The following is a 60,632-nucleotide window of genomic DNA, read 5'->3' as shown; positions in this document are numbered from 1 at the left end:
CAAGCGGATTCCCTTCACACACACACACACACACACACACACACACACACACACAGACACACACACACACACACACACACACACGTACAGACACACACATCCGCTTTCTCTTCATTCTTCAACCCAAAACACCGGGAGACCTTTTAAAGTTACTCAAAGGCGGACGGGACTTTGGTCCTGATCCTCTGGATTTCAAGGTGTGTGTTTGTGTTCATTCATTCCTCTTTGCGCGTGTGTGTGTGTGTGTGTGAGCTCCCATGCTGTCCTGGACTCGGCTTCCACGAGACACTTTGCTCATTAGAGGGAAGAGAGGGTGACTTGAGTGACTTCTCGTCGGCTCCCCGCTCAACTTGATCACAAGTCCGGTCCCGTGGTGCGAGAGGGAAAGGCAGGGTTTCAACGCCGTGTGTGTCGGCTGGAAAATACAGCGTGACACACCTGGGCGTGTGTGTGTGTGTGTGTTAGGGGAGATAAGAATGGCAGGACTATGCAGATTGTGAAAAAATACAAATCTTTGCATTAAACCCCCCAAATTTTTAGAAGGTAACATACATTAGCTCAAATTTAACCGTAATGAATTTGAACTTATTTGAGCTTCTGCAATCACACAAAGTGCTGTACTTCCTGTGTGGCTGCATGAAAAGGGAAATAACAAAAAATATATACAAAAATCATTGTTATCATTGGCCACAAAATGACAGTATGTCAGCCCTAAAAATCAAAATGTCAAACATTACACAGAATCACTTCAAATCAGCAGAGAGAGAGGCACAGAGATGTGCCATGAGATCCTATCTGTGACTGTGTGTGTGTGTGTGCCTGTCAGATAAAATACTGCACTTCCCCACCCAGCGATCTAGAAAGGGGGTTTGCCGGGTAGCATCCAAAATGTCAACATGTACATAAGTACAAACATTTCCTCTCGTTTCGGACTGACATTAAAACCGAGGGGAAATTGTTGCGGAGAATAATCGGATCTCTGAAAAGAAAAGTTCACTTCTTGGGCTTTGCGCGATAACCAGCGATCCAAAGAGTGCAGGAGGGAGACACCGGCATGTTTTAAGGTTTTTGGTTGTATTTTTTTCCCCGATAAAACTGCCGCTGATGTGACTCGGTAGCGAAGGTGTCTCGCAGGTCCTGCGATGATGAAAAGCCACCCGGATTATTTGAATCCTGTAAATCACAGCTAAAAGTCAATGTGTAAAGCCAAGGTCTATGAAACTATCAGTGTGGAATAGAGAACATAGACGATATGTTACCGCATTGCCAAGTGCTACCACTTAATACCATTAATCTTGGTGCACCGCCTCCCACCCACCCCCCCATCTCTTTCACTCCATCTCCGCGTTGGAGTGCTCAGCGTCCTCTAAAAGTATGGATCTTGACCGCAGCCATTTTCCGTGGAAGAGGGAAAGGCTAAAGAGAAAGCGCTGACCCCTCTTCGCCGCAATTTTCCCCTCATCAACTTGTGAGACTTCATTAACTTCCATGGGGTAATTTCTTCTTTCAGTGCGTTTCTGAAAGGGGTGGGGGTGGGGGGGGGTGTTATGAGGTTCTCTTCCCACCCATCTATTCCCGGCTTTTTCTCCCGCCTTTATCTCCGGTCCTTAACTGAAAAGATTCTGTCCTCGCTCTGAGATAATGCTTTTCTTCTCTTTCCCCCCAGAGCGTCGTCTGTAAAAATTCCGAAAAATGACAAGAAATGTGAAGGTTGATTTTAGGAAAGTAACGTTGGTATTTACTCGAATAACCCCAACATTTTGGATATGAAGATGTTATTTCTTGGTGCACAAAGACACCACCGCAAAACCTTCCACTTTCTCCCCACTTTCACAGCAGCGCTAACATGCACAGAGACACCCTCTGAAGGTAACGTTTCACAGCCTTTATCCCCCAAGAACACTGAATAAAACATCCGCCGCCGAACCCCATCGCAGGCGGCTTGATGCTCAGTCGAGGCCCCAAACGTTGCATGATGGGAACTTTGAGTCAATGCTGCCCTCTTCAGGAATATTAGTGTCACTGTATGTATACCTTTTTTTTTTCCAATGTAGGTTCACTGTTCTTTTTCTCAGCTGCACAAAAGTCTTCAAATGATCCCAAAGACAAGTCTCCTAAAATAAATCATTTTCTTTGTCGATCAGAAAAAGTGTGTCTTTAAAGCTGCTATAATGTTTCAACAAAACAAAATATAAAATGTCATCTACAGAGAATTATCACCTGAATCTGCAACTGAATGAATCCCAACTTGGTGGAGCTTTATAGGTGAGTTTCAGCTCACTGTTTAGCTGTTGGACTACAACTTTGCTGGCCAGGTTCACTCTCACTGCTCTCGTAGTGTAGGTTTCTGTCTCAGCCGGCATCTGTTTTCAGCTAAAAAGCGTTTTTAAAAAACCTCACTGTACTCTACCTACACACAGACACTGTGAGAGACGGGCTGGTGAACATGGTCGAGCATTTAGCTGCAAAAGAGCCGGAACATTCCCTCAGAAGAGACCAAAAACAGAGCTAATATCGTTGGACAAAAACACCATCAAAATGAATGATTGCTTCATGACTGAGTTTAATGTGTGATAATATGCCAGTAAATAAAACGGTTATAACAAGGGTTAATGACAGCTGCATTCCGTCCAGGTGTGCAAGTTACGTCAAACAGTGCACCTGTGCTTTTCCTATTCCATCTGATCAAAATTTCTGCCATTGGAAATTCCTATGGGGATAGCAAGACCATGATACAACGCAACCTACAGCGGACGCAGAGGGTGCAAGTAAGTAAACATACTGAAATAATCTGCTTGAGTACAATGTGAGGCACTTTACCAAAATGTTTCATTTTTAATCCCACTTGGTACTTATTTACTCCACTACATTACAGACTACATTCAACCTGTTATACCACTACACTTACTGAACTGATACAAGTTACTTGATGTGGCTCAGGAGGAGCAGTCGTCCCCGGGCCCTGCAGTCTACATGTCTAAGTGTCCTTGGGCAAGAACCCAAATTGTTCCCGGTGGTTCTTCCCTGAATGGTTACTACTCCTGACGAGCAGGTATAGGCACTGCTACCACTGTGTGAATGTGTGTGTGAGTGGTTGAATGTTGACTTTAAGTGGTCGGTACAATCAGAGAAGTGCTATACAAGTCTATGACACTACAGAATACACTGTAATATGGTGATGTATCATATAATACAGTGTATGGTGTGTAGTCAGTATACTGAGGTAATGTGAGAACTATTTGTTGGTGTTTCTCTTACGGTGTGATGCTGTCTAACTTCACTGTAGATCTGGTACAATAGTCATTGGAAACACTTTACTTAGTTATGACCATGTCAGTCAAGAACATCTGAATTTGAAACTTTGCACCACTTTGGCCATTTATTACACTGAGATGCAGTTTACTTAATAATCCAATGATAGAATACACACATTATGTCTATTTACTTGGAGAAGATTATTTTTTCCATTGTAGTATTTCACTAAACCCTCACTCCAGTAAAGCATCTGAATACTTGTACCAGTACTGTCTGAGGGTGATCCTGTTTTTTTCCCAATCACAGGCAAACTTCCAAACTTGTAGATATTTTTGAGGTAAAGATATAGTCTGTTGCATGTGTGTCCTCGATGTAACTCAACAAAAGATGAAGCCACATCACCGAGAGCAGTATTTGTGTAGCACTTTGGTTCAGACTGAACAGGGCGACCATTGAGTGCTCCCTGCGTCACTGAGACAATGCAGCAGCAGGATCAGAGCCGTCTGTCTCATGTGCACTCCAGTAAGCGATGTTCATCCGTCTGTGCCGATATGTAAACTTTCCTCTTTCTCCCTTTCCTCCGAGCAGCTCTACATGATACATGAAGTGCCAGGGCCAGGCCTGGCGCACAGACAAATGCCAACCAGTCGCTCTTCCAAATGTCAAATCTGACATGTCGTAGACATTCAATAACCATCCCTGCTGGACCAATTCAGAGCCACGCTCTTCAAACAGTCCCTGATGTCTCATGACGAGGGCGGAGCGGAAATGGCTGCGTTTTATCAGCCTCTGGGTACGAGATGGCATAGACACCTCGTCCCGCGATGGCTTTTGTTCAGTGAGCCCTCAAGTGATGGCGTTTATTACGTACACAGAGCGATCTCCTCCGGTTACCAGCGGAGGAACAAGGTCGGGAGATCAGCTGAGGTTAAAACAAAACAGCCTCCATGACAAATAAAAGAAAGAGCTTCTATAAACTTTCCCCAATTAAAGAAATGCTTTGCCTCGACTACACCCTGTCCATGGTTCAGTCTTGTCAATGAACAATAAAAGCAGGATGCACTTTCATTTTTAAATTGTAAAATGAAATATAAACTTACAGTTGCAGACCGGTTTGAACACGTTTTGTGCCGGGTACACTGCAGGAGAGACGCTTTTTATACCCCTGGTGCAAGGGACAGCACAGGTATGGAAACTATCCAGGTCTGCAGTACATGTGTAATTAACATGACACCTTTTTAGCTCAATACTGCAACTGATAAAGCCAAGACAATATTTCAGTGGCTTCACAAAAGGATTTTACTAATAAGAGCTATATCAGCTCTCAATTTAGAACAAACACTTTACACAGACCAGTGCAAATATTGTTTTTGAACAATTTTTTAAAAAATCTGCAAAATTAGTTGCATCATTTCTGAATATTAACGCAATTTGCACAGGGTTCCAATTTGTTTGGGAGCCAACTTTAATCTAAGGCGGCAACTAATGATTACTTTTGGTATTGAATAATCTGCTGATTATGTAAGGGATAATGCCCGACGAGGTGTCCATAAACAGGAGTTAATGGACGACGCGGAGGCCTAAGAACCGTCCGACACGCAGCGAAGTACGGTTGCCTCCGCGAAGTCCATTAACTCCTGTTTATGGACACCTCGTCGGGCATTATCCCTTACTTATACCACGGTCACTTGCCAAAGAAAAGAAATTCGGAGCATTAATTTACATTTTTCATGCATTTTACAATCAAAATATAAAGTTTTTCACAAGCCATAACTTGGTTTCCCTGGTAACGCCTGAGGGTTTGACTAATACCTGGAACAATCATTACTCTCCAGTAAGATTCTTATGCAACGGAGACGTTGTTCACTCCTCCAATAAATAGGACGGATCATAGATACGACTTGGCAACGGGAGATATTCTAGTCCGCTCAGCCATGAGCCAGAAAGCTAACGCTATGCTAGCAAGATTCAAAGTCAATAACATTGCATACGTTTGACAGACAGTAAATATAATTTGACAGTATGCTCGCTAACCAATTAGCTAACTATCCAGTCATGTCATTGTCCCCAAATCAATAGCAAGATTTTCACGAACAAATGACCTGCCGTGTGTAACGTTACTGTAGCCGCAGCCTGAAGCAGAGAGTTGAACAGCGAACAGGATGTGAGATTATTCGCGTATCAGTAAATTTAGAGAGGAAGTGTACTTTCTGCAGCTTGTGTGTTACAGTCGCCACCCTGTGGTGTTCAGAGGATAAGACACTGAAGGACTGACGGACTGCACTCAGTGCTGGAAATAAAATATTCAGATTTGATATGCCAGCTAGCGCATTGATTTACAGCGGTGAACAGTCAATTTGACTGGAACTACTTAGTAGGTGTCCATATATCAGGGGTTAATGGACACCCTGCAGCCAATCAGAATCGAGTATTCCCCCAGACCATTGGTATAATTTCAGTTAAATCAAGTCGTCCGTCAAAGAGTATGAAAACTGTGCATAGTAATGGCCCAAAGTGACGTCTCCACTTCTTTTGACCAAGGAACAGTCCAGAACCTTACTATGATTGCTGTGATGAATGACAACAAAAGGAAGGAAATCTTTACATTGAAGTAGCAGTAACCAGCAAATGTTCAGCAGTTTAGCTTGAAGAATGACAAACTATTAATCGAGTATAAAAAAAACAACTGGTCGTTATTTCCTTTCGTTTGGTTAACCCAGGGAGTTTCAAAGTTTTTCAGCCACCAAACCCCCTACTACATTGTACGAATTCTGCTGCACATTAAACTGGGTCTATAGAAACCATGTACTGTAGGCGTAGAGTGCCATGTATATCAAGATGGCAGCTGTTACAGCATGGCTGATCTGCAGAGCATTAGTATTAGTGGAAAGACCTTCCACCTTAAGCCACAGTCGTCAGCTGTTCCTCCTGTGGCTTAAGGTGGAAGGCCTTGCATTGTTTCTTGCTCGATAGGAGACAAAACCATCACGACAGCCAGTTTAGCAAATTGGTTTCAAATGCGGCAGCCAACATTTGTGACCATTCAAAAATGAAGACGCTGATCCAACTTTTCTTTGAGCATTCGGATTTATTGAAGGCACATCAGTTAGAAAGAACACAATAGTTGTGCTGGACATATACATTCATTGTCAATCACCTTTTTTTTCCCCCTTGAAACTAAATCATGTGTATCACATGTCAGGGCTGGTCAGTCTACAATTTATGGACCCAAAAAAAACAAACAAAAAACAAACACTAAAAAAGGCATTTACTGTTTAAGGCAAACATTTTTGAGAACTTTATATTACAAAAAACCAAAATAACGTGATTTGATCTTCATTTTTGTCAGTTGCCTTCATTTTTAAAGCACCCTTGAGATTTCATTTTCGTAACAAATCGAGATTAAAACCATAAATACGTTGTAAATTTTATAAATAGGAGAAACAGATTATTAATACCCTCGAGTGTTAGAATCACTACTACTAATCTACAATGTATCACGTTTCACAGCAATATTAAATACCATTTAAATGATCCTAAAGGATTTATTTTCCAGTGTAGAGTAATAGTTTGTAGTGTTATTTTTTACATATGGTTTGTGACTGTTGCAAAAACATTTGAGTAGGCAGGATTAGGCCATTGTGCCACACACTTTAGCGGTATGTGAGTTAGCGTTTCATAAGGCTGGTTTTCCAGACATGGATTAAGTGCGGTACACCTAGACCAAATGTGTGGAACCTTCCCATTATCTGCACTGGGACGGAAAACAGCGGCAGGATCTTGCTCCAGTTCGGCTCAAATTCCTGCTGTCTTACAACAAATTCTCGCCTCATCTTCTAACCTATTTTCCGATCTCTGAGATGACCTCGGGTGTCTGCTTTTCTTCACCTCTCTTCAAAATCTGTACAAGAGGGTTAACAGAGGGTTAAGCGAAATCTTGTGCGTTTACCGCCAGAATTCACGGATTCTGAACCCTATGTCTTTTCTTTAGCTCAGTCCCTTCGGAGTCCTTCATACAGGCAACCAGGAAATTGCGGCACTTGAGAGCATACTCCTCTGGAAACTCGCGGAAATGACCGACATGAGGACTGGAACCAAAATCAAAACAGTCCACTGGGACGCCTTTATGCTTCAGGCTCTCCACAAAGACCTCGATGTCCCGGTGGCGGATCACCTGGTCATCTCTGGAGAACAGGAAGAAGTGAGGCCAGGCGGGCGGCCTCTCCTGCACCGCGTCATAGTGGTTCTTGTGGACGTACTTGGTCAAGGGGTACAGCACGACTCGCAACAGGAAAACAGTCACTGCAAAAAGAGCTAAGAGGACATATCTTAACACAGGACTTATTTTGGGCCCCAGGGTGGCCCTCAGCGCACGCAGGGCCCCGCGGACATTCCCGCTGCCCGGGGCGCTGTCCACGACAGCCCCGATCAAACGCAGGGAGCTGAACTGCTTATCGCTGTGCAACAACTCTACAATGTAGCGGTACAGCATGAAGCCACCGTTGCTGAATATGTGAAAGAAAATGGGGCTGTTCTCCACCTCGTAGTCATAGAGGATCTCCAGTAATTTGAGGGCCGTGCTGCTCAGCTCCTTGTAGCCAAAAGACTCAGAGATGAAGACGGTCTTCAGGGGAGCCGTGTAGCGGACGGTGACACATCCCTAAACATGGAGGAAAAAAAGAAATGCACCATAGAAATACAGTAGATTCATGAGCTGCTGTGAGAGGTACCACTTCAATGCAACAGTGAGCAGAATGGTTTGTGAGAACATTTTTGAATTGACTTTATCACTCATTCCCAACCTGTTCATTGTAGATGGAGCTGTATTTGGAGAGGTGCTTGTCTTTGCAGCCAGCCCAGCCCAGCAGGATCACAACTGGCTCCTTTGTCCCCTGCCAGTGCCTCTCTGAAAACAAACCAGACGATGAAACGGCACGTTACCGACGCTGTCACGCCACAGCTAAAGCTAAAACGAAGCTAGCGTGCTAGGCTAACGCTCGGCAGGAATGTCATTTTCACGGCTTTCCTCGGAGGATATTGTTAGCGCGCACGCTAAGCTAGCCGAGGGGCATGAACACACGGCACAATGAAATGATGCTCACCCGATATGCCTGCATCTGGAAACACGATGTTGTAGTCTATTTCATCGTCTGCCATGTCTGCGTGCGAGGGTATCAGCTGTCGTTCTCCACCGGGGGTGTTTGGGTCATTTGGCTGTTGTTAAAAAGGGATGATGAACAAGCTACAGAAGCGCTGGGTTTAGCAGCGCCAGCTTGGAAGAAACCGCACAAGAGCGTACAGACAGGTCAGTGGACTGTCACTACACCGGAGCATGTCTTCTTCTTTGTGTTGCACAACAACAGCGAACAGCATCCAGATAATGTCGCAACACCGCCCCCCTCTGTAGGACAGTGTTACGACATGTCGGTCGATTTCTGCATCCGTTTCTACAAAACTAGTTTGAAAGTTGTCAGTGAGGAACATTTACGCTGCTTAAAGCGACATTATATACTTTTTTGGCGAATAAATTCAACTCGTAATTTAATTAATGGGGTAATAATGCAAACCCTTGTTCCTCATAACTGAATAAACAAGCTGTTCTCAGTACACTGTTCGAAGCTAGAATGGTGGCAGGGTCCACCACATATTCACAAAGTAAAGCAGTATGAACTTGTTTTGTCCTTTAGGGTTTGTTTGTTTATTCAGTTCAGTCATGAAAATATTGTTAATTTACTTTGTTTAGGCATTAAGAAAATCAGGCAATGAATATGTTTCTCTTCTGATTAAAATTTTGTACTCAAAACTACACAGTGCACCTTTATTCCTTCATTTGAGGAACTTTTTTTAAAAACTTAATACTCCACTACCTAGACTAAATCTTGTGCTTTTTACACCACGACATTTGTCTGACAGTGTTATTCACGGTGTCATGGTGTCATCTTTTGTGCTCATGGTGAACCTGTACAGTACGTTCCAGTACATTTATTTAGGTACTGGGATATGAAAATAACAGGGTAACAATTCAGGATTTTACAAAGGATTCATACTGTAGTTATTTTTTTTAACTACTGGGTACCGATTCTTTTATTACAGGCTATGCCTGAACTACTGAACAATAATCTGGATGTTTGGGATTAACAGAATTTATGTTGTTGTGATTTATCTTTTTTTAACCATTAGGTACGTATTCCATTATTCGGACGTTTCAAGCAAGATAAAGTGATGACTTCTGCAGCGCTCAGTAGCCTACATCTGATGTGATTTTATGTCAAACAAGCAAATCAAACTTGAGGTACTTAAATGAAATACTTCATTTATATCCAAGGAGACACTCTATTGTCATGGACACTGTCAGCATCTTTAGACTGTCTCACCTCAGCAAACTTCACTTCTGGATGCTCCTTTATGGCCCCCCAGCCCATACGTCGGTTGTGTTTTAGTGTAACCACATGTTGACGATTCTGAAGTTGTGTGAAAATCTTCTCCCTGGGAAATCGTGTTCGACCAGCAGGACAGTTCCTCAATGTGCCTTTGTTTCAGCTCTGTGCATGGCCTGTTTATCCCCTGAGGTGAATACAAATAGAACACAATACGAAACACTAGATATGAATCACAACTCTTATGTGTGTTTAACATACCCTTCTGACAAAATCAAAACAAAGCAGTCTCATATTGTTCACTGTCGTGACAGACCAAGAGAAATCAAGCCCCCCTTTGTTATGTTTAGCTACGTGGTAACTACAGGATACAGAGGCAGTAATCTAAAGCACTGTTACCAACGTTATTCAAGAATGTGGTGGTATGTTAGGGTCATTCTGTACTCTGCAATAATAGCATAGGAACCGGTGGCAACGCTTTACAATAAGGCACACAACACTGTGAGCAGTTACTGAGCAGTCTCTCGTAACCTACCGAGTATTCCCTGGGACTTCACAATTACCTCTTTATTAACAAACAAGAGGCAGCAGGATGCTCAAAACATATTTTAATAATTAGAACTTGTAGTACAGTTGATGCTCATGATTTATGAAGTCTATACACTTCATTTCAACTAATCTATACAGCCTGTTCTTAACACACAGCCATTCTACAGCATCATTTTGCAGTTACTACATACCTTTGTCCATAAATTCAAACTGTGTGTGTATATGGTTACTCATTAATCTAACTCTTTACAGACAGGGATCCTTGTTCTGGACAGGTTGTTCTACATGTCATTCTCTTTGGTAACCCAAGAAAATCAAATAACGACAAAACAAACACCATCAAAAAAAAAAGCAGATGTTAAAAAATCTGAACTGTGGGATCAATACATATCAAACACCATCTCCCTTTGGCTGCTTCCAGAGAAACCTTAAAAATACTAAATTAGAACAGATGCCTCTGCATTGCAGTTCACTGCTGGTTTCAAAATCACGGTTTTCCACAGAAGACTGCCATACAAATAAAACAAGATGGGAGATTAAGAAAGAGAGCAAAATGATAAAAAAAATGACTTCTATCTCCCTAGATTGTCTGTGCTGTCACTGACATTTTTGCCATGAACATAAACTGACCATTCCCCTCTTCTTAAAACAAAAATCACCCCCATGCTTGTGGGTCTTTGAGGATGGTAGATACACACCAGCAGTAAGATCAAGAGTGTACAGCCAGGCTAGCAGCTCTGTGAGACTTTACTAATGTTTGCGTATAGACCAGCATGGCAGCAAGATCATCTTGCACATGCCTACTCTGTAATATCCCCGCTGTGTGCACGGTATGCACGCTACATTCTTCCTCCCCACACCAACTCCATCTTCTGCACGTGGGCTTTGGATGATTTAGAGAAGGTGCTTTTAACCACGTTGAGCGGAGCTGCCTTGCCACTGAGGTAGACCTTATTGAGACAGGTAGGAAGGCACGACTGCTCCTCCTCCTCCTCCTGGTGCCCCTTCTCCTCCACACCACCCACTCCGTCCTTTTTGATGACGGTACATGAGTAGGCAAAGATGTATGCCGTCATGAAGGCATCGAACCCTGCCCTGTGCGTTCCCGCGTCAGCCTTCTTCTTCTGGTCGTCAGTCTTAGATGGGTGGTCACTGAGCTTTTCTCTCCCTCCATCTTCTGTTCTGCTATCTGCGCCATTGTCTGTTTTGTTTTTTGAGTTTGCGTAGTCATCAGCCGTGGCGGTTGTTGCAGATTTTTCTAAATCTGCCATGTCCTCACACAGTCTGTTTTCCTCGCCGTCTGTTTTTTTGTTCTCTCCTTCAGTCTGTTGGGTGTTTCCGTCGCTGTCCATGTGAGGCACAGTTTCCTCAGCCTTTTTCTGGTCATCTGGTGTTTCTTCCATATCCACCTCCATATGGGGTATTTTGTTTTCGGGGGCACCGTCAAAGATGGAAGAGCCCTCTGCTGCCTTGCCTCTCTTCTTCTCTCTCTGTCTCTTCCTCTTTTTTCTCTTATCCCCCATGCCTTTCTCGTCCTGGAGGATGATTAAGTCAGTGTCATGGGACAATGGACACTGGGTGCCATTCAGACACCAGCCAAACGCCTGTCAGACAAACACAGAAACAGAAAGATGGAGTGTTAATACACGTAAACACATAGCATCTATTTGCAGTCTGTTCTAACAGAAGCAGTGGAAAACCCAGCAACTAATAAGGTGCTGCACCTTTAGTTTAGACACTAAAGCCTTTGATTTCACTTAACTGGAGAATGTTAATACTAAGAGAAACTAACTGAAAGATTCTGCTGAGTGAAAAAGGAATTCTTAACAAAAGGAAAAAAGTTGAAACTCACAGAGAAGCGCTGGCAGATGTCGGTCTGTCCCTGAGGAGGGGCCACATCTGGACACACTCTGTAGTCCACATAGCTGGACATGTGACCGGCATACTGACAGAACTCTACATGAACATGAGGCCCACTCCCCCCAGAGGTAACACTGCGGCTGTTATCCAGCTTACTGGAAGGATGAAGAGATAATATCAGACAACATTCAAAACAAACACTTACAACATCAACACAACAATGCTCCAAGCACAATAACCCACTCTGTGTCCTCATATAGAAAATTATATTTCTGCTCTGCTCGTCCACATCCATCATTTTCTTACATTGTGACATCTTGAGCATTATGATTGAAATGGACAGATAACTTAATCACAGAAAAAACTAACAAAAAAAACAGTCCAGTTCATTCACAATCATGGAAGAAAAAAGCTGAAATACAGAAAGGTTCAAGGCAAGTGGCAAATCTGTAGCTGTTCTGTTCAAAAGTTATTTTTTAAACTGTTATTTCAAAAGAGCACAATATGCTAACATAGAAGTGTTAAAAAATGTATATAAGAGCATTTATCAATCTATACGCAATGTTTAGGTCAAGTTGGGACTTGGACAGAAGTTAGGATGCTAGCAGTAGCCATGTTGGTGAACAGTACACAGTAATACCATAGGGAAACCCTGGTTTAAATGAAATGTCTATATTCTCCAATTCCACTCTAAAGGGAGTTTAATTTATGTAGACGGTGCAGACTATGTTAACCCCCCTTTTTTTGCAAAAATGAATTTGTATTTTCACTTAATTTCAATGTTATAATGAATCATTCACACAGCATTTGTAGGTCTGGCCAGTGTCAACACTTATGCCATTAACGACTGCAGGAAGACAGTTAGTGTGTTTCTACTGTGTGTGTCTATTCTGGAATATGAACCGACACTCACCATTTCTTGAAGGCATACTCCAGATAGGACGCACTGAGCCGCAGTTCAAATTCAGTGACGTATTTGGTGTCGTAGATGCCAGCAGGAAACATCTCGGACAGGTCGGCTGTGAAGGTAGCCAAGCGCTCAGGCAGATGAGCATAAAAACTCTGGTAGAAAAAGAAAAAGCCAATCCCATTTAAAAAAAAAATAAAAAAGGTTGATGGCAGCATGCTGCGAGAAAGGCATGTTGTTCAAAAGCTATATAAATATATATAAATATAAATCATGAATTATATAAAGAAGATTTTTGACATGGCGGGCACTGTGTTTTTAAAAGACTGACACAGACCATGTGAAAGTTTGAATCTTTACTGTTTAGTTAACTTGCTAAATAACTACATAACAACCAGGGTTGCGATTAATACTGATTAATCTATGTAGAAGATAATCAATCAATCAAATTTTATTTGTATAGCCCTTTACAATAGCCAGACGGTACCCAAAGTGCTTTACATCAAAGCACTAAAATAATACATAAAAACAATACATAAAAACACAAGAAAGTGCTACAGTGTTGCAAGAAAACACAAGAAAGTGCTACTATTGCTGCAGGGTGTTAAAGGGTCTAAAAGTGCATAAAGTAAAAAACAGGCAAAATAAGTGCACCTAAGACAGGACTACCCTAGTCAGAGTTAAATGCCAATCTAAAAAAGTGTGTCTTCAGCTTCGATTTAAAAAGGCTGAGGTCAGTAGTGGTGCGAATGTCAGGGGGCAGTCTGTTCCACAGCCTGGGAGCTGTGACAGCAAAAGAACGATCGCCCCACTGTTCAAATCTTGACCTTGGGACCTCTAACAGGAGCTGGCCGGAAGAACAGAGGGCCCTGCCATGATCACGGACAATGGATAATGAGAAATGTCCTTACATTTTCTACCAAGACCCTGGTAATGCCATCAACTTCTTTTTTTTTTAATCTGTCAAGACCCCAAAGATGTCCAATTTACAGTTCTATAAAAAATAGATTGATGCAGCAAATCCAAAAATTTGAAAAGCTAAAAGACGAAAACTTTGGGCATTTTTTCTTAAAAATACTGAAGAAACTGATGATTAAAAAGTTGTAGCGCTAACCAACTTGCAGATATGATATAACAATGCTGAACATTTGGTTGAGTGCAAGATATCATACAAAATTACAGATCTTAACTATTAAGTAATTGAAACACAAACTCAGAAAATCCCATTAAAACAGAAAAATTAAATCAAATAAAACAGCAAATCTTATCTTTTTGTGGTACCTGGTAAAGGAAGGCCATGTCTATGAGACCGTTGTGGAGCACCAGGGGTTTCTTAGCACGCAGCAGTTCAGTGAATAAGGCTCGGATGTTGACTCCTCTGTCATCTGATCCTCCCTGATAAAGAAGGCAGAGAGAGACAAAGGCTAGAAATCAATAACAACAGGAGAAATGATACGCTGTTCTATGTTATATTGTTCTTTTAACATAACATTCCTATGGAGTACTGTTGTGTCTGCTTGTGTCTTGTCCTTGCTGAACCATTAGATGGCTTTGGACCTGTTATGATCATGATGTGCGTGAAGCAGAAAAATGCCAATGCTAATTCATCAGAATTATCCCATATTAATGAACAAAAATACTTATCAATAACGACCTAATTAATGGGTGTGCATTGGTTTAGAAAGTGTTTATTCAAAGTGTCTAAACTTTATGTAGTTAGCATCACAATTAGAACTCATTTTAAAGGGCACCTCCACTGGCTTTACACAACAAAGTCTGATTACAGGTTTGTAAAAAGTCTTTAATAGCATTTGTGAATTGTTCGTGATGTAAGTTTTGCAGGTTTTGACAAAGTTTGACAATAGTTTTTTATATATATATATTTTCTTAATAAAGAATTATTATTTTGAAAATAAAAAAGTTTCTTCGATAAAGTTTTTTTTTTTTTTTTTTTTAAGAAAAAAATTGGTATTCTAAAGAAAATAGATTTTTGAAAAAATGGGATTTTGGAAATAACTATTTTGGCCCTAAGCTGGACGGGCCAGTAGGTAGAAGAATGGGTGAAATAAAAACAAAGGTGTCAAAGTTGGAGTAAAGGATGGACAGATGTGACAGAGGAGTAAAGAGAGGTACAAAAAAAAGAATGGTAGGTTCAGGACAATGCTCAGAACCCACAGCAAACACAGAGCAGTATTTACGTATCATCACCTTATTATTGCCCTTGCAGTAAGGGATTCCATGGGCGTACTGCTTGTTAAAGTCAAATCCATGCTGTACCAGGAACTGGACTGACTGGGGCTCTATGATGTACTCCTCTGAACATAGCAGGGTGAGGTTATACACCTGGACCAGGTATGTGTCTGCAGCCTGTGAAAGGACGAGAAGGCAGAGAATAAACTTCACGATAAAACACATTGAAGTCAAACATTTAAAATTCTTTTTATAAATACATTAAACTGATGCTGGTTTCAGAAATCATTTAGGTCTGTGTGAGAACTACCAAACTGGCATACTTCTGCCACAGTATGTCGTCAAATGATATAATAATTTCATATGCAGCACATGGCAAGTCTGTCCAGAGTTTAATGCAACTGGAGAAGGCCTCATCTTGTCATACCTTGTTGTCCAGTTTCTTATAACAGGCAAAGCCCAGGGAGAGGATGGAGCGGGAGCGAGCTGCATGACAGATGGCTTTGTATCTGTCCTCTATAGATCTGAAAGATGACAGCAGAGGTCAGGACTTACATGCAGAAACACAAATAGAAGTAAGCAACAAGAGATTGGCCTATTTTGCACCCTTGGTATCATGCATTACAACCTGCTATTTCAGTTAAAGGTGTGTTTTTACTTACTCAGCCAGCAACGATTTCCTATTCCCAAGACCGCTCAGCTCCTGGAACGACACACTGACATCTTACTACTCATTTAAAGTGGTGAAATCATGTCCCAAAACAGAAAACAGTGATACAGAAGCTTATGTTGGCTTAATTTGGGTTTTGTAAAATGGAGGCTACAATTAGAAAGGTCAGTGTATGGAGTAAGGAATAGGGAATGTGCTTGGGAAAGAAGGAAGGGCAAACAGTATTCATCTAAAAATGTTGATATGTACAAGTATGCTACAACAACAGAAACGACATAGTTATTACCACTCATTAATGAACGTTAATAATAGGGGCCAGCGTCAGTTTTACTCTGGTACACACAGATCTGCACTTACCGTGTCCAGTGCTACGAATGACGACGTTTTAATGGCCAGTACCATTGCAGGCCAAAGCTCTTTGAAATTATCATTCTGAACATCGATAACTGGAACTACCATAGAGGATGCCATGTTTCTTTCAATATTAATGTGTGGGAACAGACCGCTCTTATTCGCGCCTGACACGTTTTGTACAGTTGCTGACGGCTAGCGCTAACCGGAAAACTCGCTAGCTTAGCTAACTATCTGGCAATGGGTGTCATTGTCAGCTGCTCTATGCGGAGCCCTTTCTCGTTTCTTACGTGTTATATAATTTGAATACAGTTGGTTATTACTTTGACAGTTGATAATTTATTTATCAGCAGTTTTTCAGGTCCACGGCTAACAGCGCCTCCACCGTAAACATTTCAACGTGCTCCTCGGGGTCCTGTGACAAAACACACAAACTATTCGGACAATTGCCTGAGCACAAACAAAAGACGTGTGCCACTTAATGCATGCACAATATATTCACAGCTACGTCATATAGTAATTTAATCGAATATTGTGTACATTTTACTTTAATTTGCCTCTCCTGCTTGATTTTCTGCTTTTTAGCAAACATTTCAAACAGGCGTTTAGGATAGACTCATATAAACAATACGTCACTATACTTAACTGTCGAGGTGAAAGTGCGCCATTTTGGCTCAAACAAAGTCAGAAACATTTCGTCTTTGATAAAGTATCTTAAATTGTATCTATAAAATACGATTTCAAAGTCTGCATTACAACACTCCGGTTTCAACGAGTTAGAGTTTAATGCTAATGTACTTTTTCTTGCTATTACACCGCGTAAGTAGTTATAAATAATGATTAAAATCCTCCTGAGCTGAGCTTCACTGCCAGCCAAGCTATCCTGCCGTTTGCTGAAGTTAAATTTAGCTAGCCTTACAGTTTGTTTTAAGTACCGCAATGGGTGGCTGCTCCGCTCCAAACTGCTCCAATTCAACCAGCACAGGTAAACAGCTGTTCAGGTTCCCCAAAGACCCTTCGCGAAAGAAGAAGTGGGTGGTGAACTCTCGACGTGACTTTGAACCAACTCCTCACTCCAGACTGTGTCAGGTAGGTTAGTTTCACACAGGGACTGGCATTACTGTTGTGAATCAAACTCTAGCTTTTAGAGCACTCATACAGAGAGGATGCATCAGTCCGAAAGAAAAGCTTTAAGTTAAATTGCTAAGGGCAATGCATCCAAACACAAAGTCACCAGTCGTATTTATTGCATACAGGTACATTATCCTTCAGTTGATTTTCCTTTCGATTTGCGCTCATTGTATGCACGTTTGTTGTTTCTCGTGTTTGCCTGTATCTGTATAATTAGATGGATAACATGTATGTCTTCTCCCTGTCTTGTTTGCCATAGGATCATTTTGAAGAGAGCCAGTTTGAGGAGATAGCGAGGTCTTCAGCTGGAGGAAAGAAGCTGAAGCCCAATGCTATCCCCACTCTGTTCAGTGTTGGAGAGCCTCCATACCCTGCAGTCACCACCTCGTACATCTTGCTGCCCATGAAAGCTGAGCCAGGTAACTGAATATGAAACACAACTGCTTCTTGAATATTTATCAGCGGCGACAGCGGGGGGCAGGTGTGGTTTTCACCCTGTGGGACTGGGTGTGTGTTTTATGTGTTGTCATGGCCTGGAGACACCTAGCAACCATAGGAGTGGCTGTCATAGACTTGTATAGCTCAGCACCTTCAAAATCAGATACGGTAGTTTGTTGTAAGTACTTTTTAAAGTTGGTTTGTGATCTGCCAATAAACACAGAGAAAAAGAAGATGTTTTTACCATATTCAGAGGAAGACAGCTGTAATATCCAACACAAGAGTTCAGAGAGGAGGGAAAGAGTCACTGAGTTTTAACACAACAAATGGTGTTAGAGCGGTGGAATATTAAATCCTCTATCTTTGCTCCCTACATATTGGTGCGCATCAGCTTTGGGTTAACAACTTCTTTTTAAGATACACAAAGGATTGCTGTCAGTCATGAGAAGCAGGTAATCATTGGTTATCAATGGTTATCAGTATCATGAGAAAAAAAATCTATTTCAGTTGTCCCTAACTCTATGTCTGTGGAATGTGTAAGTAGGCAACTGTTCTGTAATATGTTAACAATTACATCTTAATAAGTTGCTGTGGTTGCGTATCGTATTTATTGGGTTTTTTCTGTCCTATAAGGGCCAAAAAATGATGAAAACATCTTTATTTCGAGTTGCTTCATTGTTAGATAATAACAATTGAACATTGCATTTCCAATAGCTCGCTCTTTGCCCCTCCCAATGTGGAATTGTTTAACAGGTTTGGCAGATTGCCCATAACACTTATGTTTAAGCCTGTAATGTACTGACATTATTGTTATGCTGATAATACACAACAAACATTGTCTTTACAGGTCAGGTAAGGGCATGCAAATTTGTGCTAGTGTTTTTCTGGATTGTAGTTTGTATCCTTGCCTAGTTATTAATATTTATGCCAAACCATGTAATGCCTGTGAGTTCAGGTACATGTAAAACACACCAGACTCCTGCCAGGAAACACAATTCTAGTTAAAGATTGCTTTGCGTCTGTAGTGGAGAAGGAGCTGACTTTCGGGGATCATGGCTATGCCAGACGCAACCCTTTGCCTGGCATGGAGGAGGAGGATGCAGACAGGACTGCTGAGGACCAGCAGCCCTGCACACAGTGTCAACTCCTCAAGAAACAGCTGGAGCAGGAGATGCAGCACACGGCAAGGCTACAGAAGGAGGTAGGGAGGCTGCTCGTGTCTTTTTCAACAACTGACTCTGCTTTCTTGGAGTTTTTGTTTCTTTCTTTTTGTATTTTTTCTCTGAAGGGACATTGTACTGCATTTTGACACCAATATACCATTACCATGATAAATGTTGTTATTGTTATATTAGTACACTAGCCCTAATAAACTGTCTCCTTCTTCTATCTCAGGCAGAGGAGATGAAGAAGCGTCTGTATCGGCTCGACCGCATCGAGAAGGGTCTCCATAACTTTCTGTACGAGGACCAGATTCGAGCGCTGTCCCTCACCAAACGCTCCCGCCGTGCCGTTTGGTCACCGGAGACGATCCTGAAGGCACAAAAGATCCGCCGCGCAGTTGGCACGAAGGGCTACGAGTACTTGAGAGAGATGGGATACCCTCTGCCCTCCTACCGGACTCTGTGTAACCGCCTGGAGACTAAGATTATGGTGACAACTGACATGAGCTGTGAGATGCTGGCAGAGCTGGGCCTGGGGATCATGGCCCCCTGCGACAGTCCGTCAGAAGGTGTCGGGGACAATGACGAGGAGGAACTGATTGGTGTTTTGTCTTGATCGTGGCAGCTTGCATCGCTCAAACCAAGCAAAGAATGTGCAGAAGTTGCTGTGTTGCACATCTGCAGATGTGACTTCGAGCAGCAGAAGATGGCCACATTATGCTTCTCGTCTCATTTATGAAAGACTGAAGCCTCAATATAAATGTATGCTAAGTTGATTAATTTGATCGTCACCTGGTTGTGCTTGTGATCTGCACCAATAAGACATGGCTTTGCTCAACCGAGGTGAGATGCTGAGGCTTGCAGTTAGCCCAGGTTTGTGCTTATGATGTTTCTTGCTCTGAGTTTGCTGAGCTACAGTATGCGCTGTCACATGTGGAAGATGTAGGGTGCAGTCTGTGACAAAGTAGACTACAATTGAGAGTGTGGGGCGGCGTGAAAAGCGTAGAGTTAATTTGCATGGAGCCTGTTGAGTTTGCTGCTTGTGTCTACAGCAGGTTTAACGTTCCACTGAGGGTGTTTACATGCACAATAAAACCCTGGTTGTATTCAGGAAACTCAAATGTACTCAGAGCAGATATAATGAGGACTACAGTAGCATGTAATTATCACACTATAAACCATTTCTTCTAAATCATTCAACCTTTATTTTTTGTTACAATTCACCCAAAAATATTTATCATTTGTTGGTTTGTGAAGAAACGGAACACAACTGGGACAAAAGCGTCTTCGTGGAATCAGAAGGGTTCGGTCTCAAGCTGTGTTGTCGGCAATTCATGTACAGTGCTGTGTTTTGATCACATTTGCAAAAACTGAAACCTTTGCTGTTTTTCCGTCAGAGCATTACAAAATCTATCAGTAGCAAATGATAGAAATTCATTGGGGAGCACACCCTTAGAGCTGTATGTCATCAGTAAGCATATACAAGTAAATCCTCCTCTATTAAATAACTTCTGGTACTGTAAATCTACACTAGGTAGATTGTACATGTAGTTGGATATGTCTCTGTCTTGAGGTGGTCAGATTTGTATTCACAACAAAGGGTATCAAAAAAAGAGCTCAGGCTAGTCACAGTAAGTCACGCGACATTCAATATCCAACACATTGCTCCGTGAGAAAATAAAGTTATTGTGAAGAATTACCTGTGTTGTTCATTGTGTGTAAATGTGTGCGAGAGGAAGACATTTTGCTACATCTAAAGGAAGAGTACATGTATTTCTCCCCGGCATATCAGGCAGATCACAGTAACAAATAAACTGCACTCTGCATTAAAATCAGAATATCCCATCAGATTTGTTAGAAACACTTCAGAATGGAGCGAGAGCATTATTGTCAACAACAGATGTGTGTCAAACCACACATTATTTGTTTAATTGATATCAAACAATATTCAACAAAGGGTTACAGTATTTAGAAATCTAATCTACAATTAACATGCTTTTAATTGTAAAGTTCATACTATTACTGTGTCTGATATGTAAATTAAAGCTGTCATACACGGGACACCGATCTCAGTGGGACATTATACATGTGCTATTTGAAGTAATGAAGTGTTGTATCTTTGAGTTTGTAGGACATGAAAAAATTAATCACACATGTACAACAATTTAAAAGAAAAAAAGTTGGATTGATAAGAAACATTCTTTTTTAATATGACTTGATGTAAAATGTAAAGTTTGTCCTGAGGGTGGCACCAGAGGAGAGGCCATGTTGTTATTAAGATCACTTGGTTCATTCTCAATATGGGTCAATTGAAAAACTACCCTGCTCCACTTTGCCTAGTTTTCAGGAATTGTGCATTTCTTCAAACTGAAACTAACATTACTTGGAAAGAGGAGGAGAGAGACATACTGTGGGCTCTCAGCAGATTTCAGTATTACACACTAGACCACAGCTAGTTCATTTTGTAAACCTTAATTATTATTTTAAAATTAGAGTGCTCACATGTCATGTCTGCATTACTTTATCTAACTTAACAACCCCTGCAATGCACAGAATAGTACCAGTGTGATTTCTCAGGTTTAGTGACGTTATGATGCATGCCTGCAGCATGGCTTTATGGATGCTATCATGGATAGCATGCATGGATAGAATATTAGATGCCATCAAATTTTGGCTGGACACTCAGAGTTCCCAGAGAACTGACTGTTCCTCCACCGTGATGTCAACATTTGAGGGGCCGGGGCGTACTAGCTGCTGAACTGAGGGAGCAGGGTATGACACATTGATCTAAAATTCAATAATACATTTTAAATGTCATGCCGCTCAACATGGTATATTAGGTTACTTAAATATGAAGGCTGCCTCCTGGTACAGTTTGTCATGAATTTATTCAACAGAGGGCTGTGATCATTTAAGAAATATTGAGGTCATGAGTAAAACCTCTTCTGACTCTACCACTTTGGTATTGTTTGAAGCTAATTATATCAGTATGTCTGCTGTAGACTCAGTGAGACCAGATCACACAATGAGCTCCAGACTTTTCTGCCTTTGTGATACAGGCCCCAGATGTGCAAAACAAAGATACATTTTTTTAAGTGTCATAGCTGACTGTTTAGAGCCAGAAAGATATTACAGAATTAATAACAAGACAAATATTTGGATCTCAAGATTCATTGAGAACAAAAGAAGAAGAGAAACGTTTAGGCTGAAGAAGAGAAACTGAACAAAGTAACAGCGTTTTTAAGATTCATTTTTTATTTGGATTACACACACACACACACACACACACTGAATCATTGTAATTTAAAGAAGAAACGAGAAAAAAATTAGAGTCACTTGTTAAGTAACATTAATATTAAAGTGTCAACATCTACAGCTGATCAATCAGTAACACCACTGTGACCAAGGAAGTGTCTGATAGGATCCAGGTGTGGTTCCTCTCACTTCCACCAACCAAAGTGAGAGGCTTGATTAACGTCAGCCTTGGTGGATCTCTGGGTCACTGGATAGAGGATGAAGGAGCAAGGATCGGAGGAAGCATAAAGAACGGAATGGAAAAAACTAACAACCAAATCACCAACGCCAGGAAACACAATTCTAGTTAAATATTGCTTTGTGTCTGTAGTGGAGAGGGAGCTGACTTTCAGGGATCATTGCTATGCCAGACATAACCCTTTGCCTGGTGTGGAGGCGGAGGATGCAGACAAAATACTCGAAATTGTTGATGTGAAATGAAAAATAAACAATTTGCTTTCTTATTTTAACAAATGAAAAACGTGGGGCATGCATATGTATTCACCACCTTTGCATTGAAGCCCCATATGTTACCTTCAGAAGCCACATCATTAGTTTAACAAGATCTTCTTGTGAGCAATCTGACTTCCTCGCTCACTCTCTGACTCTCTCACAGAAGTCAGAGCAACGGGTGACCAGATCAAACCACCGTTACCATGAGTATTTGTGGATTTCTCTGGGTTTTAACATTGTTAGAAACATTTAGGAAAACGTTACCACACAACTCAACATTTATATAACAAGGTCATTGCTTTTAGACAACCAAATGGAAACATAGAGAGTTTAATTATCCTGTTTAGCCTCTTAAAGGTAGATGAGGAAACACTATTTGTATGGCAGGTATGAAAATCCAGTGAACGCTATATGAGTTGAATATTCATGAAGGTATTCAGTTCAACAGTCATTGGAGCCAAATATTATACAGGGAAGAAAAAATATCTGTCAGATTTTCCATCATGTTGCTCGTTAAGAAATGATTTTCTGAGTATGTCAGATTCACTTTAGCCCATTTACCCTCTAATGAGTCTTAGTCTTGAGTCTTATGAAAACATTTAAAATTCATCACTAGTTTTGGACTTTTGTGATAATATAGTGATGATAATGATATGGTTTTCAAATCACTGAACATACTCTGTTTGACAGTTGGAAGTGAAACATCTTTGCTTTTGTGTCAGTCTGAAATATGTTCTATTGATCTGTTTAGGGTTGGTTGATAGGGTTGTCTTTGAAAGAAAAGCTCAGCCTACTCATAGTTAGTCACGTGACATTTGCTATCAACACACGGCACTGTGAGAAAATGAAGTGATCATAAAGAATTATCTCTATTGTTCTCGGTGTGTGCGTGCGTGTGTGTGTGTGTGTGTCTCTAAAGGCATAGTATATGTTGCTCTACAATGCATGTCAGGCAACTCACTGTAACAAATAAACTACATTTTTGCCATCTCTACTGTACATTACAATTGAAATGAAAGCTAAGGACTCCACCAAGTCTCTCTAAACACCACTGTAGTAACTGTTCTATCAGGGGATGTGTGCAGCTTCTGGATAAGTAATCTTTAGTTGGCATCAAACAAAAACTGTCATTTTTTTTGTCTCAGGTTGGACTTTGAACAAATCACTCACATGAGAGATTAGATATTTGTTTTGCGGGTAAACTGAACTGCGAGGACAACATTTAGCTAGAAGGATTGAAACATCGGACAAATGTTGCTTATGGGTTTGAGAAGAACGACCAAGTCATTAAAGTACTGAAGCTTTACGGTAAATTAATCAATTTGCATCTGTTTCTTTGACTTACAGTACAACTCTAAAGCAAGCAGTCAGTCTGTTATTCTGACCTTGTTGTGTTGAATACCATTGATTTTGGCCACTCACAAAAATGTACCAGGGTTTTGTTTGTCAGAGGCCAACATTCACCTCTGCACAGTGAAAACGCCTGAGTCACAAATAGTAAAATAAATATTGCTCAGCAATGAGATCAATAACATATAGAAAAAGTTGAAAGTATACAGCTTTTGCCGCTTTGAGCTTAATGCTAATGTCAGAGTGGCAATGCTAATATGCTGATGTTAAGCAGGTATACTATGCTGAACATCTTAATTTAGTGTGTTAGCATGCTAACATTTGCTAATTAAAGCTAAACAATGTACAGCTGAGGTAGTATGGGATGGGAATGTCATTAGTTTAGCTCATATTATACTAATTATTGGGTCATGGACATCTGTACCAAGTATAATGGCAATCCTCCCAATAGTTGCACCAATATTATAGTCTGGACCAACGTGGTGGACCAGCTGACCAGCAGAGTGACTGGCCTACCCCAGAGCTAGCTGCTGGCATGGCTAAAAACATGAAACGTTATGTGTGTGTGCACCTTGATAGAAACACTGCTCACCTCTGAAGAAGTGACCTGCTACATTAAAGAGAAGTTACACTGATGAATTTTTCAGATTCATATTCAAGTTTATATAAAAAATGTATGTTGAGTATCAACCAAGTCACAGGAGGGTCAGTGACGGAATGGAACTTACATTTACAGCTTTATATTACATTTTGATGGCAAATATTGTGCTTTTTACTAATACATGTAAAAGAGTACATCTCTTGTACTAAGATACAACAACAAGGAAAAAACCCAAAACAATTTGTATCAATAATGGCTCACCATTGTGGCTTTATTTTCACTAGTGACGTGGATACTTTTATATTAAAATCCTTGCAACTTGTACACATTTAAAACTCCAGTGCGGTCCAATTAAATGATTTGATTGATGTGTCTGAGACTGCATACTAAGTTCGTGCACAGATAGCAGCTCTTTCTCTCTATCTCTCTCACTGTTTGATTTGGGGGAGTGCTCAGTCAACCACCCAGGCTTTAAAAACAACAGACGTTTACTGTCTATGTGGGTCACAGGACAGAGAGCACAGCGGTAAGGCCTTCTTTTCCCTCTCAGATTTGATTTGATTTGATTTATTTTTATTTGCATTAAAGTCTCTTTTTTTGAAAAGTAAATGATGAAATCTTCTAACCAATTTTTTTTAATTATAATTTTTTTGTCTTTTCAAAATAATGCAGTTTCATGTCAGAGGGATAGTTTTATTGTATACTCTTAGTTTTAAATAATCCATTTTTAAGCTTTGTTAATGCACTTTTAGGCACTTAATATCATTATGATTCAGTCGGAGGAAACCGCTCTTTAAGGGATGTATGCACGTTGATAAATCTTGAGCTATGAGACTGAAGTACTAATTGAGATATCATTTGTGCTTTAATTACTACATTTATTCATTTATATATATTTAAAGTATTTTAAAGTATCAGCTAACAATAAAGGCACATCCATGTGTTTGTACAGTTTTGTGGATGTCCCTCAGGCTGTAAACATGCTGTCTCAGCCTCTCTTTGTCCCTCTGCCAGCCAGACTGTCTGCCCATTTGCCCCCAACATTCTTCTGTCTGTTGGCAGTTTAGCCCATAATAAACTCTTTTGCAGATTATCTCCACATGTGATGAGAAAGACAATGAGGGTTTACTCTTTTAATTATTTGGGGATCAGACTGACAGGCCATTTTGCTCAGGGTGGGGGGAAACCCGTCAGTGATTGGATCTGCCTGTATGTGGTGCACTGTAGACTACAGACTGCATTCATGTTGTCATGACTGATTATATGTAGTGTAGAGGCTTTAGCATGAGTTTATTAAAGAGTCAACTTCAGTGACTTTATAACTTTTATGTCCACAATCCGTGTTTTAGATCTTTTTTTTTTTATTCCATGCATGCCTCAGGATTGAATTGAATTTTAGGCTACATGTAGCACCTGTATGACATGTACATACATAGTGCCTTCCGGTCAAAGTAACATGGATTATTGCACTTCTTTCTTATCAGGTAGACTCAGTCCAGCCCGCCGGGGAGGGATAATGCGCTCTCTCTCGTCGCTGTGGCTGTACACAGCCCTGCCAGGTCTGCTGTGGGCCTCACAAGTCTCTCTGATAGTGGAGGGGGACAATGACGCCTCCAGGATCTGCAAACCTGCCCCCAACTGGACAATAAAGGGACACGCACCCATGCAAGAGCTGCTGGGAAATGTGGTTGTGGTGGCGCTACTGAAGGCCAGCTGACAGTTCTGTCTCACGCAGGCCTCCAAGTAAGAGATCTGACTTTATGGAGAAATGACTTATAAACTACTTATGAAGTAGTTTATAATACATATGTCATTTACATACAAAGTGTAAAAACGGTCACAGGTCAGGGGGAATTTGAAAGATTATTATATAAAAAGAACTTTCAAGTTTAAGAACACTTTAAACATGTTGGGATGGGACTTTACAAATATTTTGCCAGAGTTAATGGGAAAAGGTCTTTTTCACAGCAGATATTTTAACCTGTCACATTTGAAAAAGTACAGCTGGTGTCGTGGATTGTAATGACTATTGTATATTACTTTCAGTGAAGAGTGGTTCTCTCTCTTTCTGTCCCTCTGTAGGATTGGAGGCCTGCGTAGCAAGCTGACGCGCAGCAACCTGACAGATGTGTCTTTCATGATAGTAAATGAGCGAGAGGCTCAGTCCAGAGCCATGTACTGGGAGCTGAAGAGAAGAGCGCCCTCTGGTGTTCCCGTGTACCAGCAGGCTCCCCTTCAAGATGACGTGTGGGAGGCTTTGGATGGTGACAAAGACGACTTTCTGGTCTATGATAGGTAAGGCATGCCCCTCTTCAAGTTTTAAATTTTGTATTCTATATCAAAACACCAGTGTTTTTTTTTTGTTTTTGCTTGGAGTGCAAATATAACATGCACAACATGTTATCACTGGTGCTGGCACCCTTGTCTTGCCAGTTTTTAGGGTGTCATTTCACAAATTTAAAATGAATGGTATTTCAATCGCATCCTGGAATCCATTATTGTATAATTTGTTCATGCATCCTATTGTGAAAATAAGGAAAAGGCCAAGAAAATTGCAGTGACCTCCATCTGGATGCGGATTCTCTCTTTCTTCATTCTCCAGGTGTGGTCGGCTCACCTTTCATATAGTGCTGCCCTACAGTTTCCTGCATTATCCCTACGTAGAGGCTGCAATCAGAGCCACTTATCATAAAAACATCTGCAACTGCTCTGTGAGTAATCACAAAACACACACACACACACACACACACACACACACACAAAAGGTTTTAAATAGTGACACACATTCTTTACATGCGATTTTGCAGTGTTGAGTATGAATTACTCATCCATACTACAATAAATACAATGAAATACACTCTTTGGGTTAAAGTTGCACCAATCAAGAATACAATTTACAGTAGATCAAATGACCATGTGAAAGTGTAAGTCATAACGCTAGAAAATGATCACCCAACACTGCACTTCACCTCATCTCTACTAAGTAGAAGTGTCACAATTTTCCAAAGTTTAAACGAACAAGGCTCTGCCATAGTTGGACTATTGCAACAGATCTTTGGTTTTATGCCCTGACAACTTTTCAAAACCTTCTTTGAAAAGATACAGCTTTTACACAACGACAACTTCTCTTTATCTTTTTGCAGGTTAGGATTAGGCAAACCCAAATGATATTCATCAAAAGAAAAGAAAAAAACAGGAGTTCAATAAAAAAAACAATTAACATCAAAAGATAGAAAATCACTTTGTTGGAAAGGTTTCTCAAAGTAACTTCCAAGTAAACCCTTGTCTCTAACAAATCAACAAAGGATCTCTGACAAAGAAAATATTTGTTGGTAGCAGTCAGTCCTGCACACAGTTTGAGTGTCTGGAAGCGCAGCTACAGACTACAAGTAAGCTAGCTGTGTTTTTTTTCTCTTTTTAATTCAGATGTGTGCAAGTAGGCCGAGTTGGAGAGCAAAAATTCTGGCTGATCCTGCTTTCGATTTTGATGATTGAAATTAAAAGCTAATTCCAATCGATTTTTCAATTTAGAAAATCAAAAATGGGACACCTCTACAGCTGAGTGTTTGAGCCTCTTTTAGCTTGTTGTTTTGGTTTTCTTGCCCACATCAACCTTTTTCCAGCAGCAACAGGCAGCTGTTTTTAGTAAAACAAACAAACAAACAAATAAACAAACAAGCGAACAAACAAAAAACACTGTGATACATCCACTACACAACACCAACACTTAACAGCAGACACAGAACGTTAACAACTGGCTAGTTTAGATAGCAGAGCATTTAGCAGCTAAAGAGACAGATATTTCCTTCATAAGTTGGTGGAGACCAAAACAGACCTAAGAGAATGTTGGTCATAAACATCTAAATGTCTGAATTAATGGCTAAATGAATAATGCTGACTGCTGGATTATGTAAAAAAGGTAATTGAAATGGCAACTGCATGAGATAATAATATGTTGATGTTATGTTTTTAGCTTGTTCTGCCGCCCGCAAGTGGCTTCATAAATGCAATTCAATCGGCTTTAAACTACAAAAACAGGATATTATAAGATGTGTTTCTGTAGGATTCTGAGGCTACTGCCCAGAACGGCACCATGAAGAACGGGACAACAGCTGAGTTGGACACTGAAGATCCAGAGGTGGCGGCAACAGCTCGTCACCACAGCCATCTTCATCATCATCCTCATCATTCAAAACACAGTCACCACAATCATACCCAACATCAGCACGTTACGATTCAGAATCAAACTCTCAATCCTCATTCTCCCAGTGATCATCCCCACCACCCTCAGCATCATCACCCTCAGCATCATCAACCCCATCATCATTAGCATCAGCAGCATGGTGGGGTGGGTGATTAGGATGTCAGTTATATTACCAGTGTTTTTTCCTGCTTCTTTCTTCTTCACGTAGTTAGGGCAGGTTAACTTAGTTTGTTCCTCTTGGTGATTTTTTTTTACTTTGATGGCAGAAGACACAGGTAGACAGCAGTTAACCGAGCAGTTGAATCTGTTTAAGCAGTAATAAGACTGTGGTTTCTCTGCTGTGCATCTCCACACCTCGTTCCTCCGTGTGGATGCAGTGGCCAGTCCTGCTCTGTCTTCTCCCATTAATGAAGTCTATGGTATAAACCCTGCCTGCAGGAGGCTGTAGACGGATGTGTGTGGAGAGATTTGATGAACTGATTGTTACTGTCACCCACACAGAGCCTGGGGATGTTGTACGCTGCCGCTGAGCGAACCTCAGTCAGATTACTGTCCAAGCATTTTCCTTTCTGTTCAGTTTCTGCTTCTGGTGTTGACATGTTGTGCTACTACTACCACTAGTACATATAACAAGAGCTTCAAGAGTTTCAAGAGCTTCAAGTGCTGACCTTTCTTCTCTCTAATGTGTACGAGCCTTTTGGGAAGTGGCATAAATTAATGTATTAATCCAATAGAATCAGTATTTTTCACTTGTACTTGACACAGAATGCTAGAATAACACATCGTACAATGCTCACTTTAATCAATTTTTCATATTTGCTGTACATTTTAAACATTGTTACTTTATTTTACTGTACAAGTTAGACCTTATTTACCTGAATGTAGAATGAACCTTAAGGTCGTTGTTCTCCATTTAAACGAAAATATATTTAATAAGAGCGTTTCAAGGTGTCTCTTTCTGTGACTTGTGTCTGTGGAATTGAAGATTACAGTTTATTTTGCCTTCTTTCACCCTAAAGAGAGTAATCCGAGAGTTAGATCGGATGACCAATGCCACATCTGTACGCTAAATACAACATTATAGCTGAAGTTCACAAATGAACAACTTATATTTCATTCAAATAATGTAATTTCATTCAAAAAGTGTAGAGGCGCCTTGTGTTATGTGCTTGAACTATTTCTTGACTGCGAACAGTTACTTCCTCAAGTCTCTGCTGTGTGCCTGGTAACTTCATGGGGAGGACACGGATAAACCAAAGCTTGTTGTTTTTTAGACTTTTGTGAGGATATAAAAAACCACATACTGTATACATACAGTGAGCTATTGAGGTTATGAAGATCTTGTGTCCTTTGGACAGAGTCACACCAGCTGTGCCCCCTTTTGTCTAGGCTGATGCTAAGCTAACTGCTGAGCCGTTGGCTGTAGTTTCACCTAGCTTCATTTTCACCTAGCACACAGACATAAATTCTCATCCAGCTGTCAGGAAGAAAGAGAATGAGTATATTTTCCAAAATATCAAACTGTTCCATCTAAGGTGAAATACGTTAGAATTTGCCACCTGTCAATTTCAATCTCCAAACAAATAGGGAGTAGCTATCAACAGATTAAATGCTAGGTACGTTAGCAGTGCAGCTAGCGGTCCTATTAGCCGACTCTGCCTCGGACTTGGAGTACAGAGGGTGTGGTGGTGTTGTTTTCACCTCTAGCACAGGGGGTTTAGCTTTTGAAAGGAAGAGGTTTTTCAGGCCACGAGCAGAGGGTACCCTGCAGGGAATGCTGGCTCGTAGTGGCGCAGAATGGGCAGCAGAACCTGGGCTGGATCAGGGCTCAACAGCCTCCCAGTTTTTTATGTTTTGAACCAAAATGCTTGGCCTACGTATTGCACCTTTAAGTATGTGTTAACCTTTCTTTCAACCATTATCTATATCCATTTATTCTAACATGGATGCAAACTCCACTCAGGAAGGCCTCAGCTGACCAGTGGGTTTGAACCCATAACCTTCCTGCTTTGAGGCGACACACCAGCATGCTGCCTTTACTTACCTTGCTTAATATTTCACCCTTGCGTAATGTTTCCAAATGGTTCAATTTGGTTTCTATTGAAAGATTAAATCTAATATATGAGGCCGGAATTCAGAGAATGGCAAATTAAACTAATTATCATAATAACGTAATTCAAGATTATCTTTTGATTACCATAACAAGCGTGAATTGTTGTTTTATAGTCACATTCTGTTTAACAGTAGATTCTGACAGGATTAACTGCCCAGTACTTGGCCCGCTATGCTAGAATCAAGGAAGAACACTGCCATATGTCATGCTGGTCACACACACACAGAGGCACCTATACCTAGTGAACAGGCGGATTACCTCAGTGCCGCTTAACACGTGGCTGAGATGCATCTCGCTTTGACCGAGGAGAGCTGAGGAAAAAATATCATACACAGCCACCATCACAATGAAGGTAAGGACACTTCCTACAGCTAACCCTGTCTTCAAACAAGGAAAATTTGACGTCAGATATTTCAGTGTGCTTCAATTCTTGCAGTTCTTCACAGCGAACCATAATGAATTCAACTGGAAGTTCACTGGTTGTCATCATTTCCAATCAGTACCTGCATGTAGGCTCCGTGTCTGTCAGATTGAATAGTTCCATTTCTTTATATATCCAAGAGGCATCGTTGTAGGTCTTAAACGTGCTTGATAAACCTGAGCAGAGTTGCAGAAGCCTGGCCATGACGGGGATTTTCCTCTGTAAATCCCAGTGAGGAAGCTCCTGGAGAGGCTAAACCACTTAGCACTGTCCACACGGCCTGCTGCCTGTCAGCGCTTTCACTGACATTTGGTGGTGGAAATGTTTAACAAACACCTGGATTGAAAAATATTCATACTCAGCAATACAATATTCATTATACATTTGTAATACAACAAAGTCCATTTCTACTAACAGTTGGACATTGATCCACTGTAAGGTGCTTAGAGATGAAGATAAAGAGGCAGAGATGATCTACCTGCTGCAGTCCTTTCACCCTGTGCAACCCTCACCCCCACCCTTACCCAAAATATCCTGTCTAATTCATTATTATTGATAACTAATTTAACTGTTTAATTCTATCTTTTGCTAATTTGTATCTCTCTAATGCTGCCGCCTCCACACTGCCGGGATTTAATTTTGGTGGAGAGCTACCAGATACCCTCTATCATATTTAGTTAAAAAAAGTATTAAATGTAGCCTTCAAGTTAGGTAAATATGTAATTTTACAATATAAAACTACACCATTGACCATTAAACGTCCTCTCCAAGCAGATGACTTCTGTGACCTCCAGGCTGTGTTGGAATGTCTATCATTCCCCAAGAAACAGGCTTAAACTTTGCTAGATTTTTACTGTATGGTGTTTTTGTGGAGACTCATTATTTTATAATAAGACTGTTGGTGTTCCTACATTTGTAAACATATACGGAATACCAAAGAACAAAACAAAGCTGCTCAATGGACAAAAACACCCCAGTGCACATGCAAACTCATCTTAATTTGAAATACTAAAGGAGAGAGTAACTGACCTGGCCTGTGCAGAGCTTCCACCTGCAAACACTAGATGGCAGCACTGGCATTCGTTAATCGTACATAGACACTCATCTGCCTGTCGTCCACATTAGGCAGCCATTCATCAAGAGGATTATTAGTTATTATCCATCATCAAGAGACACCGTTTGGTTTAGCGAACATAATCCTTTGATTATAATCCAGATTATCTCTGGCTGATTTAATCAAATTTGTGTTCTTCTCTACGTACGATTGTGTCACAGAAGGATGTCATTCATGAACATTTGAAAAACAGTGAGCTACAAAAGGTCAGCTAATATTCTCCCAGTTGCAGAAAATACTTTTTTTGTCCCGTTACAAGAAGTTGTAATTTGGTCTGTGATTCATTTTCGGGATGACCCTTTGGCTCTTACTGACCCTGATGGAGGTTGCAAGACCAGAGCCAAATTCAATTTTGATGTATTGGAGATATGTCTTTGACAACATCTTTGCACAATACAACAGTAATACATAGAATATGATCAACATCAATTGCTTTTGCTGTGTAAATTCACTATAAAACTGAGTAGTAGTTCTTTAAATCAAGTAAAATAAAATACAGGTTCTGTTTCAGTTGCTCTTGTCAGAGGCATCTCAGTATGCGTCCTTGAATGAATTGCTCATTATTGGGCTTGGAATTCATTTCCTTTATTGAATCCCCTCCATATTGGGTTGCGCTACTTCCTTGTTGTTGTTGTTGTCGCAAAACTGGTGTTTGGTTAGGTTTTATATTTACCAGCTTATGAATGTTTCTCCCACTCATGAGTATCACTCTCAGGGTTTTCAGGCTCTCACCGTGTGGCAGAAATTACAGTTATTCTATAGAGGGATCCTGGAAAATGGAGGCAAGTCTTTATATTTACTTCATCAACGCAGTTGCTCACATATATCATGATATGTTCTTAGATATTTATGCCAGACTCTAGCACAATCTCTGCTTGATATACGCCTTTCTCTTGCTTTCCTCTCTGTCTAGACAAGAGGACAGACAACTGGCCGCTGGTCTACTCTCCTGTGCCAATCGGCTGCATCTTTCTGTGCTACCTGGTCGTTATATGGGTGGGGCCGAAGCTGATGGCGAAAAGGGAGCCAGTCAACCTTAAACCCGTCCTGATAGTTTACAACTTCGCCATGGTCTGCCTGTCTGCATACATGTTCTATGAGGTACCACTGCACTGTATGTGGGAACAATATTTGCCATATCGGCGTAGAAATAGGCAACTGTTTGATTACTATATAAACTTGAGAGGTAATTCTATGTGAGTGTTGTGTTTACTGCTTGTGTCTGCTGCTCCAAAGTGACCAAAAAAAAAAGAATCACTATTACAGTTATAGAAGGACAAAATCCTCCATAATTTCAGATGATACCACAATAGTCATGTTCCTTATGCATTGTAAGAGTCATCAGGTAAACAGGAAGTGATTTCACTAACTGATTACTAATCTGAGTTTGACAAAGTTGGATGAAAGGTCCCAGTGCTGGTCGAGAGGATCCAAAGCAGAGATGAAAGCTGCTTTTGTCTTTCCAGTTCACAGCCTCTTCCTGGTTGGCCAGATACAGTCTGCGGTGCCAGCCAGTCGACTACACTAGCAGCCCACTGGCCATGAGGGTAAATCTCTTGACCACATTATACATTATGCAACAATTTCAAGATAAAGCTCAACTCTGTAATGTGTTTCACAAGGCTGTAGGTGTTAGACTACGACGTAATAACCAAGATATTCTGCACCTCACAAACTGTTCACAACACATTCTTCTGTCGGACAGATGGCAAGAGTGTGCTGGTGGTTCTACTTCTCCAAAGTTATAGAGCTCAGTGACACTGTGAGTATGACAGAAGTGAAAAAAAGTTATTTTCACATTACAAACGCACACACATAAGTATTGCATCTTATTTCTGCACATGCTTCTGTACCTGCAGTGCTTCCATGTATAAGAACGCATGGCTGCAAGATCTTACCGTCTTACACGTGCCTTTACATGTGTTTTTGTGTTCTTCAGTTATTTTTCATCCTGAGGAAGAAGAACAGTCAGCTGACCTTCCTCCATGTCTACCACCACGCCACCATGATCTTCAACTGGTGGGCTGGGGTTAAATATGTGGCTGGTGGCCAGTGTGAGTACACGCCAACGCAGCCCAGAACACGCGCTGATACGTGTGCTTACACCTCGTGATGCTCATCATGTGTGTCCGTCCGTAGCTTTCCTGATTGGTCTCATCAACTCCCTGGTCCATGTAGCGATGTATCTGTACTACGGCCTGGCAGCTTTTGGCCCGAGCATGTCCAAGTACCTCTGGTGGAAACGCTACCTCACCTCCCTGCAGCTGGTCAGTATTTCTGCTTGTGTAAATTGGCAAGTCTTTCCCTCTTAGGTCTGTTCAAGTATGTGTCCAACAACCTTGGATGAAGAATGTTCGAAAAAGCCTTGAGTGCTTTAACTTTGACGAGCCTACCATGAGGCCTCGCGCTCCGTGAAACCATTGTCCCGACCAGCCGTGGGCGTAATTGGATGGATTAGCAGCACTGATGCTACTCACTAACTACTGGACCATCTGTTTTACTTATAGCTTGATGAGAAGACAATGCGTCCTCTGGGGGTTTTTGTCTTTCTATATGGCTGCAACATATATAGGTCAGTATGGTGACTGACTGCCATTATGTAACAATAATTGTACTGACCTAGAGGAGACTGCCCCCCTAAGCCTTCATTAACAGTTGGCTTTGCAATTTGGTTAACTGAAGCTGAGATACTTGAGTGGATTGGGAAGATTGTATTTGTGTGTGAGTGTGTGTGTGAGAGAGACGGAGAGGATTTCTTTTGTGTTTTCGAGAGGTAATTATAAAAATTGAAAGGGGAGGTGTATGTGGGGCTGTATGGATGCTCAACGTCCCTTATGTTCATTCATACACATAATCCCTTCCTTGACCCTGAAGAGGCTACTATAGCGACTCTGTGAAACATATGGATATTGACCAGTCGTCAGTGTAGGCTGAATTTACGTTGTGACAATAACATGCAGAATTCTCATGCCCTCTTGTCTGGGTCTGTTCAGATGTGGTAATCGCTGCTCACGCTCGCTTTACATGTCGTTTCTATGTAATAGTTGACATGAACGAGCAACCGGGAGCAAAATCCCTCTTTTATCAGCTAGCCTTAAATCGAAATTATATTTACTCCTATAAAAGTTCTCTCTGTTACTTTAACACAAATGCTGATGGCATAAACCTGCAGGACGAGGGCCAGGCGGTAGCTAGCAATGAAGCAACAGAAAGCTAATTGTGTTGCATATTTACATTGGCTCTATGAACGACTCTTTGATTATAACACTTATTGGCTGTGTATTTGCCAATGTAATATGTACAACTAATATTCGAATGACTAAATTACAGTTGTGCTGGAGCTGTTAGCCACCTTTTCATTATAAGCCAATTACTGAGCTAGTCTTTGCTGGCCAACCCATATGTCATAGAATCTGAGAGGAAATTGTGTAATAAATTGATACAGAAAAAGCAGAAATAGAAACACACTTGAGTTGGCCGCTGAAAGGCTCCTTATTGGTGGTTTTCAAACAGTAGGCTACATGAAGCCCAGCTAGCAAGAATGCTAAGAACCCTTAACGGAGGCCTTCGGCTGCCTCTGTCTTTCACTTGAACCACTACAACATCCAAGAGTATATTGTTCCTCATGAAACTCTCTTCTTTCCCTCTGTCACACACTTTTAGTCATCATGCATTACGTGCATTGCTGTATTTAAGTCTTGTCTGAAGCATGTTGTACAAGGTCTACGCGGTGCCGAGGTTAATAGTGTAATGGGATGGAGAGAACCACAGAAGAAAATAATAGAAGACTCGGATTGTTGAGTTGCTCAGTACAGTTTCATGAGCTGTTGGCTGCTTTGTGCTTTGAAATCCTCATGTTTTGACATGTTTTGCTGATTCCGTGGCAAATTTTTTTTTTTCCCGAGAGTAAATATTGAATTCAATTTTGATCTGATTGTGTGCCAAATGTTCTGTATTTGACTTTGAGAACTTTTTTTTTATGACTTCGCACACAATGCAGTGTTGGAGGAAGTGTTTATTTGTCACTCTGATAGTCCGCCAGTTGTCTCACACTGTCATTTCTCTGCTGCCTGTCTCCCCTCCCAGCTCCAGTTTTTCATAGTCACCGTCCACACCGCCTACAACCTGTTCGCTGACTGTGACTTCCCTGACTCCATGAACATGGTTGTGCTGGCCTACTCCCTCAGCCTCATCGCACTCTTCAGTAACTTCTACTACCACAGCTACCTCGCCAAAAAGAAGAGTAAGAAGACATAGAGGAGGAGGGCAGCGAGAGAACTCAGGTGTATATAAAGAAAGAGAGAAAAGAGCTGAGAAATGTTACACATGTCATTAACATATACAGTAAGAAGAAAACCTATACAGTGACACCTGATGACCCAGAGTGTATTTGTAATAAAATGTAATGAATTTAAACACGTTTTGCATGCTTTCTATTTTGAATGATACACTGAAATTGGGCTTTAAACACACACACACACACACACACACACACACACACACACACACACTTGGTGATGTTTAGCAGACTTCTGAGGCTCTTTCATTTAATACATTCATTCATTCCCTCTGTTCATTCATCCAGTACAAAGCCACAAACACACTCAACACACATTAACCCTTGTTTCATCATTCCCTTCCCCCAGCTGCTAATAGATGAGAGACTCTAATCACCATTCGAGTCGCTTTATTCTTCTCTTACACCCATTGGCTGGCAGGCGCAGCCAATCAACTGTTGGCTGCCATTAGCTCTGTATCCCGCACTCTCCACACTCCTCCCCCTTTTCAGATCAGGGTCCCCCTGCCTACTTTAATCCCTCTCACCAAAGGGGAAACCCTGGCCCATTCCGCAAACCCCCCCCCCCCCAATTCCATCTGTCATGATGGAGAAGTATAATTGTCTGAGTGGAATGATCCCATCCACTCCCCCTTGTGGACACAAATGAAAGATTTATTGGAGGAGTGACTGCATTAACAATATCTGCAGCCTCTTGCACTATATTTCCCCCGCCATCATCAGTTATTCCCATTCTGTTCACTATCTATTTCTCCACTTTTATCTCCAGCAGCATATTGGTTTTGACTGTCCTCTGTTCCAAACTCAACAGGGGGCAGACTAAATAACAGAACACCACATGAAAAGGCACTTTGAAGTGACTAAATCAAAGTTCCACAGGCAGCTACTCAGACGAGCCATTTAAATACCCATCAGCACAAAGTGGCAACGCCTCTCCCGACAAAGTTCGGAGAGCCGCCCTTTTATATGTGTGAGTTTTTTCAAAGCAACACGAAACCACTCCCAAAAAAAAACAGAAGCCAGACGAGTGTTTGCAAAGAAAAAAGGGGGAAAAGTAAAGCACTATGAAAAAGTAGGGGTTGAAGACAGAATTGAATCCAAACTCATTCGACACTTGAAAATGGTGCATAGACCTTTCCCACAGTGGACAGTGTGCAAATTTTGTGCATCAATTCCCGAGCTCTGTATGCTTGCTCATAGGCGTGGGGAATCTCACATTAACATGGCATGAAAAAAGGCTCTATCTACAGTACTGCTTCAGGACTGTAATTAACCCATGTGCATCAAAGTAACACATAAAAGTGCCACAAGCAGCACAGAACATAGACCAGTGGATCAGACATAGTCTTGCGTCTGCAGACTAATTTGAAAATGCATATTTGCAAATGCATATTAGTCTGGAGCCTCTCAGTTCCTTTTTAACATACAATTGGAATTGTCAATGGGCGCACCACAAACGCCTCCAGATGCAACTGGATACAGGCAATCAGAGCAGTGAAATGTGTGCCACACCGCTGAGTGACACGTGCAAGCTGGGGAGGTTGTTGGTTGGTTTTTCAAGGGGGAAAAAACAGACCGCAAATCATGTAGTCTGTCGCATTTTCACAATCTGTTCGACAATCACGTAAGCCTGAGTTTGGGGAGAGCCAAACTGTTGGACACGGTGGTCGATCTGGATCATGTTTTGGAGCAAGCTCAGCGGCCATCTTGAGTGAGATATTTCTTTGATGAATAATGTTGAAGGGAAATGAGGACATTTCAAAGGTCCGATAGCAGAGCAGCAGCACAAAGTAAAAATGTTCTCTGATCAACAGCTGTAAAACACTGCAAAAGCTTTGTGAGAAGTTAACCAAGTATTTAACCTTTTCATCTCTCAAAGAACTGGAGGCTTCCCTCGCTAAAATGTACACTTTCAAGACAGCATGACCAAAAGGATCAAGACAACATGCAATCTTGGGCCCTTCATTCCTTTGAATGGGACCACGGCTCTGTAGAGTTTGAACACATCGGATTGTGCAAAAAGTGTTTTGTGTGGGGAAAAAAAAGGTGGACCCCATCTTCTCCTGCAAGTCACTGCAAATATCATTTGGAAAGGCCATGCGACTGCCCACTAAATACATGCAGGTGCAAATTCCCAATGCAAAATAAAGATTTTAAGATGTACCTTATTTTCGTTTTTGGGTCAAACTCATTTTCAATGGGAGTGCTTGGGGCAAAGTAGCAATAGCATCAAAATCTCTATTTTTAAAACACTAAGAAGGCTCGACACAACATGAAACTTTGCTCGTAGTATCACCAGGGTCTCTACACATGAACACAAGCATTGAGAACATTGTTTGTGTACACAGAGTTTACTAAAAAGAAGGTTTTTGAACAACTCACGTTAGCAGTAGCTTGTTCCTCTCGCAGGCATCATGGCAGCCGAGAAGTATCGATCTCCGAATGCAACGTAACATGGAGGTGAGTTAAGGTGGACCGCTACTGTCTTCCAGCAACAACTATCCACGCGATATCTCACGTGACTTTTCCGGCTTTTTATTTTAGTATTGTTTCTTATATGAGGCTTTTTCAACTTCAAGGTCAATATTGTTTTTCACTAACGACAAAACAATGAATTATCTGTGCATTTACATGGAACTAAGCTTTAGGAGCGTTCCACCTTAACTGTTCTCCATTTTACATCACAATTGGAAATCCACACCTCTAACTGGCAGGACGACGGCGAGCGGAGGAAACATCTGCTAACGTGAGTTGTACAGAAACTCTTTTAGTGTTTTAAAAATAGCGATTCTATCACTAATTTGCCCCAAGCACTCCCATTTAAAATGAGTTTGACCCGAAAAAGAAAATACGGTAAATCTTAAAAGTGCCTCTTTCGTCATAATTAAGCTTTTACACGAAGGTTTGACTCATGCAGTGTTTCCCATACATTGACGAGACTGTGGCAGACCGCCATAGTCTAAATATGGAATGTGAAAAAAATGTTTACCCCCCCAGCGCCAAAGTCTCAGAAAATACTGTGGGAAACACTGACTCATGTACATTCACAAACAAAAGCCTTGGTTGTATTTCAGCGATAGTTTCACTTTAAACAATGCTACAAAAAAAAATTTATGTTTAAGAATTGACTATGCTGATGTAAAATGGAGAAGGAAGAGGTTTCAACACAGCTGTTAGGCCTAAAGGAAAAAACACGCTTCACTTTGGGGATAAAACTACTACAGAGTTTGCCGACGTTCGTTATTGGTAGATGAAAAGCCCTTCTGAAGGCTGTGTGATGTTTGACACTTGGCTGACATCAGACAGTAAGCATTTTTTGCAGGCTGTGTGCGTGTGTGTGTGTGTGTTATACAGCACCGTATGGACAGTACTAAAATAACAGAGAGCACACTTGTGTAGCATTATAAGCCATATTTTGCTGCTGACAAGTACTTAATCTGCTCTCCATTTCAACACGAGTGTGATACAAGCACACACAAATATACAAACACACACACAAATTATCACACACACACACACACACACACACACACTGCTGATTGCCAGAAGCCCATTTAAAGAGTGATGTCCCTCAGCCTTACTGCAGGCACAGCTCCAGGTTGATTACTGCTGAGTGCCGCGCAGCTCAGGCATGACTGACTTCCTGGCACACAGACGTTTGACCAACTTACAATTTTTACAACCACATGATCGGTTTCATCTTGAGTGTTTAGTGAGTTACGGCTCTTCCGAGATGATGCCAGGCCGGCTGCAGGTGCCACCCGAGCATAAAACGCTTTTCACTTAAAGCCCAAAAGACTGAATAACTTCAGATCGGCATCGTGTCAGTTTAAAAAAAATAAAAATGCTTTGAATGTCACCGTCGACGCAGACATGAATAGACGGCGAGAAAAGAGCAACTGCTGTGCTGTGAACGTGCTTCAATCTGTGTTTCCTGAATCTTGTTTGTGAATGACTTTGTGTCTGTCTCCTTGGTAACACTGTTAGCCAGTGTTTGGGCTGCGGTCAGCAAGAGGCAGACTGTAATTAATAATCAGGTTAGAGCGAGAGGATATTGAAGCGCTCTCGAGGCTGCTGCTGCTAACTTCCGAGCTAGTGAGAGAGGGACAGAGATACACGCTCACACACACACACAGACACACACACATACGTACACACACACGCACGTGCACATAATTGTTGATAGTGAGAGGGGTTTGGGAATAAGAGGCTGATAAGTGTGCTTGAAGGTGAGCCACTGGGCTGTTTCATACAATGAGGGTTAACAAGAGGCTGCAGCAATCTCACCGTGATGGGAGCACACTCAACCACAGACAAGTTAGTGTTAATCAGCCAACCAACCAGCTACTAGCTCACTGTCAAGTGTGTGTGTGCGTGCGTATGTGTGTGTGTGTGTGTGTGTGTGTGTGTGTAATTAAGCATGAAACTCTTGAGTAGTCACAAATACAGACACTTGGAGAGGAGACGGTCTTTCCCCCCCTCTCCTCGAGTATTAATCACAACTGTTAAAAACGTCTATCAGTCACTCTGTCATCACTTAAGTCCGTGTTTACGTGCGCGTCCATGTGTTTCTTTGTTTTCCACCAGAGAAGCCCCATCTGGTGGTGACATCGTCCCCATTTATGGACAATGGGATGGACCCAGTGCCACCTGTATCAGCGTTATCAAAGTTATATGGGGGATGTGCCATTTATCTTGACAGGCAGAGAGCTTGATTTATGGCTTTTATTGTTTGTTGCGGGTCAGACAATCTCAGGCATAAGGAGATTTGTTTCAGAGGGGCTGAGGCCCGCTGGGTATTATTTGATTTGTTTCATATTTGCATGAACCTGATTCTAATTTGCCCTGTTAGCCCAAATTGATTTCTGGTACAGCTGTCACTTTTTACCCACGCTGGCGGCATAACTCCAGGCATGGTGATGTTGGACCGTCTGCCACTTTGGTCAAAACTGAAAATATCTCAAAATAATTGGATGGATTTTTTTAATAGACAATTTGGTACCCAGATGCTTTATCATTTTGACTTTGGTGATCCCCCGAGTTTTGCTGTAGTGCCATCTCATTGACATTTTTGGTTTTGAGTGAAATATCCCAGCAACTATTGAATGGATAGTATTGAGTTTGGTATGGTCCCAACAGAATGTATTGTAATGTGGTGATCCTCACTTATCCTCAACATTACCATCAGCCTCAGCTATACCACACAGACATTATGAGAGAGGAGACAAACCACTAACAGCATTTTGAACAGAAAAGTCTGTACGGCCAGAAATGAGGGTTATATGATATCCCATGTGTTTTTATGCCAGGTTTAGTGTTAGGAATGGTACATGTTAAGAATAATCATTTAGTTTATATTTTGTTCTATATTTTGGTCCACACAAGAATAAATTCATTTTTTAGTCCTTTTTATTTTTCACCTTTTAACATTTTACTGAATTGGCAAATGTGTCGATAAATGGTGACAACACATACTCTTTTATAAGAACACACGCACATGCACACACACCTGCACACACACACATGCACGCAAAAGCAAACACAGTACAGTGCAGTCATGTTAGCTATAAAGTAGGCTAGTTTGTTGATACGTTATAATAACACATAACGTTACAGTTCCACAGAATATGGATAAAACACACCCACACATGAATGTGCAAGTATGTTGCTGAAACATATCAAATATTTTGTGAAGTAAAAAATGAAGATAATACTTACATGGAAAGTGTTTGGTCCACAATAAATATATTCCTGACAGCCACAGTTGATTAAAATCAAAGGTTCTTGTGAGATTTCATAGGGAAAAATGCATGCGGGTAATTTTTGCTTGGGGGGTGATACAAAAGTAATACAAAACAAAACATTCTTAAAATGTATAAAAAATGAGTTCAAATTTGAAATGGCATGACATCAAAGCTGGTTTTAGCTGGTATAGCTGGGGTATGAAATGATAACAATTTCTCATCATGAAGAGGTAATTTGCAATATGCAAGAAAATAACCTCAGCAGGTCATTTTGACCCACTTATGCATCTATGGGCTAAACTCTCACATTTGTTAAAGTGCTCTGGTGGGATGAGCTGACGGCATCGTGTCACCACACTCTGGGCTGTTAAAGAAGTTAGTGTTATGAAATGATACACGTGTGTGGTAGAAGTAGGATGTGTGGGGAAAGGGCATTTAAAAACATAATGTTTTCAGTGTTTTTCATCAGATTTGACTGGTACTTCTATACATGCCTATGTCTATACAGGTTTTATGTCTCACAGACAACTGAAAGCAAAGTTATGGCTCTTTTCCCATTCAGATAGACAGGGGTTTATAGTCTTTTTAGCCTGAATATTTGCGATTAACAAGCACACTTACATGCTAAAGCAAGGTGGAGGACATGGTAAATATAGCACCTGCTAAACATGAATATTCTAGCATTGTCATTGTGTGGTCCCAGTTTAGTCTGGCCTCTTTTACACCTTATTTCATCAGTGTGAGCTTTGCAGGCCTCTTTCAGGTCAGTGTGACAACTGAATGACCCACTTTGCCAGTTCACCAGTGCTGTTAACTGACATTCTTGTTCTTAGTCTTCGGTGAGATTTGGCAGGTCACATTGACAAAGTCTAAAACACAGAGAGTGTCTGGGACAGACTGAAAGGGAAAGAAAGACTGGTCAAGGACTTTGAGGAAGGAGAATATGGAGCCCGGCGGTCTTTTCAACAACTTCCGCTCTCTCTCGCAATACATTTTGTGGTCCCTAATAAAAAAGAGAGTACATTGTGAGTGAACACAAAAGTGTGCTTGGGGAAAGCAGAAGTATTTGAGAAAAAAATGATTCCAACGTAACTCTTGGGGAGTCCATTGGAGGGAGATGAACAGTGTGTCACACAGAAAATGATAAAGGCTTCTGCGCAGGCATAAGAAGAGACATGAAGTAAGTAGAGTGAAGAGTCCCACCTGCTTCCCCTTTGTTTCACAAACTTATGGTGTTTCTTAAAGGATGTTTGTTCCACTGGTCTTCTTGAAGCTGTGATATTGTGGTAGTCTATCTTTATTTTCTCTGATGGGACCTCGGTTATATTTGCAGATCAATGCATGACGAACGTTCTTGCCAACCCTCCCGCCTTCCCCGGGAGTCTCTGGTATTTCACTGCCCTTTTCCGATTTCCCTCTAAGGTTAACAATTCTCCTGTATTAGTCACAATTTCTGACAATTTCACACTTTTACCCCTTTTAGTTATCACAACTTAGTAAGTGAGAGAGAAAGAATATCAAAACACATTTCAGGTGTCCTGCAGAGAAGAATTCCTGTTACTTTCTGAAAGTTCTCAAAGAAAGGGCCTCGCAATTTCAGACAGGTAAAATCAAATAGGTTGTTATTTAAAGTGCTTTTTACATCCAGCACCTTAAACAGTGACTCTATCTTGCAGTAACGTCATTGCCTCTTGAAATTATGATATGTAAATCAGCTGATAATTCAAACTTTAAATATTACTCTGCTCACTGGCAAATGTATTCGGAACCTCTTTGTCCTCTGTTCAGCCCAGCGTACGCCTTCACCTCCTTTACATTATTTAAAGCACAAAGGGTATTTCTCGATGCCGCCCTCTCCTCTCTTCCTTCACTTTTCTCTTTGCTCTGCTTGCCTTTTATCTGCTCCGCTGATCTCTTCTTTACCTTTCTCAGTTTCACATCTCCCCACTCCTCTGCCTGCATATTCTCTCTTCTCTGTCCCTGTATTCGTTTCCCACCTGGCCTTTTGCTTCTTGCTTCTCCCTCATCTCTCCACTCCTTGCCTGGCTTCACTTCTTCTTCTTCTCCTCCTTCTCCTCCCCTTTTCCACCATCCTGCCATCCCTCCCTCTCATCTCCCTCCACCCCTACCTCTCTCCTCCTGCTGCCGCCACCCCTCCTCTCACCACCTCCGTTCACCCTCTTGATGATTGCCGAGCACATTTCATTTGACATGAAGACAAAGGGCTGAGTACACATGTGGTTTCTCTGCAAGTCCTGTGTAATATGAAATATTAATGTAGGCATAATTTGGCTCCCCGGATGAGGGGCGGAGGTGGGGGCGGTGGGGGCGGTGGGGGCTTCATAATCACCAGTGACTGCCGCTTCCTTCCCCAAAGGATGGCAAGGCTGTCAGGTTGGATTGACGAACGGTATAGATAACAACAACAGAATGCTTACTGTTGGCGGCTACCGTGGCCTATTTCTGTCTCGGTATTTAATGGTTGTGTTGGCTCGCTGCCCGACTTACTGAGGCAGCTCTCCCCGTCAGGCTTTTTCGGAGTTAAAGGTGCACTGTGCAGCATTTCCAACCATCAACAGTCATGGTCAAATTGGTTGTGATAGACTGGTATAATTAGCATAAACAATTGGATGCCTCTTTTGCACACCAGTGGGTTTTTTCTTGTCTTATATTCGCTATGAGCCACATTGCTGCAAAGAACATAATATTACAGCCTTTTCCCCCCCCTCCATCTGCTCCATCTGTTTCCTTCACTTTACTATCATTCCACCATACTTTTGTGAAGAAACACTTACCTGACCATGTCCAACAATAAAAAGCTTAAACAATTAATGATAAAAATGCTTAAAAAGTTGTTGTGGTGAACCAGTGTATATCACACATGGGGGAAAAATGATCATTCATTTGGATCACATCTCTGGCCAACTCCTGACTCCAGAGCTGCAAGAGTCCTAAAACCACAAAGAAAAGTAATTTTTTTTTTACTTCTGTTTCCCTTGTCTTGAAAGCAGTGGGTGTTTTGAATAGGTTTTCAATTAGAAGCCGGAAAAAAGGTTTGTGGTTAATAAGCTTACAGTGAGAGATTTTCAAATTTTGCTCCACTACAGAGAAATATGTCACTAAATACCCTTGTTATATTCTGACGCTTTTATCTCTTTAAAAGGACGGCTGCTAACAAGTGGCTAAATGAGATTACAGTTGTTGAGGTCATTGAACATCATCGTGACCAACTCAGAAACCTATTGGACTATTCTTACTCAAACTTTACAACTTGTAGAATGATCAATTTATAATAAAGAATGTAAAGTAAAGTATAAAGTATGAAGCTGAGTGGTGGTGACAATGACGACGATGACAGCGTAGTTCGTTTCTTGCCTAACTTTAGCTCTTTATTTCTGGCAATAGCATTTTGACTAAACTGTTATTAAAACGTGTGTGATTATCTTCTCAAACAAAAAAGTTGAAGTGTCATACATTTATAAATAAAGAGTTAATTTCCTGCAATAATCGAAAATCTGATGAAGAAATCCCGTAGGCCTTTTGTCGCGGTAACCAAGGTGATGTTAACTTGTTAGCCTGCATGTCATCCATGCAGCGCCCCATTCACTCTCCTTCACCTCTGTTAGTCTTGAACAACTAACTCCTCGTAAAGATATCCGGCTCTCAAACTGCCAAATGCTCCACTATTTTCGCCAGCTGGTTGCACCTTTGTGCCCATGTCTGATTGCGCTAAGTTTTTAACTAAGAACCTTCTGATTATAGCAAGTAGCACATTTAAAAGCAAAAAAGTAAAGCTGTTGGCAACGCGACCACAACAAAGCTCCAAAAGATGCTAGAACACCACAAAGGACTGAGGGGATTTGCATTAGCATTTCCCATTTTGCTGTGTACTGTGAAAGGGGTACACGATACTAATACAAATGCTGTTGGGGCGGCTGAAAATGCATTTTGGTAATACTGAGGGCTCGTAAATTAGCTAGCTCAATTTAATTAACACAATTCCATGAGAAGAAATAAGCTGCAGAGGTATGCCACTGTTGGTAATGTGGGTTATACCTTAAGAAACAATACATTCAACAAGGAATAAATCCTGTTTTGGAATCTAAATCTAAACAATACTTCCTAAAAAGATTTTACAGAGGCAGTAAAAACTAGCTTCAGCTGAACCAGCACACATTCCAACACGTGACTGGAGTATGCGCTCGTGTCCTGCGGTCCTCGTGGTGTCACCTGCAGCAGAGCCAGTCTGTCCGCCTCTGTCGCGCTCTTTCAGTAAATTATTTTGACGCATTATGATGTGCCTAATCAATTATCCCACATGTTCATCTCTCTATATTACATAGCACAACATTTTTGCATCAAAGCCAAGCACACACACACGCACGCACACACACTGTCTCTCTCTCACCACACACACAGACACATACACACTCTTTTCTCTTGGGAGCTAGCGTTTGCGCCCTCTCTTTCCTCTCTTACTCTCTACCTTACACACACACACACACACACACACACGCATACACTAACACACACACACGCACAAGCTAGGTGTCACCACGCGCACACACACACACAAAGTCACAGTTTGTCTTTCACATGTTTACATATATATATATACTTTTCTCTTTCGCTCTTTCTTTTGCACTCTCTCACAAAGACAGAAGCATACAAGTCTCTCACACACCCACATAAACACACACACGCGCGCGCGCTAACACGCACACACACGGGCTACAGTTGCATCACTAGTGAATTACCATGCCGTTCCGCGTTATTAAACATGACACTCGGCCCAGATAATGGAGCCTTTCTTCATCTCAATTTGGAAGGCTAATCTTATTGCTTTGATTAGCAGCAGCTTCATTTGCATATCAAGGCCTCCCCTCCTTTAATTCCTCCATCGCAAATCCCCTCTTTATAGCTGTAGATAAAAGGAATCTATCTATATGTATCTTTCTTTAGAATCTTTTCTTCCTCCCCCCCCTCCGACTCTCTTGTTCTTCGCTAACTCCTTGTTCATTTGCTCATATTCTTGTATTTTCTCTTCTTGTTTTCTGTAGTCATCGTCGGCTCAGCTAGGTCGTGTTTATTTCTCTCCTTCTACACATGAATGGAAAAAGATGCCTATCATAAAATAAGGACAGAGACAAAAGTAAAGCATGACTTCATCGCAATGTGATTGGACTCATCGCGTAATGGCCCATAATCCTGGTTACTTATTGTCAAGAAGGATTCACACTCAATGAACTAAGCTCAGTAAAAAAGGGAACGTTTCAGCAAAAGTTTAAATTACAGCCTACTATTAAATTGTAACCACAAGGTTACAACTTCACAATAAACTTCAACGGCTGCACTTTGAACACCATTCACTGCAGTGAACGGTTGGATTTGGTTTGACCTTGAGACAAATAAAGCCAAACAAACTGACGGAGTGATTGCTAATGTTATAACTCCAGGACATTCTGCATAAAGTCTGATAAAGTTTTGATGGCTTTGGTGCCTGACAACAGCGTCATTACTTACCGATAATCTTAAGATATAGCCTACCACTAAATAGGATCACAGTATGATCTAAATGAGGGGGGGTTATCGTCTTACTGTCAGAACAGCAATCAATGCAAATGGAAAGTCAGCTGCACTCACAGAAAAGCACATATGCTTTCATATATTATTTACAGTGTATAATAAAGGTCAATTTCTGCACTACAAGCTTGGTAAATTGAGTTTGAGTGGATATAGTGCATGTTCAAATAAAAGCATAAAGACAGTAAAGATCTGGGTGTCTGATAAAAGTAATGTATTACATATTAATGTATTGTATCTGTGAAGCCATGCAACATATTCCAAATCCCAAAAGCTACAAAATGCAGCTTCTCGACATCAAACAATAGCACAAATGAAGCAAATATATGCGTGGGTGCAGCGAAAGAGAAAATGTGAAGCTTTATAGCCATATTTTTTTTCTTAATTGGTATTTTTCATTTGTTTACTGTTTGGATATTATTTGTACACACCAGTTACCTCTTGAAAATACCACCAGGCAGCACACTGGGACAGAAACTGACACAGACACTGATTATTCTCAAAAGCTGCTAATGGAGGTGAATGCATATTTTTTACTAAGCTACTTCTGAATATTTTTTCATTATCAAAGAATGAAATGCCTAACCTGACACATTGCTATTTACTATGCTGTTTTAATAGCTTGCCTGCAAAAAAACCCCACAAAACAGATAGTGTTTTGTTATTGTGTGAAATACGTCTCAGAACAAGACTATGAGTATTATGAGTAAATTATATTTCAGGTGCTGATTTCCCACTCTCACCAAGTACTCAGATCATTTACTGATTAAAAAAGTTCCGTTGCTAATAAAAGCATGCATGCAAATGACTATTGAATGGCCAATTTCAAAAGAATATATTATCTTTTATCATAATAATTGATGCCTTAATGTGTAAACATCACTAATGTATGAGACTGATTGTAACTACTTTACATACTGCAAGGTAGATTAAAGGAATAGGTCACCCAAAAAGGAATATTCAGTTATGATTTACACAGCTCCATGCAGATGGGAAGTTGAGTGAAGTTTCGTAGTCAACAAAATATTTCTGGAGCTTCACAGCCAGGCAGCAGGTTTGACCAAAAACCTTTCCATCCGCTTGAGTTGATTGAGTAGTCACCATATCACAAAAACTGTAATCACAATACAGTACTTGAGAAAATATACTGAGTTACATTCCACCATCAGTACCCTTAAAACCATTCTAGTAGAACATAAAGGAAGATTACTTAAGATTGCTGCAGAACGTTAACACAAAACATAGAACCTTGGCAAACCACATGAAGAAATGTACAAAGCATGTTCATACAGTGACTTGAATATTATGCCAAAAATTATAGCTGCATCTTCAAGCATGTTCCCGAGGGTAAAAGCTAAAGGTCAACCCGAGCCTGATGTCATGTCACGCTGCAGAACCCTTTCACCCCGGTGGTGTTAAAAACTATAAAGCTGGGGTAACCATGTTAAATCTGATGAGAAGTGTCTTCTGTTTTTAACTGCATTTGTGCACTTCTGCGCGCTGACCTCTTTCATGTGAGTGTGAGTGAGAGAGACAGTAAAAAAAGAGTGAGATAGAGATAGTGGGTGTCTTTTATAGGATGTTGGCCAATATGATGTTTTATGTATCTATAAAGAGCTCCAAGGCCATGTTGACTTTTCATGGTTTAGAAACACGACCGGTACTCTGTGAAAATGGCTGTATTGTGCGAGATCCAAGTTAAGTGCAGCATCAAAAGCTCTTACCTATTCACACTTGGTCAGAATTAAAAGCCCAAGGTGCTTCAGTCATGCAGTCACCTTAATGGACAACTTTTAGGGCCACCAGCATGCATGAGCAAGTTTTAGACTGTGACTCTGGTAACAGTGAGGCCATGTACTGTGGTTTCTAGAATGCAGATGTAAGGAGTTTTGCTGTTTTTTTGGCCAGAGTTTGCCATTTTTATTAAATTTGCTGCAACACATCTACGGCCAGAACTCTTCTTACATATTGCATTTGTTGGTGATTGTAAGGTGTTGCTTTGTTCTTTACGTGAGTATTTCTATTTTGCACAACTTTATTCTTCTACCTCTTATCATTTCAGAGGCAGATATTGAACTTTTTACCGCAACACAATTTGTCAGACAGCTTTAGTTACTAGTTACTTTTAGATTGCAACTGTTCTGCTCCCTTTCCAGTGGAGAGCCTGTGCATCTCCAAACCTGTTTGGAGCCCAATACTTTATGGGTTGAGAAAATGCTCCTACTTAAATAGACGAATACTCCCTTCTTGGATCAGCTGGAAAGTATGCTGTCGCACAACTGAAAACAGGTCGTTTTTCTGAGCTCGTGAAAAGTTGACATGTTGGAGATTGATGGTCCCTCAAAGCCACAACATATGATGATCTTATGCAAATTGATGCATTGCTGTACATTAGAATACCAAACAGCATATAAGGTAGTTAAATTAGCACAGCCTTATACATCTACAGCAGTAAAATGTATGATACACATGAATGAAGCAGTAATAATAGATACATATATAGATACACTGCAACATTTTACTGCTCAGTGACTTCTACTTTTCAAACTTAATGTATATTTTACTAATTATAATTTGGTTTTGAATGCTTGTAGTGGAGTGTTTTAACAGTGTGGTGTTAGTTCTGTTATCTAAGTAAAGGATCTGATAGCTGCTTCCACCACTGCATTCACTATACCCCCATTGCAATGATATGACCTGGCCACCAGGCCTCAGGTGATGTGTGCGTCAAGAATATTACAGACACATCAATGAGCCACACTGTTGCACTGCGCAAAGTGCTTCTCCAGTACTGTTGGTTGTGATTCTGTCTTAGTGTCAACAATTCTGTGAGTTCTTAAGGATTCATGTCTTCAATATGAAGCAGTGGGATCGTGAACGATTACCAGAGACAGGCTGGGAGAAAGGATTTGCAGACGACAACAAAACTACGGAATGCCGCCAGCCTTATCCTTCACACGCAACTTTATTTAGGAACACAAAAATGATACATATTGCTAAACTGTTAAACTCTACCAGACAGGGTCACAAGAAGACACTGCAATGCATGAGTCACATTGTTATACTGTCTAAGTGGTGCAAATCATCAAATCCTTGAAAGCAAACTGACACGCAGTGGACATGATTGACTTTTAGGCTCCTTACTTGTGTCTATTTGTGTCCCCTTACACAAACAATTCAGCTATAAAGCTCTGAAATGACTCATATCAGGTTTCATTCTGGAGGTCTTTCAACCCCATCCTCTGAGTAAAGACCTTGAATGAGTATATGATAATCCTTTTTACAGGTCACACCATTCACGACGTAAGATAACAAACAACTTCAAATAGACGGATTGTATTTTAAAACAAAGCTTTTTATTTGATTCCAGACCCTGCGGCAGTAAAAGTGGAGGGCGCGACCATAAAGCCGCTGCGGGAGGGTTCATTGACCTGGAGGTGAGCTACCAGCATGCCCTGACGAACAGTCAGCACTTTACTCACTGCTGGGGAACTCCATAAACGCCCGTTTATGCAGGTTAATGCCCTCTCCCTCGTAGGCCATTGTACTCATCATCTCCAGGTGTAATTGCTCTCTTGTGTCATCACATGCAGATGAGGGAGGTGGCGAGAGGTGCACAGTATATAAACAGGGAACAGACTCAGTCTCAGTACCTTTGCTCTTCCCTCGGCTTGCCTCAGCATCTCTGCACTCACACCTCCACCCACCAACACCACCAAAATGGCCTTCGCTGGAAGATGGGAAACTGAGACCCAGGAGGGATATGATGCCTTCTGCAAGCTGCTCGGTGAGACATACTCCATCCGACGCCCAGCACATTTGACTTCTCTCCCCTCTTGGATTTTCTGGACTAATCTGTGCCATCATAACCTCACTCTCTTCTTTTTCCCCCCCCGCTCCAGGCATCCCCGATGACGTCATTGAGAAGGGCCGTGACTACAAGCTGATCACGGAGGTCACCCAGGACGGCAATACCTTCTCCTGGACCCAGATCTACCCCACCAACGCCAAGGTCACCAACAACTTCACCGTCGGAAAGGAGTGCGACATGGAGACCATCGGAGGAAAGAAGTTCAAGGTGAGATAGGAAAACCATCAAGAGCTGAAAGCAAAGACGAGTGTACCCTGGTTCCCTGTGTGGTTATAAAATGTGCACTTTTCAGGCCACTGTGCAGATGGAGGGCGGCAAGCTGTGCGTGACCTTCCCCAACTACCACCACACTTCCGAGATCTGCGGCGGCAAGCTCGTGGAGGTAAACAGACTCACTGAGGCTTTTACTGCTGAGGAGCGAACGCAATGACAGCAGTTATTATACTCGACACCCTGCAGGGATCGTTAGAGTCATTAATGTTATATTTCTGCAGCCGGGGATAGGCATATGCTAACGAGAGAAACAGTCTCAAACGTAGAGTAGAGGAAATGATTGCATCTTAACAAGCAACCCCGCAGACTCATATTTAACCTTTTCAAACCGCAGTCAGTGGGAGATGACTCTCTAAGTCTTACATATTTGCATTTCCATGTGGCTCCATTCCTTCTTCTTTGAGACGCTTTCAAGAATCAACTTATACGTCAAAGGGAAATGGCAAAGTATTCAAAGGAAGTCAAAGATGTTTATTATAATGGAAAAGTGTTTAATAGTGTGTGTTTGATTTTCTTAAGTGTAAACATAGATTAAAAATGTCATATGATGATGGTTAAGAGACGTCGTTTTTAGTGCATTTTGTAGTTGAAGTTGTAAAAATATATGTTTCAGCATGGCTAATGACTGTCTTCTACTGTAGAGGTATATCGGTCACAAGCGAAAATGCTTATAATTATTATCAGAGAAATTGTCGGGGATGTCTTCCATCTTCCATTTACATTTTTCTTACACTTGTGATAGGGAAGTAACAAAAGGCACTGATATAACATATTCCTCGCTTTAATATTTCCCTTTTTTCTCCGTCTCTCTCCCTAGACCTCCAAAGCCGGCTCTGTGGTGCTGAAGAGAACCAGCAAGAAGCTGTAAATGTTCACTGACCTTAGACCTCTTACAGTTACAACACGACCTCAGAACTGCAGCTACTGCAATGAATAAAAGAGCATGATACCAACATGAACCTATGTTTCCGTCTCCATTCCGGTGTGCATGTGCGTGCTTGTGTTCATCCCACTGTGGTGCCATGCTTTACAGGATAATGTGCGAACTTTAGACATAGCAAAGTCAGGGTCTGCTTTTTTGGAGAATAGAAGAGTTTATACAACAATCAGGGGAAGGCTTTTGATTAATGCAACAGCTTCAACAAGAGAGTCGGTGGATTGAGCTTTGCAGGGTTTGGCAGCAGATGAGGCAGCACAAGATGGAAATGTTTTTGACTCTTGGAAATATGCTTAACTCAAATGATATAACCTATTAGCTCTATGAAAAGGCTTTACAAAGGTTCCAGCTTAGGGACGTATTTGTATCTCCTCAACCAGCTACACGATCTAACCAGAAGTTGCCATAGTTATCAATTATCACAAACTACTGTATTTACACACACAGAGTCTCAGAAATCAATGTGTTTGATCTTAAGAGAACTATTTACAGAACTTATTTTTTTCTTTTTACTTGTTAAAAAACTTTTATAATTCATTAACTTCAGTCAGCTACCCAATCGGGATTTCCCCTTCAACACAAGTATGGGTGCTGAAACATCTTACTTAGATGATACTTTACTTTGTACTCATTTAGGGTACTTTAACTCTGCTTAATACTCATTTCAGCTGAGTACCCACTTACCTCTGTTCCTTGGACACTGTTTGAGCCTCATTAGCATCAACACGTACACATGTTTTCCATCACAGACCGGCAGTGGCCATGCAGTTTGCCAAAAGATGTTTGATGTCATTATTAAAAGACCATCACAGAGAGGATGACAACTATCTGGATCTTTGTCAGCTATATTACAAATGCAGGTTGTAGGTGGACGTTAATGAGTCACCAATACTGCAAATTCATGCAATAATACTGTAATTCATGGAAGGGTTTTCTTTTTTTGTACTTTTAAACTGCTTTGATCAGCTTTTACTGAAGGACTACTTCCAGGAAAACCTGTCAACGTCTCATTAAAATAAATGTTTTCTAAATCTGAATAGACAGCTGGACGTCGTTTCACCTGCAAAACCAAAGCCACAATGACTGGGCTCTGCTCTTATCAGCTGTTTGAACAGAAAACCTTCTGAAGGTGTCTTCCACTTTTAAAATGTTATATGTTTCAGTTTTTTCTATCATCTGTTTACAATGCAAGAAATCATGCAAAGCAAGGTCAGCCGTTTATGAACATATAAACTAGCAAGTAAAGTCACCTGGACTTTAATAGGTGCACAGTTATTTCATGCACATTTTGCAGAGGTGTTACGATTTGACATCATTTCAATGTCACTATTCTGAGAGTGCGTCTCCAGAATGCATTTTCACGCAGGCAACCCTCATCTCTCATCTGTTGGAGGTGTGTGAGCATTGACCCCGTCATCCGTTCATCCACTGTCAGTGAAAGTGTGATCAGTTCGTATTTGTCGCTGCAGAAATGGCGTCATCGCTGAAGAGTACAATGCATAAATCAAATGGCGGACCAGTATTCCCTGGAGATCTAGGTATCAGGTCTAAATTAAGCCTGATCCTGGTCAGTCATGCTACACAAGGATTCTGGAGATGGCAAGTCAGCTGAGAAAATTGCTGCCCATAAAATGATGTCATACTAAATGATGTGTGACATCATCAAACAGCCAGGACCATTTGACATCAATTTGTGAACCCCCGTCTTTCTGTCTTTGCAGAGTTCGATGACGTTTGAACATGATTAAATCAATCTTCAAAACCTTCACATTTTAGGGAAACCTTTATTTAGGAGAAGTATTTTAAAATTGCGAGCTACAAGAACATCCCATATCGTTGACTTAAAGCGTACATTTTGTGTCGCTTGATGATTAATTTAACTTTTTATTAACTTGTGTTATTTATAAAGCCTAATTTTAAGGGGCTGGGGGGTTTCATTTCATCACAAAAATATTCCTTTTCTCTTAGATAATGTAAAATGGGGGGGGGGGGAGTTTTCATGTGGGTGATTTACTTTGATGATGAAAGGCCTTTTCCATCCATTCAAATCAATACAATTAATTCAAACCACGTGAGATTAAATATGGCACAGGACATCTTCCTCAGTCTGAGTGCTGCTGTGCTGCAGTGGACTCAGTGCTGCCACTGGTGGATGGAAGCTATATTGCAGCAGCACTTGAGATTAAAATGGTGTTCTTACTCACTGCATATTATGTTGTTCATTTAATGTCTTTACTTAATTCTTTTTTGCCAATTACTGAGAGCATAAAATATTTTCCACTTGTCATCATCTCTTGTCCTTCTCTTTCCCACTTTCATTTTCTGTGTACCTCCTCTTTAATTCATCTCGCTCCTTTCTCCCTGCGTACTTTCCTTTCACCTTCTCCCTGATTCTCCTCTGCGGTCCCTTTTTCCTTTATCTGACTCTGTACTTCCATTCTCCTCTGTCCTCTCCCCTCATGTCCTCTGTTTTTTTCTCCCCATCTTGTCTCACTCCACATCTACCCCATTTCTCTGTGGCTTCCAGCCAAGCAAATAATCAGTTAATTAACCAGCTCAGTCCCAGGATCATTGTGGCAGCTCTCAGAGGAGCACTGTAAAGGCTCTCATGTCTCTAAATTTACAGCTTCATTAAGTGGACTGGAGTAAGGTACAAATCTTTTGAATAAAATTGCCAGACTAGAGCCTCAGTGTGTGTGTGTGTGTGTGTTTGTGTGTGCCTGTGCCTGTGTGCTGGCCTTGACTTAAGAGCTGGTGACTCAATGGCTCCCTAATGAAAACAAAATCTCCGTTTTTTGCCTCTGAGGTGGCGATTGTTTTGGTGTAATAATGAGATGTCCTCTCTTGCCGGCACCGATGCAATCAAGATCGTGGGCTCCTGGAAAATTAGGGTTGGAAGGCAACAAGCAAGGTGTCATTTGAGCGTGTTTGTGTAGCTCAGCACTGGCGCAATCACTCTGCAATATCATTTCCTTTGTGCTCACAGACAAACAGGCCTAATTGGCTATTTCCAAGGCTACTGTTTCTGATTGGCCATTCTGCCTCTTTCTGATTGGTCTCCATCTAGGCAACCAGAAGTGGGGAGAAATTGCTTGTTAACGTCTCCTTGTTGTGTTTCTCTTTCTGTTCTTTTAATCGGTCACCTTCAAGCACACTTGGAGCCGATCTATAACATGAGCTGCCATTCCACATAAACTGCTTTTTACGTCCCAGTGCTACTTGAAAGTGCTCTATAGACACACCATACTCTGTTTGTCATGTCTGTTTGTAATTTTACTTCAGTGATACTGCATATTGCATTATATTTACAAAAACTATTTGTTAATTCGAGGTGACTATTACCACACAGCTATCCACCTAACCAAATCCACTGAAGGCTTTCGTCCTCGGCATCGTTTCAAGAACATTTGCGTCCATACAGATCCACTGAAAACGATCGAAAACGCTGTAGTTCATATTCTATAGGTGGCGCCTGAAATTCGCAGGCCAAAACGATGCAGAACATGTGCATTTTTCGCAAAAGAGCGTTTTCGTGTGGACGGCCTCTGAGTTTGTCTGCCTGCTGGGTTTCCTCGAAGTGTCGACTGTCCTTCAGCAGTCCAAAGACATGCAGGTTAAGTTTAAGTCCTGGCCCCAGGATATAATGTTAGCAGTTACCGTTTCTGCAGTCCCCAGATATGTCCATATTTGACCAAATGTGGAACATCACGTTTACATTATATACTCATTAGCCATTGTTCATACCAGGAGGTAGAAGGGAGGGTGGTGCTATTACCTGCGAGACCTCAGAATCGTTCCAACTTGAGATGACCTACACCAGCTTTAATCATGGGAAGTCGGTCCATCTCCAACTGTGATCGTGTCAACCAAAACAGGTATTTTGGGCCAAACTAAGATGTTTTCCTAACTCTCAACAAGTGTATTTTTGTGCCTAACATAAGCACAGCCTTGTGACGAGAGAGACATGGAAAGTTCAACCTAAACAAACGTACAGTTGTAACATAGATAATCACTGAGTTTAAACGTATCCATGGTTTTGCACAACATTTACATTGACCGGATCACACTGGAGCCTGGGGACAAGCAGCTGCGTGCATAACAGTTTCACTCAAACCACTTCCGTCTTTGGCACTGAATATAAACATAAATCCTTTTCCCTGCTTATACATATATATATATATATATATATATATATATATATATATATATATATATATATCACCGGCCAAAACGATGCAGAACATGTGCATTTTTCGCAAAAGAGCGTTTTCGTGTGGACGGCCTCTGAGTTTGTCTGCCTGCTGGGTTTCCTCGAAGTGTCGACTGTCCTTCAGCAGTCCAAAGACATGCAGGTTAAGTTTAAGTCCTGGCCCCAGGATATAATGTTAGCAGTTACCGTTTCTGCAGTCCCCAGATATGTCCATATTTGACCAAATGTGGAACATCACGTTTACATTATATACTCATTAGCCATTGTTCATACCAGGAGGTAGAAGGGAGGGTGGTGCTATTACCTGCGAGACCTCAGAATCGTTCCAACTTGAGATGACCTACACCAGCTTTAATCATGGGAAGTCGGTCCATCTCCAACTGTGATCGTGTCAACCAAAACAGGTATTTTGGGCCAAACTAAGATGTTTTCCTAACTCTCAACAAGTGTATTTTTGTGCCTAACATAAGCACAGCCTTGTGACGAGAGAGACATGGAAAGTTCAACCTAAACAAACGTACAGTAGTAACATAGATAATCACTGAGTTTAAACCTATCCATGGTTTTGCACAACATTTACATTGACCGGATCACACTGGAGCCTGGGGACAAGCAGCTGCGTGCATAACAGTTTCACTCAAACCACTTCCGTCTTTGGCACTGAATATAAACATAAATCCTTTTCCCTGCTTATACATATATATATATATATATATATATATATATATATATATATATATATATGTATATATATATATATATATATGTATATATATATATATATATATATATATATATATATATATATATATATACCAATCTCGCTCCAGCACGTCCCACGGATGCTCGACAGGATGGGAACTGGATAATTTGGCAGCCATGTTGGTCTGTTCAGAATTGTTTTAATTGACATTACTTTTGTTTTGTTTAATTAGACATTACAGTGGGTAATACACCAACAAGGCTATTCATTCATTCATTCATTTTGCCTGGTTAACAAAGAAAATAAATAAATGTGAAGGATTTTTGACAAAAGTAAATCATTATTGCCTAAGGCAACACCAGCTATTGGAGAATGAGCGTCAAAATACAATCGTAGTAGCACAAGTACAACAGTTATTTTGGAAATAACTCATAAACAGTTCATCATACAATTTGACAGTAATTTAATTATACTTCATGTGGGTCTTTGTCACATTTTAGATAACTGAAAAAAGAGACATCTCCTAGAGTTCTAGAAATTCTGTAACTCTCCGAAATTACTCGACTTGTGCTGCATCCAGTAAAGTCAAGATATCGACAAGATTTACTCTGTCACAACATGAAACCTGTGCTCTGAGTTTCTGTTCATTTCACCAAATGCTCTATCACTGGCTTTCAGAACACAGAATCAAATTCTGTGCTGGCAGCAGTTTCCTCTCTGTCAGCTACTCGACTGTAAATGACGTTATGAAATGGACCCAGAACTGCTTGTTTGTTTGTCTTTTCTTTCATGTTCTTAAAAAACAGAAGAAAAAAAACTTTGGTTTCCTTTCTGCAATCACTGAACTACCTCTATCTCCCCCCATCTCCAATTTCAATCACAGCAGCTCAAATCACAGTGCTTTAAGAACACCCTGAATAAACACAGAGAGACATAAGGGAAAGTGAATCGGTGGGGATGAGTGAGGGATTGTGAACAATAATAAAACAAGAAAAGGATAGAGAGAAAATAATCTGGGTAGGATAATGAAGGGGTGACATACCACAGTGTGATTGGCACATTAGGCATTAATAACCTGGAATTACCTGTGATAACCATGGTAACACTGACAATTTGCTTGAAGTTCTCCGGTCTTGGTGAAAGGTGGTTAGTCCAACTGGATGGAGAAGAAAGCCGGAGTTGTGTTCACAGCTCAATTTAGTATTAATTGCATACATTTTCAGCCTATAGCTATAGTCTGAGACAAAGAAGCCCTTGCTTCTCTCTCGCTGTGCTATTGCTATTTCATTTCTTTTGTTCTGTGATGATGCACTCCACCACCAGCGGGAAAATTCATGTCCGCATTTAGGAGATTTTTTTTCTTTCCCATTCTTACACAGTTCATAAAATGTATTATACCTGAGAAAAGCCAATAATATCCACACAAATCAATATAAATCGCAAAATGGAAATAATCACTTGGTAAGAATCGTAGTTGTAGTGGGGGTATTTTCCTCCTTTAACTACAAGAGGCACTAATAAGCAAGTTTTTGATTATAAAACAAATAAATAATAGCAAAACTGCCCCTCTAATATCAGCAGTTCAATGAACGATCGTTCATGAACTCGTTCATATTTTGGGCGAACGTGAACTGAACGCACTGTATTTCTGCCTGATGAACGTCATAGTGAATGCGTTCATTCTGGCGTTTGTGAACGGCGCGTTCTCACAGTTTAACTTCGTTCAAGAGAGTGCCAGATTTCCATCAAGCCTTCCAGGCGAAAACCGGCTAAAACACATCGTGAACAGGCTTTGATGTAGCGGAAAAACACCCTATCTGGCTGTTGTGTCTAGAAAGGACGCTGGACGAGAGGTTTGTGTAACTCGCTTTACTTTCAATCAAAACGAAACTTAACTATTTCAGACAGAAACAGCTGCATACCAAACATGCAGTGAGGCATTACCAAACGAACACAGATTAATTCGTCCTGAACGGACACAACACTGGCAACGCCAGCCGCCACAGAGTCGCACCGCCGCATGCGTCATCAATGTGCTAAGCATGGAGGCAAAAACAAATAAAGGCTCCACATCTGTTTTTTTATTGTGATATATCTCAAAAGTTTTGGAGTGATGTTGAATTTCATTTTTTTTATGCTGCTCTCTGTCCATTCTCTTACCCTTAAACGTGTTATTTGCTATGTTAACCCAGAAGATAATGCTCTTGAACACACGACGAACTTTGTTATCCTATGCAAAATGTTTTATTCACAAACAAAAATGAGCAAAATCACTACCTAAATTTGCTCCTTTTCTCCTGGAACTGAGCTCTTTGCTTAAATCTCTGATTTTGTTAAGTAACAAAAAAAGTAATACCTTACTGAGTCATTATGAAAAGTTTTTCCCTGAAGCCACTGTCTGAACTATCTATTTATTTATTATTTTATTTTTCCCTTTCTTCTTCTTTTTTAAAAATTATTTACTTATTTACTTATTTATGTATTTTATTTTTAATTTGAACTCTAAAGCACCCGGCTAGCCTTTCAAGGTATGTGCACGTGAATAAAAAAATCAAAAGACACGGCAACGGCGA

The 60,632-nt window shown here is 41.0% G+C and overlaps 6 protein-coding genes across 8 annotated transcripts; 4 read left to right on the top strand and 2 right to left on the bottom strand.

Moving 5' to 3' along the window:
- Window positions 1-6,323: 6,323 nt before the first annotated feature.
- Window positions 6,324-8,639, bottom strand: tmem53 (transmembrane protein 53). Its single transcript, XM_030403000.1, has 3 exons — window positions 8,358-8,639; window positions 8,058-8,161; window positions 6,324-7,915 (listed from the first exon to the last, which is right to left on the bottom strand). The coding sequence occupies exons 1-3, from the start codon at window positions 8,410-8,412 to the stop codon at window positions 7,214-7,216; spliced, it is 861 nt and encodes a 286-aa protein (XP_030258860.1). The 5' UTR covers window positions 8,413-8,639; the 3' UTR covers window positions 6,324-7,213.
- A 1,584-nt stretch (window positions 8,640-10,223) lies between these two features.
- On the bottom strand, window positions 10,224-16,646 carry toe1 (target of EGR1, exonuclease). The gene is made up of 8 exons (XM_030402997.1): window positions 16,166-16,646; window positions 15,801-15,841; window positions 15,566-15,662; window positions 15,157-15,315; window positions 14,230-14,343; window positions 12,955-13,103; window positions 12,034-12,196; window positions 10,224-11,785 (listed from the first exon to the last, which is right to left on the bottom strand). The coding sequence occupies exons 1-8, from the start codon at window positions 16,277-16,279 to the stop codon at window positions 11,021-11,023; spliced, it is 1,602 nt and encodes a 533-aa protein (XP_030258857.1). The 5' UTR covers window positions 16,280-16,646; the 3' UTR covers window positions 10,224-11,020.
- A 158-nt stretch (window positions 16,647-16,804) lies between these two features.
- On the top strand, window positions 16,805-20,590 carry LOC115572668 (52 kDa repressor of the inhibitor of the protein kinase). The gene is made up of 4 exons (XM_030402998.1): window positions 16,805-17,248; window positions 17,550-17,709; window positions 18,754-18,929; window positions 19,124-20,590. The coding sequence occupies exons 1-4, from the start codon at window positions 17,099-17,101 to the stop codon at window positions 19,505-19,507; spliced, it is 870 nt and encodes a 289-aa protein (XP_030258858.1). The 5' UTR covers window positions 16,805-17,098; the 3' UTR covers window positions 19,508-20,590.
- Window positions 20,591-25,039: 4,449 nt separating this feature from the next.
- selenop2 (selenoprotein P2) lies at window positions 25,040-29,740 on the top strand. Of its 2 annotated transcripts, none has more exons than XM_030401782.1 (5): window positions 25,040-25,115; window positions 26,074-26,332; window positions 26,672-26,884; window positions 27,192-27,300; window positions 28,653-29,740. In XM_030401782.1, the coding sequence occupies exons 2-5, from the start codon at window positions 26,106-26,108 to the stop codon at window positions 28,917-28,919; spliced, it is 816 nt and encodes a 271-aa protein (XP_030257642.1). In that variant the 5' UTR covers window positions 25,040-25,115; window positions 26,074-26,105; the 3' UTR covers window positions 28,920-29,740. The 2 variants fall into 2 exon arrangements, with proteins under 2 accessions (XP_030257642.1, XP_030257640.1); XM_030401780.1 differs by having other exon boundaries at window positions 25,092-25,115; window positions 26,078-26,332.
- Window positions 29,741-31,123: 1,383 nt separating this feature from the next.
- elovl8a (ELOVL fatty acid elongase 8a) lies at window positions 31,124-36,837 on the top strand. Of its 2 annotated transcripts, none has more exons than XM_030401852.1 (8): window positions 31,124-31,258; window positions 33,157-33,223; window positions 33,355-33,542; window positions 33,908-33,988; window positions 34,147-34,203; window positions 34,381-34,495; window positions 34,581-34,708; window positions 36,528-36,837. In XM_030401852.1, the coding sequence occupies exons 1-8, from the start codon at window positions 31,253-31,255 to the stop codon at window positions 36,696-36,698; spliced, it is 813 nt and encodes a 270-aa protein (XP_030257712.1). In that variant the 5' UTR covers window positions 31,124-31,252; the 3' UTR covers window positions 36,699-36,837. The 2 variants fall into 2 exon arrangements, with proteins under 2 accessions (XP_030257712.1, XP_030257711.1); XM_030401851.1 differs by having other exon boundaries at window positions 31,182-31,258; window positions 33,145-33,223.
- A 14,855-nt stretch (window positions 36,838-51,692) lies between these two features.
- LOC115572066 (gastrotropin) lies at window positions 51,693-53,168 on the top strand. The gene is made up of 4 exons (XM_030401854.1): window positions 51,693-51,852; window positions 51,968-52,143; window positions 52,229-52,318; window positions 53,027-53,168. Exons 1-4 carry the CDS (start codon window positions 51,786-51,788, stop codon window positions 53,075-53,077), a joined length of 384 nt encoding a protein of 127 aa, XP_030257714.1. The 5' UTR covers window positions 51,693-51,785; the 3' UTR covers window positions 53,078-53,168.
- Window positions 53,169-60,632: the final 7,464 nt, after the last annotated feature.

This window comes from Sparus aurata, chromosome 21 (genome assembly GCF_900880675.1).
Source record: "Sparus aurata chromosome 21, fSpaAur1.1, whole genome shotgun sequence".
In the NCBI taxonomy this organism is placed as follows: domain Eukaryota; kingdom Metazoa; phylum Chordata; class Actinopteri; order Spariformes; family Sparidae; genus Sparus; species Sparus aurata.
The sequence above is the reverse complement of the archived record's forward strand: the minus strand, read 5'-3'. Positions and strand labels throughout refer to the sequence as shown.

Excerpts from the sequence above, each read along its gene's own strand:
- tmem53 (XM_030403000.1), bottom strand. The coding sequence starts at position 8,412 with ATGGCAGACGATGAAATAGACTACAACATCGTGTTTCCAGATGCAGGC. Across the intron at positions 8,162-8,357 it reads TCCAGATGCAGGCATATCGG|AGAGGCACTGGCAGGGGACA; the intron begins GTGAGCATCATT and ends GTTTGTTTTCAG. Across the intron at positions 7,916-8,057 it reads GCTCCATCTACAATGAACAG|GGATGTGTCACCGTCCGCTA; the intron begins GTTGGGAATGAG and ends CTCCATGTTTAG.
- toe1 (XM_030402997.1), bottom strand. The coding sequence starts at position 16,279 with ATGGCATCCTCTATGGTAGTTCCAGTTATCGATGTTCAGAATGATAAT. Across the intron at positions 15,842-16,165 it reads CATTCGTAGCACTGGACACG|GAGCTGAGCGGTCTTGGGAA; the intron begins GTAAGTGCAGAT and ends GTGTCGTTCCAG. Across the intron at positions 15,316-15,565 it reads ATAAGAAACTGGACAACAAG|GCTGCAGACACATACCTGGT; the intron begins GTATGACAAGAT and ends GTCCTTTCACAG.
- LOC115572668 (XM_030402998.1), top strand. The coding sequence starts at position 17,099 with ATGGGTGGCTGCTCCGCTCCAAACTGCTCCAATTCAACCAGCACAGGT. Across the intron at positions 17,710-18,753 it reads GCCCATGAAAGCTGAGCCAG|TGGAGAAGGAGCTGACTTTC; the intron begins GTAACTGAATAT and ends TTGCGTCTGTAG. Across the intron at positions 18,930-19,123 it reads CGGCAAGGCTACAGAAGGAG|GCAGAGGAGATGAAGAAGCG; the intron begins GTAGGGAGGCTG and ends CTTCTATCTCAG.
- elovl8a (XM_030401851.1), top strand. Across the intron at positions 33,224-33,354 it reads AGGGATCCTGGAAAATGGAG|ACAAGAGGACAGACAACTGG; the intron begins GCAAGTCTTTAT and ends CTCTCTGTCTAG. Across the intron at positions 33,989-34,146 it reads GCAGCCCACTGGCCATGAGG|ATGGCAAGAGTGTGCTGGTG; the intron begins GTAAATCTCTTG and ends TCTGTCGGACAG.
- LOC115572066 (XM_030401854.1), top strand. The coding sequence starts at position 51,786 with ATGGCCTTCGCTGGAAGATGGGAAACTGAGACCCAGGAGGGATATGAT. Across the intron at positions 51,853-51,967 it reads TGCCTTCTGCAAGCTGCTCG|GCATCCCCGATGACGTCATT; the intron begins GTGAGACATACT and ends CCCCCGCTCCAG. Across the intron at positions 52,144-52,228 it reads TCGGAGGAAAGAAGTTCAAG|GCCACTGTGCAGATGGAGGG; the intron begins GTGAGATAGGAA and ends TGCACTTTTCAG.